General features: G+C 42.3%; 4 protein-coding genes across 5 annotated transcripts; 2 read left to right on the top strand and 2 right to left on the bottom strand.

Moving 5' to 3' along the window:
- Positions 1–7,052: 7,052 nt before the first annotated feature.
- Positions 7,053–8,778, bottom strand: LOC146975734 (lysophosphatidic acid receptor 6-like). The gene has a single exon (XM_085794954.1). It carries the CDS (start codon positions 8,723–8,725, stop codon positions 7,853–7,855), a length of 873 nt encoding a protein of 290 aa, XP_085651080.1. The 5' UTR covers positions 8,726–8,778; the 3' UTR covers positions 7,053–7,852.
- Positions 8,779–40,435: 31,657 nt separating this feature from the next.
- Positions 40,436–42,769, top strand: LOC146975733 (retinol-binding protein 2-like). Its single transcript, XM_085794952.1, has 4 exons — positions 40,436–40,685; positions 41,847–42,025; positions 42,132–42,233; positions 42,608–42,769. Exons 1-4 carry the CDS (start codon positions 40,613–40,615, stop codon positions 42,659–42,661), a joined length of 408 nt encoding a protein of 135 aa, XP_085651078.1. The 5' UTR covers positions 40,436–40,612; the 3' UTR covers positions 42,662–42,769.
- A 1,658-nt stretch (positions 42,770–44,427) lies between these two features.
- Positions 44,428–58,559, top strand: LOC146975732 (coatomer subunit beta'-like). The gene is made up of 22 exons (XM_085794951.1): positions 44,428–44,526; positions 45,063–45,200; positions 45,305–45,391; positions 46,070–46,196; positions 46,310–46,458; positions 46,700–46,846; positions 48,228–48,327; positions 48,444–48,586; positions 49,082–49,281; positions 50,274–50,384; positions 50,671–50,759; positions 50,857–50,963; positions 51,059–51,202; positions 51,455–51,585; positions 52,175–52,382; positions 52,719–52,829; positions 53,138–53,352; positions 53,461–53,553; positions 53,823–54,003; positions 54,483–54,554; positions 57,189–58,217; positions 58,326–58,559. The coding sequence occupies exons 1-22, from the start codon at positions 44,524–44,526 to the stop codon at positions 58,407–58,409; spliced, it is 3,669 nt and encodes a 1,222-aa protein (XP_085651077.1). The 5' UTR covers positions 44,428–44,523; the 3' UTR covers positions 58,410–58,559.
- A 1,361-nt stretch (positions 58,560–59,920) lies between these two features.
- Positions 59,921–66,804, bottom strand: mrps22 (mitochondrial ribosomal protein S22). 2 transcript variants are annotated; one of them, XM_085794949.1, is made up of 8 exons: positions 66,668–66,804; positions 65,906–66,063; positions 65,312–65,476; positions 65,029–65,172; positions 62,031–62,114; positions 61,735–61,880; positions 61,530–61,638; positions 59,921–60,305 (listed from the first exon to the last, which is right to left on the bottom strand). In XM_085794949.1, exons 1-8 carry the CDS (start codon positions 66,792–66,794, stop codon positions 60,213–60,215), a joined length of 1,026 nt encoding a protein of 341 aa, XP_085651075.1. In that variant the 5' UTR covers positions 66,795–66,804; the 3' UTR covers positions 59,921–60,212. The 2 variants fall into 2 exon arrangements, with proteins under 2 accessions (XP_085651075.1, XP_085651076.1); XM_085794950.1 differs by having other exon boundaries at positions 65,906–66,054.
- Between the last annotated feature and the right edge of the window lie 5,285 nt (positions 66,805–72,089).

Below are 72,089 nucleotides of genomic sequence, written 5' to 3'. Positions count from 1 at the left end.
ACATCAAATTAGCTCAACTTTGTGCAGAAGGCCTGATCATAAATTCATCGCGCTGTAACGAGGTCGACATCATAGTTTTTGTTTCGCATCAATTTCTGTTCTCTGAGCAAAAGTCTCGAGACTGCCCCGGGTTCATCAGCACATCCATTTACTGTATGACCCACTGCTGCAGAGCGCCGCCGTGCTTAATGAGTCACCCCCCAGCGCACCCAGGTGACATTTCATTCAGACAGTGGAACGTATAGAGTGCAGTTAATAACCGAAAGCATGCTATACCTTTGAGAGATTTATGAGTTACAGAGAGCGGACAGCAGCATCATTGAACACAGAATACTATATCATTGACAATGCATGTAGGGATTATGAATGGCCAAGCGAGTGTCCGTGCAATATAACAATACAAGATACTGTATAATTTGTCCCCATCCTGTCGCTGCTATATGCACTATACAACTGTATAACAATATGATCTACATAGAAGATAGCATTGTCTACATTTATCTTTTATGTAAAAGGATTTGCACACACCCAAGGATGTGGTTGCATAGACAAAAGACACACAAACACACACACACAGCATTTTTTCAGCCATGCAGGCCTGGGTGGAGATCCCTCTGTGCACAGCAAGTGTGACAGATAGAAAAGCACAGTCATGCATCTTAATTTGATCATTTGCTGAACACATGGAGAGAATGGAAAAGCCATCTTCCTTCATTGCCAAAGCCAATGGTCCATTGTGTTGTTATTTGGTGCATAATCATAGACGAGTGAAATTTCTTATGTGTGCGTTTCTTGCGGGGTCTAATTCCAGTGTTTGAACATTAGCATATGGGGAATGACATTTACAATAAAATCTAATAGTTCTAGTTTTTTGTTTTTTTTTTCTTCTCTGGCCACTTGAGATCACAGAGCAGATCCAAGACAGATGGCTCCCTGCTGTTGTCCCTGTCAGTCTCCTTCCTGTCTGAAAGCTGCTCCTGAATACGACAGCTCATCTTCCATCTCGCGCCTCTGGACAATCAACCAGCGGTTTCCCTCCCCCTCCTCCTTATCCGTCCCTCACCTGAGAGGTCATTCTGACTCAAGTGATCTCACTCCTGTGTTTCTGCTTGTCCCATCTTTTCATCCTCTTTGGCCCTCCCTCTCCCAATGCCTCTGTCTTCCTCCCCTCCATACATGGCCTAATCACTCCACTGTAACCACATTCAGATCTCTCCATCCGCCCCTCGCTCTCCTCTTAGTGTTGTGTGACAGAGTGCAGCGCCTCCGCATGCTCCCACTGACAGCTGGCTCGGGCTGGAAGGAGGAGGGGAGTGATAAGAGAGGAGGTAGAGAAAGGCAAAGAGATAGACCATCATCCCCCCGGCGTTTCCCCCCGGCTCTTCTCTGAGGAAGTGTCGGTGGCGCCGCTTTGATGCCGCCTACATCATGCAGAGGTCTGAAGCTGTGAGAATGCCTTCTGGCCCCGTTTTGCCTCGCCTCGCTGGCAGGAACTGGGCCAGAGGTTGTCATCTCCTCAAAGTCTCTCACATCTCTCAATCCCATTACCGAAAACTGAGAGCAAATATTATTTCCTCTCCAGCCAGACAATGAGAATTCACATCTAAAAACTAATTTTTGCTCTCTGCTTGTTCTCTTCTTTTTTTTTTCAACTAAAACACTGAAGCATCACACCAGTGGTTTTGAGTGTTTTAGCCTATAAGAAATCAGATACACAGTTCCATAATACATGCTGCAAAAGCATGAAGATGTGTTAAATGTATAAATTTACATACATTACAAATTTAATATATATTTCTACCCAGGCATTCACTGGTTCCCATTCATTTGTGCAACCTACAGTAATTTGTGCGATATAATACGGTGACATCTTCACTGAAGTTACGATTTCTTTTTTACACAATCATCATGAGGTTATATAATCCAGCCCTCAAATTTACAATCAGCAGCAACACTGAAAACAGACTTGATTTTCACCACGTTTGAGTTTGACACCAGAATCGGTGGAATTAAACAGCTCGAGCTAAGGTTTTAAGGGTCCAACTACATTCCATGCTCTACGGAAATGAATAAGAAAAAACACTTTCCAGTGCTCTATAGCAAGTACTCATTCACTTTCTTGGCAAGAGATGAGAAGATTGACACATCTGTACTCTTAATATGAAGCTACAGCGAGGAGCTTGTTAGCATCGTCTAGCATGAAGCCTCAATAACAAAGGGAAACGGCTAGCCTGGCTCTGATGTCTTGACGTTGCCAGGCAACTGGATGGGACGTCAGAGGGTCATTTAAGACCGGAGCGGTTTGTGCTTTGTTTTTGTGATAAAGTCAGTTAATGAGCTTTACTTAAACATGGCTGCTTGTTTGTTGCTATAGCTAAACTGACAGGAAAATGGCCCCAGTTATATGTATTTTGCAAGAAAGCGCATCTTGGTTGTTGAAGAGACAACATGTAACTCATTAATCTTAGATTTTAAAGTCTGCACGAGTTGAATCCAAATCACTTCCTGGAGTTTTTGATTGAAAATGTTTTGATGTTTACCTTAAAGCCACAGGGAATGAACAGTGAAACATTTCCAATCAAAACTACAGTGCAGTGATTGGGACTCAATCCTCTGTAGATGTTGTTTTAATATGAATTGTTTACAGCATCCTCCTTCATCGTATATCTCAGGGAAAAAAAGCATTGCGTTTGTTTTTAGGGGTGGCTGAAGCTTCCTGCACATTTCTGTCTGTTCAAATGATCTCAGGCTTCTCTCAAGGCCTCAGAAGCTGGAGGATTGTTGTTCCTCTTCTGTCCATTCAGTAGCTCAACATTTGTTTTTGACTGTCCCTTTTTTTCCGCTTTGCTCAGTTTTTTTTTTCTTCTTTTGGCTCTTTGTGCTGCCTGACTCTCCGTAGTCACCAAAGCCGCCGTTGCCTTTGAATAGCAGTCCTCCTCTGGTCCAAGGCAGACTTGGCAGCAGTATAGCAGGCTTGTTTGTGGTTCTTGGCAGAAACGCTTGCAGACCTGAATGTACCTGCTTAGGGTATTTTTGGTTGGACCGCAGTGGGGCCTACGCTCTAAATGTGAATCATAGACTGAGAGAGTGAGTGATGAAGTTAAACTATTGGTCGGTTGACTGAGTCCTGGAGTTTCCCTCATTATCATTAGAGTTCATTACTTTAGAGAAAGGAAGCAACTTTCTGCAGGAGATTGTCACTATAGTATTAATCCGTGAAGTGTGAAGTTGGCAACGTAACATACTGTAGGCTAAGCCTGAAATGAGCTTCAATGTCAAGGCTGCACCAGAATATGACAGAGGCATGTGGAGACAGTGCCATTTTAACGACATTTTCTGTCAAAAATGAAGCAGAAATTAATTTACAATGGCAATAAATCCCACATTAGCGTGGCCTGTTGATCACCGTTATCCCAGGAATACTCTGCAGAATGACAGAGCTGACAGGAGCAGCGGTGCAGGAGATAACACACAGACGGCATGAACGCACCGTGAACTTTCGATCTGAGTTCATCGGCGCCAGGATTTTTAGCAGTGCAGAGGCAGCAGCGGGGAAGTGGCATGATATGGTTCTCATGTATAGGTCTTAACGGACCACAATCAGTCATTTTTTCACACCAGACCTAGTGTCTCACATCATAAACGTGAGAAAGAAAACGTGTGAATTGAGAACAGCTTTATATTGAATTTTGGCAACTGAATGTGTGAACACAGAGAGATAAGAGGGCGGAAACCAGCTGACGTCAGGCACAAGGCAAATAACCTACGACGTGGTTCAGCCTTATACTGGGTTTTGACCTCGCCTTTCTTGCACTTACAGAATGTGAATGTTAATTTGTGTGAGTGTGCATGAGCTAGCAAAAGGAAAAACAATAAGATAAGAGAGAAAGGGTGCACACACACTTTTACATTTGGGAGCTCAGTGCGGTCTGACTATGACTGGCCTCAGTGAGACTCTGCCGCCTCCCCACATCTGGGATATCAGTCGCTTACTGTACAGGCACAGAGCTCGAAACAAACATGAGCTCAACTTTGATGCAAACACACACACACACACACACAAACATACATGAATATAAATCACCACAAACGGAGAAATCAAATCTGAACAAATGGATGGAAAAGCTAAACAAACACTGTGTTGTGATGAACTTCAGAAATGACCATGAATCGGGTCAATTTCTAGCGTGCACAAAAACAGTGCACTCCTTTGGTGTTGGGGCTAAATCGCCGCTGAAAGTTATTTGATTCCACCGCCTCAGTGCAACGAGGACGTGGGTGAACGGGCGGCGGCGGCGGCGGCAGCATTGTGGTGTATCATGGGCGAGAAAGGTCAACGCAGAGGTGAAGCTGTATGAAGAAGTGGGCGCTTTATTGTTCAGCCTCTCAGCGTCCAACTTCCCACAGCACAGGGCACAGGTAAAGGTCACATTAAACATATATGAAGCCGCCCCGAAGGGAGGAAGCTGCAGCTACGGCGGGATATCCAATCTATGAAGGGTCACGGCTAAAGTGGGATCTGGTCAGGCACAGCAGCGCTATTGATCACCTGACTTTGCAGCACTGAAAACATACTAATAACTGATGTTTTTAAAAAGGGAACTCACGTGTATAGAGAGGAAGAAGGTGAACGCTTCGACCAAAGCTAAAGGGGCTGTGGGTGAAATGTGAACTTTTGCATATAAATACTTGCTGACGATGAACCAGTGGTTGTGGTTTCTGTGGTTTTTCGTTATTTTCCATCAGTGGCCTAGTTAAGAAATGAGAACCAAAGGCGTGTGTGCTTGTGTGTGTGTGTACGTGGAAGGGCAGGGTTGTCTCCATGTACAGGCAATTGTGATGTGGCCATGGCTCAACTGTCAAAAACAAATGCCCCTCATTTGACTTCTAGACACCACTTTCAGAAGGTTTCAAATGTAGATCTTTATCAGATCAGTGTCTTACAAGCATAGACACATATGCTTCTGCTTTACGCAAAGTAACGCTGCTGGCTCCTGAACTGAGACACTGACACAAAACAGCACAACGGCCTCCGCTATACACCACAGAATATAACCAAAGACACACAGAGGACGGAGCCAAGCGGGGCTAAAAAGCAATCAAAAGAAGAGCCACAAAGGGACGACGGAGGAGTGTGTCTTTGCCCTGAACTGGAAGTTTTACCTCAAGCTTAAATCTGCATTATCCACTGCACACACGCACACATATACAAGATGACTTTACTGTGAGGAACTTTCGCAAGTGTAATTAAAACAAGGTTCAGTGATGCCAGGGCCTCCGTATCACTGGAGATCTTCATTATAGCGCTACATACTCTACATCCTGACCTCCGCTCACCAGCAGCTCTGGGTTCGCTACATCGTGTCGGGTCTGTGTGAGCGTACACGTCTTTTCATATCCACACAGGCCGATGACTCACCATCTAGCTCTTTGTGTTTTTATCAAGGAGAGGGATAAAAATGATAAAAACCAGCAGAGCAACGTGAAGTCCAATAGTCGACGACGGCCTTCTCTCACACACACACGTGTTCCAGGGGAGATCAGTATTTACTGTGTTCCCTTCTCTTTTTTTTTGGCTTTGATGATGCCACACACTCAAGCTGGCAAGGACTGAAAACTTAATGACCCATCTTATCCCTGCGTGATCTCAGTGTTTGGCTTCTTCAGACTTCAAGGGCCCCTGAAAATCTTCAGTTGGGTTGGGGGGGGTCAGGTGCCTGTGGAGGAGGGAAGTCCACGACAGCCTGGACTTTGTTGTCTTTGAGTAGTTCTTGCGAAGCTTTGAGGAGTGTTGGGGGTCATTATCCTGCTGCTGCATGAATCCCTCTCCACAGAAATGCAAACCAGAGGGCGTAGCACGTCTCTGAAGAACGCAGCGCTACACTTCCTCAGTCGGGCTGTACAGTCAGCTCGGTGCAACAAGAAAAAAAACACCCCCAAGACTCGAATATTGCGAATATTTGATACACTCCACCATCATTCTCTCTCAAGTTTGCCTCCTCACACCCCTCTGTGCATGTCTACACACACACACAAACTGAATGACTGTGTAGTATCACCAAAACTTTGAATAATTCAAATTTGTACCATCTTGAGAGAAAGCTGCAGTGTGACATATTTATCATATATAAGTAAAAACATGAAGAAACCCTGCAGGGCAACAAATGTAAAAGCACCAGTAACCATAATATAAGTTCATTCGATTTTTAAAATTTCTGAAATTTTCCAATTCCTCTGAAGTTTTGCGATATAAAATGAATGAATTGATGTATTTGATTAACAGTGCTGTGGGGCTCTGGTTTGCAAGTTTCTGAGAACACCCCCACACAGATGGTTTACATTGGTTGTGTGCTCCCCATCTACAGTCAACCATGTTAATGCACCAACAAATGGAGTAGTAAAGCACAGCTGAAGGCAGAAAGAATTTCAAACATTTAATAAAAAAAACAAAAAATAAATGTACAGATGTTTTGAGGGTGAAAATGCATTCAACACATCTGTCAGACCTCAAGGAAGCATAATTAAGCCTGAGAGGAAACACTGAATTATTAATTAATTAATATGTGTGATACCTGTAGCACAGAGCCTGGGTTTATTGTTTGATATATCACAACATGACCTTGCAGTGATACAGTAGGTGTGAGTGGTCCGTCATTGGTGCACAAGTGATCCTCAGATTACGGAAACATACTACCAAAAAAATATGGCTGCATCTATGTTAAAGATAAAGATATGACCATATGTTGGCCATCAACAAAGGTAAAAACCTAAAAGGTCTCAGGGTCATTTTATTCTACACAGCAACCGACTGCAACTGCTTTTATTTTAGTTGATTTAATGCAACACAAGCTTTTAAATATGTCTTTATCAGAGATGGCATTACAGTTTGTTATTAGCAGACTACTTCTATGCATGCATGCATGCATGCAATGATGCTTATGGAGCTGAAAGAGATTTCTTTCACAATCTATCAACACACGTTAAATCATGGTGGTTTCCTGTCATAGTAATAGGAAGAAACGGACTGCGGGTAAAGTTGTTGTCTCGTTTCCACAACAGCAGACTAAACAACAAACTATCACTTGGAAAATGCGAAGTCACGTTTTCTTTGCAGAAACATTTTCAAGCTATTATTTGAACTTGATTCTATAAACACTATCCAGGACTTTACACTTTTTGAGTTTAGTTCTGTTAGGTCCTATTTTTGCAGCCTGTAAAACATCTGCACAAATGCATCAGAAAGCACAAAGTAACTGTCACAATGTTGTTACTGAGGCAGCTCCTAATACACCTCTGTTCCGGGCCATTTGCATCTCTCTCTCGCTTGTTGTGTAGTTGTTGTTATGTCGACAACCTGTTGCAGTCGACACAGATTTGACAGGTCAGACGTGTAAGATTTACGGCCCACAAATTGAGAAAGTTTTCATATGTTTATTAAACACAAGCTGCCAAGAAGAGGTCAGAGGCCTCGGCTTTTCTGACTGAGTTTTTGAAGCTCACACGGGAACTGATCCAAAAAACAAAACAAACAAAAAAAACAGTGGTTTCACATGTACGGCATCTACGTCTGCTGTTCACAGATCTGAAACATCAGATCTGTGTCACATGGAGGGAAAAAACTGCCACCACTGAAAGTTTCACCATCATGTTATCAGATCAAAATGTGTTTCCACTGATTTATAACTGTACTGTAGACTTCATGAATATAAACTGTGAGAATATTATTTTTAAAAAAACATACCTTGTTCAGTTTTTCCCCATTTGTGATATTTATGCCACACACACAACAAATAATGCATACTGTTTAAATAGTATTGACTGGGTAATGCCATATGTCTGTTGTTATAACACACTATTCTCTTGCAGAACTGTCACCCTCCTCCGATCTCTTCCAGAAGCCGTCAAAGGAGAAGTAGTACAACAGTGGGTCCAGACAACAGTTCACACTGGCGAGACACAGCAGTGGCTTCATAAGTCCCTCGGTTCGCATCATGACGGCCAACGACACGGGGAAGAAGAAGATGGTGAACATGAACAAGTTCATGGCAAAAATCAGCATGACATTCACCTTGTTCCTGATCCTTGCAGAGTCATTCAGATGCCTGTTGAGCTTCAAAGACACCAGGATGGTGCACACGATGTTGATGGCCAGCATGGTGAACACTAACACGGGCTGGAAATACCTAAGTGGAGATGCAGATGGAGGAAGGCGACCAACTTCAAAACAGGTTGTGATATTGCACTTTTCTAGAAATCTCTTCATGTATACGCTCTCTGGGATGTTTATTATCAACACAAAGATCCAGATCAGAGCGATGGCTCTGCAGGCGTTGGACGAAGTCCGTAGGTGCCGTGACCTCAGAGGATAAACCACAGCCAGCAGCCGGTCCATGCTGATGAAGGTGATGAAGATGGAGCTGGAGCGGATGTTGTTGCGAAAGAGCATTGTCGTCCAGATGCAGGACATGCCGCCCAGAGGCCAGGTGCCCGTCGCGTAAAAGTAGACCCTTGGTGGCAAGGAGATGGTGAGCAGCAGGTCTGAGAGTGCCAGGTTGACCATGAAGACGGCGCTGGGGGTTTTGATGCTGTGGCGGCGGACCAGGATCCACAGACACATGGCATTGAGAGGCAGACCCACAGCGATAACGGACCCAAACACCGCAGCGTACGCCGGGTTCCTCAATTCGGATGCCGTTACATTCCGTGTCAGATTGACGTTGCACATGTTTGGCGTCTGTGTGAAATGCAGAAGTGCAAGCGAGGGAATGTAGCCGTGACAGAAACCACAGTAACTCCCCCTCTGCCAGTCAGACTCTGCAGCATCAGTGTGAACAAAGGTTGTCTCTACAGGCAGAAGTGGAGAAAACATTTACACAGGAAGCAACTTTAACATTACTGAGGAAGACTGAAAATATTGTGGTCTGCAAATTTCACCCAAAGTTTTGAAGTTTGAAGACACGAAACAGACCATTGTCTTTCCAAAACTCTCAAAAATATGTGCACACACTTAATAGGCCTTAAACATGCACAGTATTAACAAGATCCTTACAGTGAAGCGGGAAAACTGTACTATAATATAAGTTCAGTGTCTTGACACCATCTGTGCTGCACTGGCAAATATCTTGTGTGAATTCACCTGAACCGACAATCATGGTAATTAAGCACAGTTAACGCACACTACAGTAGTTACCAAGTGTGTAGGAAAGATAAAGTGACTATGATTATTTTGCCACTGTAAACGTATCCAATATTATGTTATGTGTGTGTGTGTGCACATGCTGCTGTATGTGCTGTTTATGTTGGACATACCTGTTGAACACGAAGGCTCCATGCATGTTAAATCGCCTATTTAGCCCAATTTATCTGCATTGTGTGGGACGAGCACAAGCAGCACTTCAATGGAAAAGTAAGTAAGAACTACGTATACTGTGCGACTGTATTGTAGCTTTCGGTATCACTAAATCTGTGTGCCCCTGATTGGGAGCATGCCACCGACTGAGCAGGTGTCAAAACATCAAAAAGATCTCACAGTCAAAGTGAAAAAGTGATGAGAGGGCAGAAATGCATGGGTTCCAGAAAATCTCTGCGTTACCATGAATTTTTTGCGTTGGAGTAAAAAAAAAGAGAGAGAGAGAAAAAGAAAGAATTTGTGACGGTGCTTTGAGATACAGTAAATGCAAATGTCAGCAGTATACAAAAAATCTGTATTAGCATGCAAATACATAAAGACTTTAAATGTTGACTAGCATTAGTAGGCCTACGGCTGATGTGACTGTGATTCATTTACAGTATGAATCACAAAATGTTGAGCAGATGAGTTAAAGACAAATAAAATCCCCCACTAAGAACATAGTTTTCTATTAAAAATAATATATGTAGCGCTCCCCTCGGTAGTCCTATTAATGAGGCCAGGGCTTTTGGGTTCTTTTAAGGTATTTATGAAATGTATTTCAATCCTGATTAAATCAGTTTTAAATATTATCTTGGGTCTCTTCTCTTCTCTGTCTTCAGGTCGAAAGCAGCAGATAAACCCATCAAAGTCTTCAACTGAGGGAAAACGTCAGTTCACTTGTACAGTAATAGACTGTAGCCTAAAGGTAGCATTAGCATTAGCGGTAGTAGTGTAGAAATTCCTTCTGTTTCTCAACATGCAGCTTGTCACTCTTCTCACCGACTGTCGTGCACAAGACACAAGTTAAGTTACACACTGGTTTGTGCACTTCTAACTTACAAATGAACACAGAAAATCTCTGTACCATGCACGCACACTCTTCGCTCTCGTAGACTGACCCTCACTCCTCCTGTCACTGCTGAAACACCTGAGACCTGACGCTCCGTAATTAACCCCATAAATGCTGGTTTAGACAGTTTCATTGTCTTTTAAATAAAACATATAATGCTTTTTAACTGCTTTTAACCTTTTCATCAAAGTATTTTAAAGGGACCACGAGGAGTTTTGGAAAGCGAAATGTTTTCCCACTACATTTCCCATGAGCCTCCTCGCACACGGTGAAATTCTTGGATGGCACAAGACGGACAAAAGCGAAAAATATTTGCCAAGAATGTTTTCATTCGTCAAGAATGAAAGTCGGAGGTTCGAAGACGATCAGATACCGTCGTAGTTCCGACCATAAACGATGCCAACTACCGACCCGCCGGGCAGCGTGGGGGAAACCGAAACTAGGAAATGCTGGGTGTGTTGGCCGCTAAATAATAATATCAAAATAACTATAAAGACAAAACAATATCGAAAATGGACCCATTAACAAGTGGGTAACGCAGATTCATTTTATAACCAAAAGCAAACTCGTCAGGGTCTCTTTAACCTTCATGATATATTATTTTAATACTTTTAATAAAAGTTTTAACCAAAACATACATATTTGCTCCCTGTTTATTATTCATTATTAATTTTATGGGTAGGGATTTCAGCAGGGTTGCAATCATATTTAGACCTTGTACTTCAGTCAAATATGCAAAAGATTAAAAAAAAAAAAAATCTATTTCTTAGTACACAGGACGTGTCAAGTCTTCACATCAAACTTGTTACATCCTTGACTTCCTGGAAAACTCTTACACCTGCAGATGTTATATTATGTTACTATGCCACCAAGCACCACCCACCCAACACACACACACACTCACAGACACACACACACACACACACACTCACAGACACACACACACACAGACACACAGTCCTCCTTGAGCAGATGAATGTGGAAATAACCTTCATGTATCAAACTCAGCGCAGTTACAGAACATTACACTCTGGCTGGCCTAACCTGGATATTTGACCTTTGCTGTGCAAACCAGTTTCAGGCTGCGTAGAGTCGAGTGGTTTTTGAACAGAGAGGGAACTTTAAAGTGTCGCTGTGCGTACGTGACTGTCTGTGTGAAAACTAGCGTCAGTCCAACCAACCTGATTGTTCTGAGTCTATTTTTATAACTTCTCTTCTCTACATCTCTTGGTTGTGGTTCATCTGCATAATCTAGTCAGTTCTAGTTCTGGTTTTGAGTCATTTTTTTGTGTTGCATTGCATCATTTAGTCATTTTCACATAACCTCTTGGTCCTTTTGAAATCTTTGTAGTATTTTTCCCCTCCCCCCGTTTTGTTTTTGTTGCTCAACGGTAGCTATAGGTCCAGCTTCAAATTTGCATTAAAGATTTGGTAGTGATCTTCTCATCCAACACTATGGGAGTTAAATGCCTTTAATACACTGTAAGATTTTATATAATAATATAATGTAGGAGAATAAAAGTGCAAATCATATCACCTCATGTTTGGCAGGGCGCTATTAGGATTGCAAAACCCAGGACACCCGAGATTTGAACTAGGTTACCATGACCCGTACAAGTGCAGAACAAATATTGGGAAATACACCACACACACACACACACACACACACACATACACACACACAGTGATAAGAACCAAAGTCCAAGATAAATGATACTAAGCTGTTCCCCCTCTTTTCCCTTTTGGGTTAAGGTTGCCAAATCGTCTGGTAAACAGGATGAGGTTGGTACACCCAACACACACACATAGCCTGGGTTTGGTATAAAAAGGCATGTCATTCTTTGTAATGTTGGATTTTGTCTCAACCCTACGCTGGTTACGGTGCCGTGTTGAAATAAAGAGATCCCCATCTGATGCCTGCGTCTCGACCATCTGATTCCTCAGTTGTTTCACCTCTTTCTGCCACAACAATAACAACAACAACCTATGAAAATTATGCAATGTTGAAATATTCTCCATAGATTTGATCCATCTGGATTACATGTCACATGACGACAAAATGTTTGTTCTGTGAGAATACTTTAATTAGATTGCTAACACGTTCGTTATCAACACAAAAATAAATCTTCATACAGTCTTGAAATACACACACACACACACACACACACACACACACACAAACACACCCACACACACAGACGAGAGCCCTGCAAGATCTTTGTGTACAATCACACAGCAGCAGCAGCAGCGGCAGCAACTCGCCGAAAAAACTTTTCACCTTAACGCCCAATCTCCAATTTACCACTTACGGTCCTTTTCCTTCAAACCCTCTCAGACGTTAACCTTTTGAAAGATTGAAATCAAAATGGCTGCTGTAATGGCAGCAATTATGTGATTTTGCCTGACGCACACACTTAAATAAAAGTGTGGATCCTTCAGGGAGTATTTCACCAGCTGGCTCATCAATGCATGCAGGGCACACGAGGACCTAAATTGATTTCTCTGGTAAAAGCAAGTACCCCCCCCCCACATACACACACACACACACACACACACCTCTCTCTCTCTTTCTAGGCCCTAATATTAAAGAAAGTTGAGTGCTTCTCAAGACAGATAATCTTTGACATTAGTGCTGCAAGTAAAAACAGTAAAATGCTGCGCCTGCGGCTGGTGTCGACAGCTCGATGGAGGGGAGAGGTGGGAGAACAAAGGTGGGAGAAAGGCAGACGTGTGTTTGTATGCAACAGGCTAAGTTTAAAATAAATAGAAAAAAATAGTTTTCTTTGTCTGTGCTGTTTTATATTCTGCTCTTTTCCCCATTCTGTTTCCCCTGCCTCTTTGTTTTAGCTGCGTGTTGATGTACAGTATCAGATTCAGGGCCCTTATAAAACTGTGAAACAGTTGTGGTCTGACCAAACCGAGCTCTACATTTTGACCGTTAACACAGTGCTGTGTCACGTAGCCTGCAAGCTTGCTGTGCTGGTGGGAGTACATGTCTGTTTCAACCACAGATCGCTTGATGAACTATGTACAACTTAAAGATGAGGTACGCTTATGAGAAATGTACAAAACGAAGATGCTTATCTCAGGGCTGTCAAGCGAGATGTTTTGGCGTGTAAAGCCGGAGGTACAGAGTCGCCGATCTAGAGCAGAAACAGTCAGGCATTTTGAAGTGATGGATTGATTTTTCAACAGTTGCGGGGCAATGTGTCCAAGACTGGTTTGAAAACTGCCCTTTTTCTTATTCCTTTATATTACATTATATATTATATTATTTTATTTTATTCTTATTTATCTTTTAAAAAAATACATACTGTATTATAAATATTAAGTAATTTATTGGGATAATAAATCGGTATAAAAATAAATAAATATCAAGTGATTTACTGTATTGGTATAGTAAATCGGTATATAAATAAATAAATATTAAGTGATTTATTGGTATAGTAAATCGGTATATACATAAATAAATATTAAGTGATTTATTGGTATAGTAAATCGGTATAGAAATAAATAAATAAATATTAAGTGATTTATTGGTATCAGTAGAAATAAATAAATATTAAGTGATTTATTGGTATAGTAAATCGGTATATAAATAAATAAATATTAAATGATTTATTGTTACTTATTTATAATTTAAGATTTCAGGTTTACTTTGATTTTGGCTTCATATCCAACATCTTGAATGTTTCACTGATTTCCTTTGTGAGTTTCAGGTTTAGGGTTTAGTCAGTTCATGAATTATTGCTCATTTTGATGTTAAATTCTGCTCGTAATGAACATTTAAATTGATAAATCCATCCTGTTTTGAGCTAAATAATATTGATTATTTTTGGTATCATTTTGGTCAGTTGTTAGTGAAATACTTTCCCTATAGTGTTACTCAACTATATTCCATCACACTTGCTTTGATTTATTTATCATCTGAATCAGTGTACTACTTCCTGACTTAATATTGGTTTGATCGTGCTAAAGATATCATTTTTATTAAATGCATAGATGTCAAATTAAATCACTGCTAATTCCTCAGCACTGGTTGTTTAGCACACGTGAAAGACGTGTTTTGCTTCCAGCCATATGGTGGAGCTTCGACAGCTCTAACCCGCTGTAGCATATGAACTTGCAATGAGTTCCCAGCACAGGAGCTCAAGCCAACAGTGCTGTCAGCACAGAAAACACCACAGAGCCAGAGTTAATGAAGAGAGTCGCACATCTAATCAGGCAAAGAGAAAAGTGGATGAAGCAAATTTCCACAAGTCAAAAATCAGTCTAAGTCCTGGACTGGAGAGGATCCTTTAAAAGCCGGCGTTTCTTGTCGCCTTGTGGTCACATCGCATCAAGACGTTTGAAAATCTGCACAGTTGTGAAGCGCTCACTAATCGCCAGCCAGATCCAGAGTGTGATGTGACAGGAGCGGTTCTTCTGATAAACCCGCAGACATTTCCTGTTCAAAATTCTGAAAAGACGACGTGATTGGAGCTGATTGTGCCGATGTGTCACCTCTTTCCTTTTACCATAAACATGGTTCCTCTTATTTTTTACGCTCTCTGTGGCTCCTCTACTATGACTTCATTGTCAGTTTCAGTTACTGTTTCCCCTTGTAGGCTACGTGTTTAATGTAGTTTCCAACTTAACCAAAGCCTCTCGCTGTTGTTTCTTCTTGCATTTCTTTGCCCTCAGGTCTAGGCCTGTTATACCAATCCTTTGCTTCTGTTTTTATTTTTATAGGGATATATTCTGTTAGTGTGTGGCGTCGCATCCCTTTCTGTTACAATTGATTGTTCATGAGTCAGTCCAGATCTACAGGCAGGCACAGAGATGCTCCATCTGTGACGAGGGGGCTGTATGAATAAACCTGACTTGACACAACTGTGGCAACATTTATTTTGACTTATTTTCTTTTTTTATGCCGGCGTTTCAGGCGGCTGTGTCCACATCTGCGCACCATCAAAATATTTGGAAGTTCCAAATGTACCTTTCAAAAAAGGTTGTCAAGTTTTGAAGTGACAAACAGAAAGTGTGTAAGTTCCCTGAGAAGTACAGGATGACCTCACGGTGCCCTGCGCAAAAAACACCGCAGACAAAAGTCAAACAAGACAAAAAGAGAAACAATGAAAGGGGAACTTGCCAACACAATAAGGTCATTGAATGTTTGCTCACTTCTACCTCACACGGTGTCTCTGAGAATAAAGAGGACCGCGGGTTATGAGGGGAGGGAGGGGTCGACTCGGCGTCTTCCCTCTCCCCCCCATCTCCTAATGAAATCTCTGGTCCATTTTTAGGCCAGTGTGGATAAAGTGCCATTCTCCCGCACCAGACAGGGGGTTGAGGAGACAACCACCGCTGCGCTCACTTCATTAAAATTTCCATTTCTGCAACGGCAGGAGTCACAATGAGCCGTGCTCTCGCGGCCCTGCAGAGCAAACGCGTGTCTGAGCGTCGGCGCCGGCATCAGTATGCTGCTGGTCGCTCCGAAAATGCCTGGACAATGACCCACAGGGCCGGTGGTCGGGCGGGCGCTTGTGCGTGCGTGCATCAAGTGGGATGGTAAGTGTTTGACAAGCACGGATTGTTATGAATATGGACAAATTAAGGGTTTTTTTTCTCTTTTGCTTTTTCCTGTGCTGCTGCTCTCAGGTAAATACCACCGCTGTAAACACAGAAAGTCGATACGGCTGTGGAGCGTGAGGCTGCTTTCTGTCTCCATCTGTCACTCTCTCTCTCTCTCTCTCCTGGCTGTTCAAGTCAGCATTGTGGAGGAGCTGCGGATTTGAAAAGATTATATGCTTTAGACGATTTCTCTGCCATTACCAGCTGGGCCGAGGCAATTAACCCGCTTCATATGTTTCATCTGAGGCCAAAAAAACAAAACAAGTTAATCTGTCCTAAGCTGCGGGGACCTCACTTTATTAGTCCCACGCACAGAGTGGAAGTTGGAAACTGGAGCTCAAACGTTGCTTTATTGCCTTCCCTTTTCCAATTAGTGGCTGCCATCTTAAATCTTAACAGGTTCTGAAAGTCCGGGCTGATTACCTATGCAAATTAGAAGAAAGCTATAATAAAGCTGTCAACAAAAATAAATGGGTTTAACCGAGGAGAGCGTTGCAATCTTGAGCGTTGCCCGCTGGGCCGAGCAGAGAGCGACAGCACTCCTGAGAGCTTGGAGTTTGAAAGCGACCGGTGTTTGTGAACGCACCTCTGGGCTGGACTCTGGGCCGGGGCGGGTTAGGTTGCTGAAATGTAACCTGCATGGTCTCTCCTCGTGATGTAGGTGCAGCCCCCCGCCCCCCTCGATTTGTTTCCTTGTTTGAGGTTATTTGAAGCACCTCTACAGCTGGAACAAAGGGTTTATGTTAACAGCTCAATTGATTATAGAGAACACAAGCAATCCTTCACTGAGGTGTGCAATACACAGGTTTTGCTGTTGCTACATGGCCGGTGTTGGCGTTGAGGGAACATTAACAATCTCAGCTTATGCTGCTTTACAGATGTTAGCATGTTATACTACCAGACTGTAATGTTATGTTGTGATAGTCCAGGCAGTGTGAGAGAATTATTGAATTCTTATTGAATTCTCCAGCTGCAACAAAAATATCAATATGTCCTGGTTCTTTCACATTAAAAGCACCACAACTGCAGAAAATTTTGGAGAATTCTTTGTTCATCTGAAATAATGACTCATGTTGCCTGATGGAAAGATTATTGTGTAATTAAATACTAAGCTTATCAAGACAACAAGCAACCACAGAGGAACAACTATGTCTCCTAAGTTTCCCACGCCTATAGTCTTCACCAGCACAGTTTCTTCACAGTCAAGGACTCCTCAAGTAGCCAACTCCTCAAGGACTCAATTCAATCTCCCATATAAAGGATGACCCGTAAGACTTTTAATCAAAAGGTCTACATTTTCAGTGGGAATGAACAGGCTGAATATGTAAAAACACTGAGGAAACTCTCACACAGCCACTCAAAAGGTTGAATAACAACAAAACCGTAGAAGCGGATCAAAACCCAGAGTCAACAGGGAGCGGGAGTGATATCCACAGGCTAACAAGCTACTAGGCCAACAGCAGTCTATGTCCTCTGCATACAGGCTGCAGGTTTGGCATGTACGGGAAGTGTCAAGGGCCGCTACGGTAAGCCTGGAGGGCCAGTCAGTCAACACCTGCACTGCTCAGAGCTAAACTGTGTCGTCCGGTTCTCAGGCGAGTTTGTAACAATATCGAAAGATTGTGATGTTTTATTTATACGACAGCTTGGTAACATATAAAAGCTGGGTGGGTGGGAGAAGGCAAAAGCTTTTGTCAGGGTTGGACTTAAATTGCAGACGGTACAGCTGTTCCCCGGAGGCTGATTGTACAGTGCAGATCTCCACTCGGATCAAACTGACAGAAAGCATTCAGATGTTCAGATGTTGCTCTGTCGGGTAACATGAGGTCACATATTGAAAATAAAATCTGTGTATATAGAGTGGCGAAGTCCCACCCTTCTATTTGCGATACATGGGCCCTCAAAAGTGAAAAACTATGAGATTCAATGGGTAGATTTGTGCCATGGATTTCACATGTTGTTTGTGATATTTAAAGATAATTTTGAGAGCAGATTCGGTGAGCTCAGGCTGCATAAAATTAGCCCATTTAGAGATATCCTTTGTTTTTCTTGAAACTATTTGATACTGTTGCCAGTTTAGATTTCATTAAGACTTATAACAATCTTTTGTATGTTTTGCTGTGTAATGCAGGGAGGGCTTAGCCCTACTAGCCTATTGATACCAGCCATCGCTGTATATGTCACCATCATGGATCTACTAATACATCCATGGTCACCACCCACACTTGAACTCTGCAACAGTCATGGCGATCTCTCTGCTCCACTTCACCACCTTTTTCAAAGGGCAGGATAAGAGCATAGAAAGAGGGGGAAAGAGAAGGAAGGGAGGGAAAGGGTGATGACATGACGTCACAGACATACACGACATAACATGTGGTCTTTCTCATTGTGTTTTCTCAACAGCATTTAACTGAACAATGGCACAATAAACAATCAAACTCCTGACATGAAAAAATATCATTTAATCCTATAAACAACATTTGTGTAATCCAAGGCATAACGACTGGGGGATCAGAAAATAATTATTTTCTGCCTATTGAACACCATTTATTTTTTTGCGCTCTGAAAGGTCCCATGTGGGTGCAGCTGAAGGGGCGGGACTTCGCCACTCTACAGGTATAAGCATGCAGTGATTTGAGGAAAGCTAGACAAACATTTTTGCGTGGCTTTCCTCACCTGGTGTGAGACCAGTGTGTGTGTCGGTGTGTGTGTGTGTGTGTGTGTGTGTGCAGGTTTAGTGATTCGGTTCAGATTAATCCTGTCAGCATGTTAAAGTGTCCTTGAGCAAGACAATGAGCCGCTTATGAAGAGCAGGCCAACAGTTTGCATGGCAGCTCTGCAGCCATTGGCGTGGGTGAGCATGAGACGCCATAAAGCGATTTGTACTGCTTTCGCATTATAAGTGCAATAAAAGTGTCATCCATTCATCTGCCCTTTATTTATTTATTATTTTTTTTTTCTTTCCCCCCACAATAAAAAAAGGCTTGAGGAGGTGGGCTGCCTACTCTCTATTAACAAAATGAAATGATTTACTGTTGTGTAAATTACTTCCTTCAGTCAAGCTGAGCCGATCGCTGTGTTTCAAACGGGAGGATGACATGTTGCGAGAACACGAGGGAGAAAAATCACTTCATATTCAAAAATCAAATAACCTTCTCCAGCCTGCCAGGGGGTAAATCCTTTTACTTTGGTCTGAAAATTGAACTTATTTGATTAACATGTTTGCTTTCATCAGAAATTTCATTTCTTTCAAGTCTGTGCGTGTGCCTTTTTTGCGTACGTGTGTGTGGGAGCGTGCGTGCTGAGAAACACGGCCTCGGTGGATTCGCTGTCAGTGGGTGGCTCGTATTTGTGTGTTTGCTCAGTACATCCACACCCTTAAGGAACGCATTACGCTAAGAATCATATAGCTTATATCTATGCCTTCAAGTCCTTTATAAATATGCATCCGTGCAGGCGAGCCAGACTGATGCAAGAGGAGAGACACAACAAGAAGGAGACAGGAACTCATCACTCATGTATTCGTAATCATCGCTCCTGTAGGTGGGGAAACAAAAGAAAAGCCTTAATTGCACACCACACCACTTATGCTAATTGGGCGCATAGCATAACTTAATTGGTGAACCTGGAAGAACGTTAAAATGCCTGTGTTGAAAATGGAAAATAAGCGATACAAAAATCCCTACCTATCTCCACCTGCTCAATTTGCTTCATACAATTCCCAGAGACCACAGATAAGCTCTGTAGTGGGAGATAATAATAAAAAAAATGATTTGAGAAAGAGGGAGACGGGGGAGTTCAACACTGGCACTGTATGCTGTGATGTGGAACAGCATGGTGCAAAAACAATGCACGCTTAGCTGCATGGTTAGAAGCATGATGAGTTAGATTCAAGAAAGCAAAAAAGGACGGGAGGAGGAGGTGGAGGAGGAGAGGAGAGAGAACAGAAAGGAAAATTGGGAAGTGAGGCAGCCGTTGGTGTGAAAGAAGAAACAGCAGATAAGGTAATAGGTGCAAGCAGAGAGGTAGTCGAAGGGGGAAATAACACAGAGAGGTGAGAGAAATTGCGATGCATGGAATACCAAACAAAACAAGGTGAGAGAAAGTGAGTGAGGCTGGGCCTGGGTGAGAGATGGAGAGAGACGGAGTGAGGAGGAGGAGAGGAACAAGTGAGACAGAGAAAAAAAAGAGAAAATCTACTTAATCTTCTTGATGCGTTTGTTTTCTTTCTCTCTCTGTCTCTGGTGTGTCCCATGCATTCAGATAAGGGCGACATGAGGTGAGTCAGATGTGTTGGTGAGCATGAATTTGTGCATTTCTGTATCTGTGTGTGGGTATCAGATGGTGCTGTGAGCTGATTGAAGTGATGGACACCGGTTGATTGCAGACTCAGAGCAGAACTGTTCTGTGAAAACACAGGAAGGGGAAGCGACTGTGGCAAGAACACTCCATGGTTTCATACAACAGAAATAATATTTTCTCAGTTTCCTGTCTGAAAATGACTCTCATGAAGTTAAAGTGAAAGGCAGCCAGACGATCGGATCCGAAAGGGGAACTGAAAGAAATGTACAACTACCAAATGTTCTGTTATAAAAATCCATCATATTGTAGTTTCATGTGTATGTTTTACTGGGGAGGTGGAAATAACACACCTGCTGTTGCTCTTGTCAGTTCAACTTTTTTTGAAAACTTCACATTAGAACCGAGGCTGAGTTACTCCACAATCTGAGTTTCCTGAATTGCACATCGCCTGCTCCTCAATCACCTCCTGTCTGGACACTAGAGTTAGCAAAAAATTGGCTGCAATTATCAAATCACGTCACTCACCACTTCCTCTATTCTAAGCGTCTGTGTTTTAAGGCTTGCGTGAGATTTGCAAAAAAATACAGAAGCTCGCCCAACGATGGCAGGGAGCAAGACGAAGCCGCAGCAGCAGACTGTTCACTGTCTGAAAGCACCTTTAGTGTTCCTGAAGCAAAGTGGAGGATTCAGGCACCATTTCATCCACTTCCAAAGTGCTGAAAGGAGAAAGTCTAAAGAGGTCAAGACTCCAACAGCAAGTGAACAGAACTAAACGACCCTGACTGAGGCCATGAGCCAAAACGATGCTTTGAAGCTTTGGAAATAGCTTTAAATGTGATGGTTAAAGAGAGGAAACTTGATTTTAAGGTGATATTTTTGCGATGACGATATGACTTGCGATAAATAAGAAAATATTCAGGTGTGACTCTCAACCATACAGTCTCAACACAGTGTAGTACATACACCAGGCCTGTATGTAGTAGGCCTGCGCTCTAACACTGCCACACAAACTCACCATAAACAGAGAAGAAGAGTGGAGAGCCTGCGCGCTGTGAACAAACTCCAAACATTATGAGTCAACTAAACACGAGAAGTCGTAGCAGAAAAAATAAGCTGCTCGTCTTGTTACGTTTGTTACGTGTGAGTGCAAAGGCATCGCGCCTGTAAATAAAACTTACTCATCGCATTTCAGGAAACTTTTTGCAAAGTGTTTATCGTGCATGTTGATATCATGATGAAGATGAAAATAAAGTTATTCCGTCAGCGCTAGTAAGAAGTATTCAAATGGAAAGTGTTTTTTGGGCCTTAAAAATTGCTCTTTGTGTTACCAGATTTCAGAGGGCATCGTGTTTGTTTATACAGTATGTGTGTGTCTGTGTGTGGAGGCAGAAGGAAGTCTCTGCAACACACACCTTTTTAAGGTAAAACAACTGACAGTGACTGGAGGGAGATGTCAGAGCATCACACAGACTCACAGACACACAGACACACTCTAATGCACAGTTTATATACAGTTTATGTACTGTACATGCATGCTCCAGTCATATGTCTACGTTCTCTGGATACTGTCTATCATTTTGCCCTGAGGTTTGTCACTGGATGCAAAAATCTGACCCATCATTGCACCTTGTACAAAAAAGCTGAATGGTCATCCCTGTCTGTCAGGAGATCCACTCACTGGCTGACTTTTATTTATAAAGCTCTACTTGGGATGGTCCCATCCTATCTCGGTATTCACCTTGTTAGGAATCATGGACATTACAGGCTACACTCCACTGGCTTTTTTACTCTAACTGTCCCTCGTGTTTTCTGAGGAAAAAGGCATTTCGTTTTGCTGCCCCCTCTGCATGGAACTCTCTGCAAGATGAATTAAAATTGTCGAACCTGGGGCCGAATTCACAAAGCCTTTTATCTTACCGCTAGGAGTGCTCCTAACTTGCGCTAAAAGTTTTTACGTAGGAGTTTTTTCTTAAAAGCTATTCTCAAAGCCGCTGAGACCTACTCTTACTAAGGATAAATCACTAAGAGCAAACTAAGAGTGACACACTGGTGACGCCCCGTTGCTATGGATTACGTCAATTCTCGTGCACGAATTCGAGGCGCTCAACACGGTGATTGGTTGCCACATTCGAATATTAATTTTCACGTTCGTTGACAGCCCTAATATTATATATGATGAGAAAAGAAAATGCATTACCCAAATTTGTAGCCTATAGAAGGATTTGAACCCAGACTGACAACAAGTTTAGTTTACTGGGGGAGCTGCCCTATCACGTGAGCTATTACTACTAACTGATATGTGTCTAGCTCACCCACCAACTTTTTAAAAATATTTTTGGCTCACATCAGCACGACTGCATCGCAGCGGTTGCAGTCACCTCGGTCCGACCGTTGCAACGCCTATATTAGACAGTCCATCACCGTCACTACTCCCATTTTATAGCAAAAATGTTGTAGATACTGTTGCTGTAACAAAAAACAAAAAAAAAACACAGACAAAAAGGCACTTTGGGCATCAATGAGCAGAGGGGCAGGTGCTCCAGCTCCCCCCCTCTGCAGCAATTGGCAGTCCTCCATTGTCTCCAAAACATTTGCCTGGCTGCAGCCATTTCCGATTCTTTGTGAATAGGTCTTACTGAGTTAGGAGTCCTCACGAGGACTTTTAAGCTCTCCCAGACTTAGGAGCTACTTTTAGGCCTAAAATACTTTGTGAATTACTCTTATTTTAAAAAATTAGGAGTCCTAAATTTAAGACTGACACGCCCACTTTTTTTAGGAGTTGCTCCTAAATTCGGCCCTTAGGAGCTACTTTTAACCTTAAGATTCTTTGTGAATACGGCCCCTGATCCCTCTTGATAACCCTGTTAAGATTCTTAAAACTAAGGAACTCGAAAGCATTGGGCTCTTTTTTATTTATGTTCTTGCCACAGTCGCTTCCCCTTCCTGTGTTTTCACAGAACAGTTCTGCTCTGAGTCTGCAATCAACCGGTGTCCATCACTATTGTTATTTATCTGTATCACTGCTTGTAATTGTGATTTTGCTGCCTCTTGGCCAGGTCGCTTTTGAAAAAGAGATTCTACATAAGCTTTACCTGGTTAAATAAAAAATAAAATAGATTTTAACTTTAACCCGTCATGTTTATTGTCAAACAGCTGCATGCAGATGACCTCACCGACATCCTGTGGGGTTCTAACCTTGAGCGGTGGTTTAGATAATGTGGTTGAGCTGTTGGTTGATTGAACTTGAAGACTCCCATCATTTGTTTGCTTCGATGAGAGAATTTGCAGCGAGAAGAAAATATATTCAGCTCCTCTCAATCAGCAACTTTTTCCCTCCATTATTCACGTCCCCTCTTTCCTTCCCATCATTCACGTCGTCGACACCTATTTAGATCCCACCTACAACACTGAAACAAAATACCTGCACAGGGGGCTTTGGCACAGTGTCTCTTCACCCCCTTGCCTCCCACCACCAGCCTCTCTCCTTTTTTATCAGTGACAGACCTGCTTCTTGCTAAAAGTGCAACACTGACGGGGGGAAGAAAAAAAAAATGTCAAGGCTGCTTTGGCATTTTCTCCTCTTCACATTCTCCTTGCCAAGCTTATGCTCTGCCCTGCCATTTTCATCCAAGCTGCCGGCTCACAGCCCAGCCCACTACCATCGCCTGTGCCGGCCAGAGAAAGTAGATTACAGAGAGAAAATGTCATAAACTCTATGGAGAGGAAGCATAGGTTGTCAATTATACATATGCCACTCTGCAGCTCCACTCCGTCTCCACCCACTCCGAGCGACTTGGCCGAGGTCGGCCCGCTCTCCTCCTCCTCGTGCTATCTCCGTCTAGGTCTGACATCTGTCTTTTATCACATTGCCACATGCATATGCACACACACACACACACACACAGGCACACATCAACCCACATGGATGCTGGAGGAGAGACGCTTGTCACAACTGAACCCAAAATATTCTGATGGGTTAGAAGCCAGCATGGTTGGAGCAGTGAGGGGATAGAGAGTTTGTGTTGCAGGAGATGGAAGCATGTATGTATACATGCAGATGGCTCTATAAATAAACCACTTCAGAGGGACCCGTACACAGAAATATGAAACTAGTGCAAAGAGCGTGGCTTTTGCTCAGTTGGATTTTCCCTCACGCCGAGGTTGCATTGATTTTTTTTTCACACATCCCTTCCCCCCACACACACGTCTACAGTAGGTAGCCTATATGGGCTATTTTCTTTCACAGGTTAGTGCTTTGCTTTACATGCAGCCAAGAAAAAAAATTGAAATAACCACACACACGTACACACAACCTCACATATCTCCAGATCAACAAAAGGAAATTAGCACCCGACCAAAAAGTGAACAAACGCATCCAGCAAACAGAGCAAGAGCTTCATATTACATGAGGTTATTGGATCACATTGTGCAACCCCCGACCCCCACCAACTTGATAACAGCACGTGACATGGCCCTGTAAGGTGCGCGCACAACAGCTCTCTGCTTGAAATACTTCTACTACTACTGAAGGGGAAACACGCTGTCGATACAGGCGGCGCCCGAGCAAGCTTCAACGGTTTTAGCTCAGCAGTTGAACTCGGCCTCACACTGTAGATACAACATGTTAGAAAATAAACATCAATACTGAGAAAAGCAGGTAGTAGACAGTAGCAGACAGCAGGCACACTGTGTATCTGCCCAAGCATGACTCTGAAACACACACTCACAAACACACACAGTGTTGGAAACAGATGAACTCACCCTTTTTCAGCAGTGGTGGTGCTCTCCATCATGTCCATCAAGGATAAACATCCATAAATCCACCTTGGACTGTTTTTCTTATGTATCAAACGTAATTCACATGATGACTTGCCAAAATGTAAACAAGTAGGACGTAAGAATATGAAGAGGTGTATATAAGAAAACAAAAGCAACAGCTAGCTAGCTACAGTAGCCTATGTGATAAAAGGACAAGGGAAGGGGTTACACTGAGGCGACTGATTAGGACAACGAGGTGCAGGTGTGGAGAAGGGGGGTGGAGCTTAGTGATGACATCACTGCTATAGGTAAGTAGGCAGGTATAACAGCTTTTATTCACTTTATAAATCCCTAGCCTTAGTTAAAAATAAAAAGAATACAACATTTTTTGACAACTATGAAAAGATATTTAATGTACTCCCTGGCATTTAATGAAATGTATGATGACAGAGATTATTAGGCTACATACTACTATGTGTTGACAATATTTTTATTGTTTTTTTTTTTATTATTATTGTTTAATTTTTATTGTATATGAGATCCTTCCTGTATTTATTTATTCTATTCATTGACTTTTTGAATGTGAAACAGCTCTCATGTGTTGTGTTGTGTTGTGTTGTGTTGTGTTGTGTTGTGTTGTGTTGTGTTGGTGTTAGTGTTTGACACTTTGTATAAATTGAATATTTAAATAAAGAGAAAAAAAAGGTAACAGCTTTTATTCAAACATATTTATCTTACCAGTGTAGACTTTTGAGGTGGAGCTCAAACATTAACATTATGTTTTATTCTATTATACATCTGGTACCTACAGTGATCAGACAGGTGACAGTGACAGGAAGTTTATGGTAAATCATTAGTAACTTGATTTGAAACGTATTGGTTGGTTCACCTCCCAAAAAAACAAACAAACCATCAAACATATAGACCAGTCACCTACTTTAATGTTGTGACTGATTGTTTTTGTGTATTTAGCGACACTCTCACACATAGGAGGCCTTCAATGGCTTTGGAAAACAATCAAACACATTAAATGAGGCAGACGGTGTTTGTCTGGCCAACGCTGTTAATCTGAACACGGAGGAAAAACAGATTAGGAGTTAGTTTGCAAGTTTTTTAATGTTTCCAAAAATAAACAGAGGAGGAAACGCAACGGTGTGTTTTGTGTTGGAAAAACGGATACAAGTGAAACTCAAGGTGTGATCACACTTCAAGATTTTCTTAATTGTTAAGTTATCTCTTTTTCTCTGTATGCATTAGGTATTTCCCCTCCCCCGCATAAACACTTCACATGCAAATGAAGCAGCTTTACAACACAGCTCCTTGTCTGTCTGAGGAGTTATCAGAGAGGTCTAGTGATTAGCACCGAGCGCTGAGAAATCACTTCAACATGTTTCATAACGGTGTGCCATGCTGAATGTGATAATCACTCTGACACAAGTGTAGGCAGATGTATTGTTTGGGGCTGACATGGGATATAAATATGTATGTTCCTATGGCGAACATGACATTAAACACAATAGGAGGGGGACGTACAGTACAAGCAAATGTGCTCATGTGAACCTGAAGCAGAAGTGTTTCTACCAGGGTTAAGCTCAAGTATGTGTTGATGGCTGCTTTTCTTTTTTCTACAATGAACCCAATGAGCACATTCAATTTCAATTTCCACACAAATCCAAGGATCCAGCACAGTCGCCGTTGATTATCCTACCAAGGTTGTGCCACACTTCTATTTAACAGGGTTAAAGTTGCTGCAAGATCCACAGAAAAGGCTTTCGCACACACGAGATACACGGGATTAATGCGGAGCACATGTATTATTAAGCTGCAGCCTAGCCAAGTGGCTGATGCCGATGATGCACTGGTGTCTGCGTCAGACTGCAGTTACAACCTCTGGACACTAGATGGCAGTGAAGTCTCTGCAACACTGTGTGTGTGTGTGTGTGTGTGTGTGTGTGTGTGTGTGTGTGTGTGTGTGTGTGTGTGTGTGTGTGTGTGTGCTTCCAACAGTGCAGACTGAAAATGAGCTTCTTAATGTTGAACAGGAACAGCAACAAAAACCTCCAGTGAGGCCGGTGCACGGTGAATACAGCACAGTGAGTAGTGTTCTCTGTGGTGAGGAAAATGACCTTTTACTGTTTAAATTGTTCCCTTAAGAGAAACTGCTGAGAGTCTTTACCCACTGTAATCACAGTAGGACTGGAGTGGACTCTGCTAGAGATGTGAAAGCAGAAATAGTACACCACAAAAACATGAATGAATACTTAGTTCCCATTGCTGTATCTCAGATAGCAGCACCCCAGAGAGCACACACACACACACACACACACACATATACACGTGTAGTACAACACGTACACAGTGTACTGCAGTGAATTACCGCAAGGTAGTGTTCGCCCACATCAAACACCGCTGTTGTGCACTTCCTGGAAATGATGGCAAGATGACGTAGATGTAATTGCCATCAGTACATCTGAAGGCCTGTCCAATGAAGGTCTTATTTCCCTGTGCCATCCATCCATCATCCATCCATCCATCATCCATCCATCCATCCAACTAACCACCGGCTACACAACTGAGTCTGGGCGGGGTTCATCCTGAACAGGTTGCCATAGATAGATAGATAGATAGATAGATAGATAGATAGATAGATAGATAGATAGATAGATAGATAGATAGATAGATAGATAGATAGATAGATAGATAGATAGATAGATAGATAGATAGATAGATAGATAGATAGATAGATAGATAGATAGATAGATAGATAGATAGATTTGTTTGTCCTTTTCAGGAGAATTGTTTCCACCTTCCATACATACAGCCTCGAACTACATACATTTACGTGCATTCCCACATTTCATACAAATAAAACCCCACACACAGAGACAATTAATCTAATGTGAATGCATTTATGTTGCGTTCCAGGCAGGCTTTTGAACCCGTACTGTAAGTCACGACTTCAAGTCAGCAGTTACGAGTTTGTAGCGTTCCAGGCAAGTTACGAGTTACAACTGGGAACTGGGAGTACATCGATCTAGTACGAGTTCACAGGTGGGAAGTTACGAGTTTGACTGTATGTTCTAACGGGTTACAGGTTGCCTGGAATGCACCATTAGACTGTGGGAGGAAGCTGAAGAACCCGGAGAGAACCCACTAAAGCACAGGGAGATCATGCAAACTCCACACACACAGATCCCAGGCCCTGTGTCTGGTGGTTTTTATACATTTTAAGTATACATCATTATTTTGAGGGGTTGGGGGGACTTTGGGCCTTTTTGCCTTCATTTGAAAGGACAGTGCAGAGAGACAGGAAAGCAGTCTCGGTCGCTTCAGGCATGCGCCAACATGGGGTGTGCTCTCCTACCACTCGGCCACCGTTCCAACATGGACTTTATCATAGATTGTTTTTAGTTCAGTGTCTTCTTAGTCTCTTTTATTTATTTCTTATCCTATTCTATCTATGTTTTTAATGGGAAGAGAGGCAATGCAAGATTTCATTGCATCTGAGTGTATGACCAATAAACATCTTGAATCTTTTTTTATACTAAATGTGAGTGCACCATCCCAATACTCACTACTGCATCTGCATCTTCCAAATTCCCTCAATGTGAACGGACTGATGCTCCTTAAAAACAGCGGAGCGTGAGTATGAAAGTGTGCAAATTAAGACTCAGCATAGGTCTCCGTATGTCTCTGCTGAGTGCTGTGGTTGGGACTGAGCCGTTGGCATTATCCTACACAGCAAAGCACAGAGGCTTGGTATGGACAGATTTCAAATCAGACTTGGAAACGGCCCGTTTTCATTTCCCCCACTTGAAGCTACTTTTACAGAGCCCTCTCTCGCTTTACATCGTAATGTACTCAAAATCTTTGAGTGAGAGATTTCTGGCTGGTGTGTGGATGAAGATGCAGGAGAGGAGGAAAGAGAAAGCCACAAGCTGGTTGGGGGAAGAGACTGACAAAGAGAGCAGCTCTCTGTGTGTAATTCATCAGTGTAGCCATCTCTCTGTTTACAACACTGTGAGTGCAGGTCGACTTGACAGGACTCAACTGTCAGTGAGTCTGATACCTGATACTGATACTAAGCAGGTTGGCTTTCTTTCTAAAAAATAAAGCAAAAAAAAGGCACCAAGCTGCTGAACTCTGTCAGTGTGCCACTTCCTCTCCACCATATACTCTCAGACTGCATGTATGTCACATCTGACTGCTGAGCAAACGCCAGTGCAGTCAGTCTGAGGCGCCATAAATCCGACTAGAACAGAGCAGAAACTTCTACAGTCGCTCTCAGTAGTGAGTTACAAACACTTGTGTTCAAATGAACTCATCCAAGAAAAAGATAAACGCTTCAACACGGGGTGAGCTGCTCATTATGTCTGGTGCTGGTGTGAATCACACGCCTGCCTGCCTGCCTGCCTGCCTGTGTGTGTGTGTGTCCATTACAATCCATTGAATCCATATCCTCTGTCTTCCCTACAGCATGTACACACTCTAATGATCTGCCATCACTTCTGAAGCTGGATCCAGCCCCGTTCTCTGGTCTGGGCCCAGCGACACACTCATGTGCATGATGATCTACTGTACTTCGCCTCCTTTCCAGCCACACATACACAACACACACACAGCACACACACTTTTTAATAAATTGGACCAACTCCACCAACACACGCGCGCAAAAGCCCAATGTAATAAGCATTGATCGTCGTGTTCGCCTCATATCACTAATAGATGTACTGTGGTCCTGCGTCGCTGTTTCCAAATGATCTCCCTGGTTGTGACAATAAAGGAGCAGTCCACTGCAAAACCACGGAGATAAATCCTCAACACAGCCTCCACACTATTGGCCGACGCTGGCATCATCCGTCATGGTGCTGCAGCTACGCCTCTATAATACCCTTCATACCGTCTGGAATGATTCCAGTTCTTAAAATAGTGTCAGGGATTTGGTACAGCACACTAAGAGAAAAGGAAACCAAGGGGAAGACAAGAGAGAGTATGAAAGGGAGGAAAAATGACTGCAGTGGCGCGGGTAAAGAGGGCTCCTATTAGGGCAGTGGAGGGAGAAATATTGGCCAGTGTGGCCCTGTACCATTTGTCCTCGTCAGGATCTTAAATAGAATCGGGATCAATTATTCATAGGGTCCATAACTGGCAATAAATGTTAGCTGAGACAGTGCAGGCCTGGCGAAGGGGGCAGACAGAAAAGTGAGGTTAGAAGCTGTTACTGAGGGACAAGTTTAAAAGTATGGACAAAAACAGCTGAATAACCAATTATAGTTCAGGCCTAGAAGTGACATTTAAAAGCCCTCTCCGGCGTTTGATGTGCCACTTTAGCCGTGCGACAATCTGGGAAAACACAATGCCGCCTCGAAACCCCAACAAACCCACGGCGACGTCAAAATCGGCTCAGCGAGAATAACAGCGCTCAAAGCCACTCGGTATCACACACACTGGCCCTGAAAACTCATCACTTGGCTCAGGAGCAATGCGTCTTTTGTGGGAACCTGCCAGGCTGGGGTGTAATCTTCTGTGATTTAATTATTTTCTCAAGTTTTTTTTTTTCTATTTTGTTTTTCTAAATAGAGGCAAAGACGATGTATTCTGTCACGTTAGATGATAGTAATGAGAGCGTACAATAGGCCAGGGTGGATCACCAGCTTCGGTTTTCAATGCTAACAACAGAGTCCAGGTACTGAAAGACATAATAGACGTAAAGAAATGTAAAAGGGACATAAGTTGTGGATTTCAGCACTTGTTGTTGGACCAAGGACACTTGTTACTATGGATACCTTTCAAGTGCCACAATCATTGATAACCTCAACTAAGCGCAGCTGCTCTGAAATCTCCCAACAGTGGAAACAACGAACAAGCAGGCAGCTATTGTGGAGAGACACTTGTGTATTACAGTGTCTCCTGCGCGTGTTGCGAGAGCAGCGTTCCCCGATGTCGGATCAGTTCCTCGTACGTGTTTGGTGCTCAGTCTGAATGTTGTTGTGGAAAAACTGGAATGTGTCTGCTACATTTTTCCCCAGGTGGATGTGCTCTAACAGCATGGTTTTAGAAAACTTATAATCCTTGAAACTTTCACCATATTAAACACAATGTCCAGCACTGTTTATGACAGACATGTTTTATCATTTGGTTAGTAGCGTAAACACACTGTTTGTTTTTGATTCTGTTGCATTAAAATTCCCTGTTTTACATAACTTTCTATCTATAAGAAAATATATTTGTGGTTTCAGGAACCAAAAATCATCTCAATGTCCTCTCGCAGGCTTCTCTGTGGAGCTCAGGTAGGTGTCAGCCAATCAGAAGAGAGGAGACTGAGGGATTGCACAGGAATATAAAATATTTCAGGTAAAAACCAAATCCTGCAAGTGTTGGATGGTACAGTCCAGGTGGGTGGGCTTGGTGTCTGCTGTGTTGTGACATCACAAGGTTACAGGAAGTCCTGACAGCTCATTTAAGCCATACAGGCTTGATACTTTCACTGTATTAGTATAGAGTCTAGATCAGATTTATAATCAAGAGAGATATAGACATCTACCTTTATACAACCTGGGACCTCTGGAAACCCAAATCAACAAAAGTCTAGGGTCTTGTGTACATAATATTAAACATGTAAAAATATTAGAAATCAGTTTTCATCCAAATTCAAAATATTTGTCTTTTGACTTTTTGTATATGTTTGAAATTGGGGTTGAATTGGGCGGAGTTATCTTTGCGATTTATTACGCAATAAATTCAAACCAATCATAAATCATCCACATCTCAGCCGCAACAAAACTGTTCTGCTCCCACTCAATCTGCCTCTTTGAGTCTGAGACAACTCCTCCCTATAGCCTTTTGCGATTACCAAACTTTTGTGGATGCGTAATGAGACACTTGACTTTGATATAATATAAGCACTTTTAATATTTCAAGCCATGTTTCCAGAGGCTTTAAGACAATGTAACACAATGAATCCTGTCAGCGTGCACAAGTTTTGTTTTCATAAACTAAATACAGGAGTTGCTTTTCCTCTGTTATATTTCTAAATGAGTAGGTGCTTAAGGAGTGTTTGGTGTTCAAACAAAAGTCCATCCATCCATCCATCCCTCCGTCTTGGCTGCGTATTCAGGTTGAAGGTGGCAGCAGGCTGAGCAAGGTAGCACAGACTTCCCTCACCCCTGCCACATCCACCAGCTTTTCCTGGAGGATGTGTTTCCAGGCCAGATGGGACATGTAATCCCTCAAGCGTGTTTTGGGTCTGACCCAGGGCCTCCTCCTCCGAGCTGGAAGCACCTCAGCTGGCTTCATTCATGAAAGAGCCACACACTTCCATACTCCAAAGCTCCTTTCTTTGTGAGGTCCCTATCTGTACGGGTGGGCCCGGCTATAGCCAGCAGAGTAAATTCATTTCGTATCGGAGACATCATTCTTACATTCGCTATACCCATCGCTCCGGATAGTTTGGCTGTGAGGAACATAAGTCGGTTAGTAGATTGAAACTTTTGCCTTCAGGCCTGGTGCCCTGTTCAGTCATGGCAGCCCAGTGCTGCTCCCTCCCGCCATCTCTGCTGACACAATCCAAAGCCTGGAGTGAGCGGTCCAGCTTTCTCCGACAGAGCCTCACCACAGCCTCAGACATGGAGGTTGCTGCCTTGGCTACAAATCATCCCATCGCCACAGCAACCACTGGGTGGTGTCACCGAATCAGTCACGACTACAACTGTTCCTAAAAGTTGTAGGAGTTAAAATAGGAAGTAGAAGAAAGTATCTAAATCGGCTGCATTTTATAGGAATTACATTTGCATATGATTACAAATACACATAAATATTCAAGCACAGATTTTCACAACATATGTTCAATCACTAGAATACTTCAGTTTGTTTTATATTTCTCTGTTTTCTCTCTTGATTAAAGAAGAAATCCTGGCTGTACGATAAAACCACAAATTAACTAATTCGCATCGGTTACAGCTCATTCCTTACAGTAAATAATAACACTTGTATTGTCTCGCCCGAGCTCCAGAGTGAGCGTGGAGCAGTGATGACTGAAGACTGCACTGAGTTTGAAATCTCAACTCCATCAAAATGTCCCTTGTATAATCATCCTGGCGCAGGAACACAAGCCGGAGGCATGAATTACTGTATCACACAGAGACAGTTCTGGTGATAACCGACTGAAGGAATGCCAGGCACTTACTGATGAACATGGAAACACTCCACTGTGCATCTCCAAATGGCTTTAGTGAGCTAATGGTGGTGTGGGAAAAAAAAAAAAAAAAAAAAGAGCTCGCGCATAAGGCAGAGGAGGTAATGTAGCTTCCAGCTCGGCTCATTTTCTCCAAACGAAAGAGATAATCTGGACCCCCCGGGGGCCTCTGAGATTGAAAGCTTCACAAGCGGAAAGGCCAAATAACTAAGAGAAATTAGACGTGAACCTGGGCCAAAGTTTTCTCATTACACTCCCACGCCACACATCAGAGGCGCTTGGCGACGCTCACGTACCTACGATGAGCGGGGAAATGTGAAGCCCACCTTTCCCTTTCTGTTTTCTTTCCTGCCTTCCCACGTAGCCTCATGTGCCCCCTTATGTATTTATTTATTTATTTTCCAACTCGGTTCCTGTCGCCCCCACTCCCTCTCCTCCGTCTCCATCAGAGTTTGTTATGGAGGGCACACAGACAGACATGAAGAATGTTTGTGACAACTGGAGCACTTTCCATCTCTACCCAGATGGACTGGCAACTGTCTCAGCAGAACAGGCTTTCATTCCCACCAGCAGCTCCTCTCCTCTGCTCTGCCCACAAAGAAGTGGCACCAATGAATTCCTAAGTATTTGTTTGGGAATATAACAAACATAAGAATAAATTACATGCATTAGCTGTCTCTCAACCCAATCCAGGATCATCCTGATCCCCATGTACAAATGTAATATATGTACATATATTGCATTTCCATATATATATATAAAATAAAAGTACATACAAAATGATGTATGGAACCTCTTACAGTCTGGAACAATTTCATATATTGCCATTTATCTACAGTATATAGCACATACAAATATGTATGATTATACTGTAGACAGATGTTATGTAAATATGTATCCTGTATACATTGAGATTATGTTACTTTACCAGAGTGAAAAGACATTTTAAGCATATAGGATTCCTTTATATTCTTAATAAATGTGAAACAAATATATGTGGTGTGTTTATACCATATGGCGGCAGCTGGGATCTCCAGCTTCCTCCCACAGTTCAAAGACATGCACACTGGGTTGATTGGCAATTTTAAATTGCCCGTGGGTGTGAATGTAAGCATGTGAGGGGCCCTGCACAGATAACCAGTATAGCCACTGGGCAGATGGATGGATGGATGGATGGATGTTATAACCATATGAAACTCACCATATAGATTTTTTTATTATTATTTCAAGGGTGGGTCATATATGCTGTGAACTTAATAGAACATGGTGAAAATGTGTACATGTATGTATATGCACCGGTATAGGTGACAATAATGTTGCAAGTTTATTTTCTTAGATGTTTTCATTTGGTTCCCCAATGTCTCTCGACTGATAGAACTCTTTACTCTTATGAGTTTTAATTTTATTTTTCCAGATCAAATAAGATGTAATGATATCCTCTTAGACTTTATTGTACCTAGCTAATGAATTGTGGAAGTACAGTAGCCACTTGAGCAGCTCTAAAACTTGATGATGAGACTTGAGATGTAGTTGAAGCTCTCATAAAGCTGAGATATCAGGAGTAGATGTCGTTTTTAAGTGTTTGAAGTCTTCTCATTACTTCACCTTGTTGCTTGCACCGTTTTGGGAGACTTTCCACCAAGAGCTATTAACTTTGACCAACCAACTCCTGATATTTGCATAATGTTGATAATGCATATTCATTTATTAGCATTTTCTAGAAATTTGTTTTCAACGCTTTGAGCCACACACAGCCTCTGACCTCACAGTGTCCTATGCAGGTCAGTTGCTTCTGGTCAGTGGTGAATGGGAATCTTTATATTTGAAACTAAAGTGGTAAAAAAAGAAAAAAAAATGTGGAGACACACAGTTTAAATAATATATAATTCCTAAATGAATACATACACATTATCAGACATAAAGACGCGAACAAATTAAACAATGTTAGAATTGTGCGTTCTGTTCCACAGTTTTTGCCTTTTGTGATTTGGAAAAACCAGAATAACAAGAATTTACATGAGGATTACAGTAATCTGAACCACTAACACAAAAACACAGGAGTGAGTACGGGGCAAACTAATCTTTTTCCTCCATCTCTTTCCTTTGACGTGCTCGGCCCTCCACTGCAGAATGCGAATCTGATCACCCTTTCCCTAGCTGATCCCTCAGGACCCACAGCCCTTTCCATCTCCACATAGGAAGCCCCATGCATTATGCATCACCATCCAGGCCCTATTTCAGAGCAGAGAAGCAAAAAAAAATAGAGAGAAACACAGAGTTTACCAGGCTCCCGCAATCAGTCCCAGAGTTGCTCATGTTTCTGTGGAAAACGAGGTCTCGTTCCGACTGCACGGAATTACCAAGAGGAAAACATGAAATATTTAGCATTGTCATCCCCTTCTTCTCCTCTCTACTTTCCAGCTCCGACTTCCTGAGGGAAAAAGTCAAAAAAAAGAAAAAAAAAGAAGAAGTGAAAGATGGCAGAGAGCTTACAGTGTGTTTTCTTCCTATGATTTTCTGGATGCTCCTTTCGGGGCGGATGGATGCGTGAGGAAACACCACGTTGGATTGGTGGAGGTTAGAAATGCGAGGTTTCCCCCTCAGGGAATGGGATGACACACACACATACACACACACACAGAGGTGGAACATGGGATTTGATTTATGCTCCTTGGGAAGTGAATGGGCTCGGGTGGCAGGCTGGTATAGGTCGGATCAAAGCGTGCGTGTAGGAGAGTGATGATGGTCAGGCGAGGCGAGGCATTTAGCATGCATAAATGGACAAACAACCGCGGGCGAAGCGAGCGTGTATAGTGCATGCATACATTCATGGCAGGACCGGCGCACAGGGTGACCTTGACACAGAATGTGCCTCCACAGGTACCTCGCTTTGAGAATACGTCTGTGTGGCACCTGAATAGGCATCATCCGTTGATATCAAGGCTGTCCGAGCTCGAGGCCTGTTATTTTCTTCTCTCCAAAGGACGGCACACTGTTCTGAGTTATATTCATACAATGGACTTTTCATTCCCCGAGCTTTTGCCCTCAGTCTGAAAGGTCTCTGAGTGTAAAAATGTAATTTTCTGTGTGTGTGCAGGAGGCGAGCAGGGACGTACGCTCTTGATTATCTACTTACAGTCCCACAAGTGTGTACAAGTGCATCTGTGTATGGTAAGTGCAGCTCAGCTAACAACCAGGCATGCGTGTGTGAAAAAGGAGGCATAAAGGATGAAACAAGGGGGGTGAAAAGAGACGTATAGTAGCGGGGGAGACGTAGGGACATATGGTCTTGTGATTATTTACCCAAAGTCCAACATGTGCGTCTGTGATGACTACATCTCAGCGTGTGCACATACTAACACAGAGTGGATAGAAATGGGACACACATCTCCAGTTCCCACAGTGTGTGTGTTTGTGTATAGTGACACATTTCTTGTGTATGTACAATCTCCTCTAACATGGCAACTTTTCATCTTGTACTGACGCATGTTACACCACTGCTGAGCTTCTTTTTTTTTCAGAAAGGCTTCCATGAGGAGGATAAAAGCAAAAATCATTCAATCGTGTGGGAACACTGGGGCGCTTTCGATTCTCACAGGGACATCAAAGCTCCCAGCAAGACACTGCACTATTAGAGTCCATGGGTGGGATGAAAATATATTACAAATATATCTAGTCTCTGCTGAAATCCATGACTAAGGTTTCATAACAAAGAGCAGACTTTTTCTCAGTCATTTGTCTCCTCTGAGGGTTGTGATTAATCTAACCTTTGATGTTTGGAAACAACAGGGAGGAGGAAGAGATGGCAGAGACAAGGGCGCCGCTCGGGGAGCTGCACGGGGATGTAAAGACTCAGTAATGCATCGCCTTGAATGGCGCGCTAATGAACCAAATTGAATTGAATCACACAGGATATTGAAAGTGTATACGCGCAGAGTCAGACGGCAGGGCGTGCACACACACAAGGCAATGCACAACATCCTACTGTTTGGAGATTAGGTTTGGAAAGACGGAAAGTCGACTCTCGGAGGGACGAGGGGACAAATGAGGAGTCGGAGGAAGCGGAAGCGCAGGAGGGATTACTTCACAGCCTGTCAATCACAATATATGAAGCATGCTAACGAAAAATAAGACGCTGAGAGTTAACAACCTACACAAAATGCATAGAGAAGCTGGGAGAAGCGAAATGCAGCCACAGTGTGTAGAAATCCTGCAACACGAACAACTTACTTGCAAAATGTTAATGCAGGGAGTGTGCGCGTACACATTTGTGCCTCCAAGGTTACGGGGCACAGGATGTGCCATTAGGTGTGAATTAGGCAGAATTAGAAATGAATCTGCTGTCATGCATTATTAAAACTAGCCTAATTGCATTTGCATAAGTGTACAAGGCTCTGCGAGCATGTATGTGCAAACTGTTGCAATGCTTTAAAGGATTACTTGTCATTCGCTAAATCATGCATTCAGTCATTCATTAATTCATCCCTTCATTTACACGAGGAAGGCCATGTTCAAGGGCAGCCGAAATACAACTCTTATCAACAAATACTGACAACATTTTCAAGAGAAGCAGTAATAAAAATTATGAATGCGAACAATAAAAAGAACAATAAAACAATTAAAGCAATGAAATACATAACATTAGACACACTGAGTCAGTAAAAGCAGCATATAAAGGTTAAAGTTCGACAATAAAGTGAAAATTCAGATGATTATCTGTTGTTTCTCGTTTACTGTGCACAGATTCATCTGTGTCTTTCACCTGCTCCTACAAGTTACAAATTCCCTCTAATTCACCTGACCAAAGCAAAAAGCCACAGAGAACAGATTTCCTCCAAGTCGGGCCTCTCGGCCGCCAGATGGCTCGGTGTCATCTCAGCTTTGATCACAGTATAACGTGGTAGTATTTTGCAGAGAGCACAGCGTGTAGAGTAGGTTCCTCTGCTCAGGAAGAGCACTGGAGTTATGTGTAGCAACATTGCCCCTGTGTGGTGAGATGAGATAAGAAATGTGTTCAAGCAGCCCTCAAAGTTGAGTTGAGGTGAAGGTTGAGAAAAGAGTTCAACATACAACACACAAGACATCTGAGTTTTATCTGCAGAGGGTTACAGTACATGAATCTGTAGAGTAGAGTAGTAGGTGTGTCAGTGAGCTGCATTAGTAACAAGAATCATATGTTAAAGTGACAATATTATTCAAAATACAGGTGCAGCCTCAGTCCTTGCACTGATGTAGCACAATCGCAAAACCATGATTTTATCAGTAATGTAATATTCAGATTTCAATTAATTTGCTATGTGCAAAAAACTAACACAATTGTTGTATGAAAAGTTGGCTTTATAGCTGTGTTCTTATGTTTCCTGGGCACTTGAGGTCAGCCAACAGTCAATGAGCACAACACAGACACCTTATTAAAGGGATAGTCTAACATTTTTGGCAAATTGGCCCATTGCCATAATCTGGCTCAGAGCTACGCTACGGAAGTTCATGGGATTTCTTGGTTTACCTCATCAAACTCATCAAATACACAATCCAACAACTCAAAAACGCTCTGATGGACAAGTTGTGACCTGCACATTCACCACGCTATGAGATAATAACGGAACATTACAAGACAGATTTGTTTTAGAGGTAAATTCATGCAAAACTGCTAATGTGCGTTCCCGTCAGGGGCCTTGAAAACAACTCTGTCTTGTAACGTTCTCTTATTATCTCATAGCGTGGTGAATGTGCAGGTCACAACTTGTCCACCAGAGCATTTTGGAGTTGTTGGATTGTGTACTTGATGAGTTTGATGAGGGAAACTAAGAAATCCCATTAGCCTCCGTAGCCTGGCTCTGACCAGCTCGCAGCTCCGCTCCGCCGTTCTAAAAATAGCTTGCACCGACAATTACCTACGGCGAACCTACTGCTATGACTATAGGGATTATGGCAATGGGCCAATTTGTCAAAATGTTGAACTACCCCTTTAAGTTGTTAGAATGAACATGTTAGCACACCACCACCTGTGTGCACTCACATGTTTTGTCCAATGTTCACTCTTTCTCTGCTGAATTCTTGAGTCATATAGAGTAGAGTGGGGGTGGGGCAGGAGATAAAACAGCAAATTTTAGTCCATGCAAACCAAAAGATGAGCTGAAGGATGCTAAAACACTAATGTAGCAGCTAAACAAGTCTGTGTGGGTTACTCAGCCTCTGACTTGACCCTACATCTACTGTCTGCACATGACTTTTATATTCATTTTCATTAATTTTGCCTCGGTCAAAGTCGGTACATGGGTCAAATGAGGGAACAGACAGTGTGATTCAATTGACTGTGGCTAAAAGATAAGTGTTTCTTTAAATCTGGACACTTTATCAGCTCCGAAAAACTATTACTCAGACTCCTGACACATGACCTTTGACCCTCCACATACAAGCCACATTACAACCAGATCAAATTGGTGTCGTAATGTAATTGGGCCAGATAAGACATGTCTGTTTTATCTTTTTTTTTTCCCACTGTATGCTCTTTAAAATCGCTTCATTTCCTTTGAAACAGATCCAGAGAGCGAGCTGTATTGATTCCAGCTGATGTTGAGCAACGCTCTGTGTTGACAACCGAGATAAAGAGAAGATTAGATGACAATTCAAGATCAATTTCTAACACAGATAAGAAAATGTGGTCTGACTGGTGGTGAAACTTTAACCTGGAAACACGCTGTGCAGCAAGTTTACCTTAACCAAAACTTTGCGGCTAAGATATTCTCTCTCTCACACACACACAAAAAAAACATTGGTACAAATAGAGACTGTGCACACGCTAAAGTAGCGTTGAAGTAGCTCCAGCTGATTCAAGTGCTGGCGTTTCATTTTGAAATGGTTCTTGAGGGGGTTGAAGTCAACAACCTTTGGGTACGTCTGAGAAATGAGGTTTGAATTTCAGTCTATTGTGGAGTTGCATTTCAGTCCACTAAAAAAATTTGCTTCCTTTTTGCTCCCTGACGTGAAACATGAGAGGATTCCTCCTGCCGCTGAAAGCCCAGAGATGAGCCACTCGTCTTGTCTCTTGTCTCTGTCTCTCTTCAGTTCAGTTGTCAGTGCATTAGAATGAGTAATTGATGAAGCTATTGCTGCAAGTCGAGGAAATGAGCATTGAAAAAAAAGAAAAGAAAACGTGCAGCACGCTCTCTAAGTGCATCCAAGTGAGCGCACACACTCTTAACAAACAGATATAGTAGATGCCTGAGCAGAGATTTACATCACCGCAGGCAATAGAGCAGTGTGTTGCACCATGTAAGTCTGAACTTTATATCTCATAGTACACACACGCACACACGCACGCACGCACACACACACAGTCTTGAGGGAATTATCAGGCGGACCCTGTCCTTTGGTCTACACACACACTGTGTATATAAAGGGCTGAAGCGTTGAACTGTCTCTCTTGCACTTAGACAAACAGACCCACAGGCACACTCCTACCTCCTCTCTCTCTCTCTCTCACACACACACACCGGCCACAATGCCTGCAGACTACAATGGACGCTGGGAGATGGTGACCAACGACAACTTCGAGGAGGTGATGAAGGCCCTGGGTGAGTCTCCCTCCCTCACGCTACCTCCCTGATCATATCAGACTATTGGAAGAGGGGAAGGGGTGGGAGGTTGTGGCTTGTAAGTCATCATTAAAAAAGCTGGGATTAATTAGAGGGTTACATTTAAAGTACAGTGCGAGGGCTAAATCTGGAACGAGTGTGACAGAAGGAGTGAGAGAGCTGCAGTGTGAGTGAAGGAGAGAGAGAGAGAGAGAAGGAGGGGAGGGGAGGGGGTGGGGGGGTGAGGGGGTGAGGAAGAGGAACGTTGTGGCACTGCTTCATTTCCTCATTGAGCTGCTGTCAGGCCAAGTTAACCTCCACTCTTGTGAGCGGCTGCCGTCTGTTATCACGCCAAATAAATATTGATTCACTCCTTTCTGCATTTTCATCCTCCATCCCGATTCCCCGGGGAAAAGGAAGACAGATTCCCGACCGTGGATCAGGCAGCGGGCCAGGTCATCACTTCAAAAATAGAAAAAAAAAAAAAAAATCATTCAAAAAAAAAAAAAAAGACTGAGTCCAGCACTCAGCTTGGCTTGGCCCGGCTCTCCTCCTTTTTTTGGCGCGTCATTGATCAGACCCAGAAACACCTCCATTATTCATGACTCTATCTGCAATTCATACAACAACCCCGCTACACTCGGCTCTTGCAAAAAAACCCGGAAATCCTGAATGCCTGCAACTCATTTCCATCAAGCGGATAGGAAAATGACATCCTTATGGAAATGGGTCAAAAATATCACTTAGATGGGTAAATATAGGGCCCATATCTGTAAAAAGTAAATGGAAAGAAATTGAATTCTCACTTTGGGGCAAATGGGATATGAATATCTAAACGGCGAGGGTGGGTGGTTCTCCTTTTGGCAGGGCCCAGGGCTGAACAGGGCGGAGGAACTCATTTAAAAAGGGCTACTTTGACTCGGAGCAAGGTCGTTTTTAAAGGGTAAATGAAACTGTCAAGAGGACCAGTAGGAGAGGAATCATAATAAGTGGCCTGTGGTGTCATGTGTGTGGGAATGTGGTCATGAAGCAGCAAAGGTGCAAAATTGTACAAAACCACACACACCAAACCAGCATGAGAGAGAAAAATAAAAATCTAAATGGCTACCAACTTCCCATCTCATTAATCACCCTTTCTTTTCTTTTCTTTTTTAATTGCAGACATCGACTTTGCCACCAGAAAGATCGCTTCCCACCTGCACCAGACAAAGGTGATCGTCCAGAACGGAGACAAGTTCGAAACAAAGACGCTGAGCACTTTCAGAAACTATGAAGTCAACTTCAACATAGGGGAGGAGTTCGAGGAGCTCACCAAGGGCCTGGACAACCGAAAAGTCAAGGTAAAATGTTTCTACTTGGAATTATTACTATTAGAAAGAAAGAAAAAAAAGCAAATATACAATGCATCTGCCATTGTTTTGTACATTGTGTGGTGATATACCACAGACGCTGGTGACCTGGGATGGAGACAAGCTGGTGTGTGTTCAGAAGGGCGAGAAGGAGAATCGTGGGTGGAAGCACTGGATCGAGGGAGACCAGCTACATCTGGTGAGAAAACAAGAGAGTGAGAAAGAGCATGACACCTTGGTTACCACACAACACACAGAGGTGTGAATGTTTGGTGCATGTTTGCCAGGAAACAACATTTGACATCGCTGACCGCAGATGCAACAGCTGCATCAACACTAAAATAACTAAGTAAACATCTTAACCACTGAAAAAAGAAAATCTGACTCAGATTTCTCTCCTATCTTTGGGCAATAGCAATAAAAAAAAAAAAAAGTTACACCATCAGCATCTTGAGCTGGAAATTTAAGCTCAACCCAATTATGCAACAGTACAGTATGCAGTGTAAGATCCAGTTGTTGCATCACCTTGGACCCGGTATTTATGCCAAAGGTCTGTGTCCTCTTCCCTTTCAGGAGATCACGGTGCTCGACAAAGTCTGCCACCAAGTGTTCAAGAAGGCACAATAACCTGGAGACAAACCTCATCTGCTGCAAACTGTCCTGTCCTGTGTTGCATGATGCTGTCTATTTATAATGTAAGAATGAAGATGTGCAATAAAATGATTTAATACCACCGATCTTTTTCCTTTTTTTAAAAAAGAAAATTGTCTTGGTTTTACGAGTTTAAAAAAAACATCTCAGTGTAGTCTTACAGCTCCTCTCTCTGGCTTCTCTCTGGAGCTCTAGTAACAACATTGTTCAAATGTGTTGACATGAGTTGACGTTTTCACACTTGTGTCTTGGTATTTCAGTAAAAACCCACTTTAGCCACTAGTCTCAACGGGACAGATGTGCAATAATGTGCATTTTTTTGCAAACTATTGTGCAATAGTTCCTGTACATATTTCTGTCTCGTCGCTTAAAGATGGATTTAATTGTCATGGGAAATTAAAACAATAAAAAAATAGAGGATGGGTGGGTGGTGGGCCTGGGTAGCTGGCAGCGGTGGGGTCACGGCTCAGGGTGGTGACATATGGTAATACAAGTTACACAAGACCTGATAGCTGACTCTTTTTTTTCCATGGAGCATTTTGATACTTTCACAGCATTAAAGGGGACATGTTATGGAAATATCGCTTTTTGAAGGCTCTTTAACAATATTTGGGTGTTTGTCTTGCCTTCCGGCCTCCAAAATGTGAGAATTGACAAAAAAATCTGTAATGTGCACTACTCCCTAGGTTGAAATCCACGTCGTTTTACGAGCTGTTCCCTCAGTTGTCTCCAGTGATGTAACTAGTTTTGAGAAAACAATTTCTATATTATGAGCCCTTTAAAATAAAAGTTTTCCCTGGTATGAAACTGATGACATGATGAATATTTAATAACAATGATAAAGTTTTCTTATGAAGCAGTGGGGGAAAAATTCAAAATTAAATTCAAATTCTCATTTAAGCTGAAGATTCCCATGACTCACAAGACAAAAGCCCCTTATTTATCTATGTTTTCCATCCGTTTAGTGAATTACAGGGTTTGAGAGAGAAACGTGAACGTGTGTTTGAGCGCTGTGCGCAGTATAAACTCACAGGTACAACATGTTCTACTTCTCTGCCGGATCTCGGGCTGCTCCTCTACAGGAAGCGCTGGAGGATCCACGTCGCCAGAAAAATGTTGCGTCAAACCGGAGTAGTGACAGGTAGCCACGGACCGGAAATACCTGATTTTGTCGCCAAAGTAAAAGCCCACACTTACAGCCAGAAAAAAAAAACGTAAAGGCTTTTAAGATTGTATGAAAATAGCAAATATCATGAAAATAAAGGTTTCTAATACTTATTCATTTAGGGTCACCATTGAATAAGAGCTTTGACAAACACTGCTATTAAACATAATGGATCATGATAGGCCTACAGTTTTATGGGCCTATACATTGTGCAGCAACCTGTAGGCTACTAATTAACCTGTCTCCATCATGTTAATCTAATGTGCATAGGCATCAATGCTATTCGGAACATAAATCATATGTATTGTAAGTTACATTATTTTCTGGCACTTCGCATTGATTGAATGACAAATCATTTTTTCAGATTTTTTAATTATAAATTCAAATTTACACATTTACAGTTTTTATTTTGTCAGGGTTTAGCCTCAATCTTTTTAAGTTTTATTCATGACAGTGGTTTTATGTAAATTGTTTCCTTTTTCAGAGCTTTAACCGATTTGAAATTTATTGTGAAAATCAATACCGGAAGTCGCTTTGTTTTTACTCTTGGTCGCTTGGTTGCCAAACTTTGTCCGCTGAGATCCAGCAGGAAAGCCCGACGAGGGCAGCACCGAGGCCGGTCTCTTTACTGGACCTGACAGGGACTGAGTGACTGACTGACTGACGTGGAAACATGGTAGGCGGAACAAACAAACTAAATATTTATCTAACGTAACTTTGTGTGTTGTTTGACGTTTTCGGGTCATTTTATCCGCGGTCCAACCCCGTTCCTACTGTAAACCACTATCCATTCAGAAACCATATGCAAAAGCACAATCCAAAAAGTGCTTTCTATTTCAAAGCAACTAAGTGTAGGCTAAATATTTTTACTTAACATGCACAAAAGTGAAGATTAATAATGTGAAAGCTGAAAGTTTTCACTCTGACATGAGGAGACTTGAGAGCAGCCAGTCATTCTGGAGCAGGCATGCATATGAAATGTGGAATGGGAAGTAACAACAGACACACACACACACACCCCCGAGCCAAATTCATACTGTAGCTACCCCCAAAACCTGAGAGAGAGACCACAATACAGTCTGTTATTATACTAGATGTTTGCATCACAACTCTGCATTAAACACCTCTGAAGAACTGCTTACAGTCTAATTAACATGTGTTTTTACAATCAGAGATGTTGTGGATTATATTTTCCTCTCTCTCTGTCCACAGCCTCTGAGGTTGGACATCAAGCGGAGGCTGACGGCCCGTTCAGACCGGGTGAAGAGTGTGGACCTGCACCCCACCGAGCCGTGGATGGTGGTCAGCCTCTACAGCGGTGGCGTGGTGGTCTGGAACCATGAGACACAGGTTAACTATCGCTTAACCACTCACACACTAATCTACTCACACTATCAACATGAATGATCCTTCACATAATCACTTAATATACTGTAACATGACATTGTGTGCAGATGATGGTGAAAACCTTTGAGCTGTGTGATCTGCCCGTCAGAGTGGCCAAGTTCGTAGCCAGGAAACACTGGATCATCGCTGGAGCAGTGAGTACTTTAACTCCAACGGAGCATCAACACATATTACAAGTCATATGAGCTTTTAAGAAATACATATTTATCTAAAGTTAGTTTGATTCAGTCGCTTCATGGCTCCAGACTGTCCCGGCCCCTATGATTTTAGACAGTGCAAATACATTTTAATCTACTTGCACATACAGTATGCAAGCAGTAAATTTGCCTTTTTTTTAACTATGGTGAAACATGGAAGGAGTGACTCAAAGTATCAGGAATGTGTCATTAAAGGTGGCAGGCCAATGTTTGCAGTAATAGGAAATGTGAATATTTGCTTTGCAAGACGATTTACAGTGTCCAGCCCTAAATTTTCTGCTTGCACTCCTAACATTTTAAGTTAGGGGCCACTGTGCTCCTGTTAAAAAAGGTTAATCTTTATTTTTCCTCCTAGAATAAACAGGACGTAGAAGAGATAGCTGCATACTGTAGCTAGTTCAAGATTGATGTGTATCTTTTACACAACTGAACATCGTGTCTATTGTTTTGTACAAGTCATATAATACATTTGCATTAAGGTAAAGCTTGAGCAGGGTCAAAACATCCCACCATGTTGGGCTGGACTGCTGATTTCCACCCACTCCTCTGTCATCAGTAATTTTCTTTACGTATTATGGACAAATTTGTTGGTTAATGTCTTTGCCCCTCCCCCAGGACGACATGCACATCCGTGTGTTCAACTACAACACTCTGGAGAGGGTTCACATGTTCGAGGCTCACTCCGACTACATCCGCTGCATCGCCGTCCACCCCACGCAGCCCTACATCCTCACCAGCAGTGGTAGGACAGAGCTGCACTCACTCGCACACACACACACACAGCGTCTCGCACTTTTAGCTGTTTAAGCACACATATCATTGTCTTTTTTGTCTTGCGTGTGTGCGTGTTTACAGATGACATGACCATCAAGCTGTGGGACTGGGACAGAAAGTGGACGTGCGGTCAGGTGTTCGAGGGGCACACGCACTACGTCATGCAGATCGTCATCAACCCCAAAGACAACAACCAGTTTGCCAGCGCCTCTCTGGACAGAACTGTCAAGGTAGACACACACATGCACGCACACACATGCAAAGGCGCACAAAGGCAAATGTCTGCAGGGCACAAACAGAAGACAGTGTCGTTATTCCTGTTTTAATTGAATGGAAACGTCACAGCCGGAGTTAACAGGGATTATGGGTAATGTGGTTTCAATTACGAGTTGTTTTCCTTTGCGTAATTTCCAAAATAACAAAGAAACATTGATGCACAACTGGTCACTAACTCCACTCTGGCTGACGTAGGTGTGGCAGCTGGGCTCCAAGTTTCCTAACTTCACTCTGGAAGGCCATGAGAAGGGAGTCAACTGTATTGATTACTACAGTGGGGGAGACAAGCCCTACCTCATATCAGGGGCTGATGATCGACTCGTCAAGATCTGGGATTATCAGGTACACACACACACACACACACTGGACTTTATTTTATTTGCTTTCTATCAGTGTAACTGTATACTGACTACTGGCTATTTGGCAATAGCAGAAGTGTTACTATTTTATAATACAAAGCCAATTAAAAAAAAATACATTCTCCAGTCACATAAGCACAACAATATGCTCCAGTCCATTTGAAATAATCATTACACGAACTGAAAAGAATAGTTATGAGCTTTGATTTCTCTCATCTCACATGTTTTCTCCAAGTGGCTGAATAATTTAAATGTTTCATGTATGAACAGACATGGCCGACAGCCTTTGTGTATCAACCGCACACTGTGTATTTAATTAACTACAAAAGTGTTGCACACTTCCCTGTGAAAAAGTAACAATAGGAAAACACAGTGGAAGTAATTTTCTATGTAAATTAGAAAAGCACATTGAACTAATCCACTGTAATTTTTCCAGACTGACAACAAAGCTTCAACATGAAGTGATAAAATACCACATGGAAATCTTTGCTCTTCACATCAATTATTTACAACATCGTTTTCACAACCATGTTCACAGTGTTCTTTTACTTTTCCAAACAGACGAGTGTTGATCTGCTCTGTATTAAAAGTGCCTCACCACACTCACAGTTGCAGAACAATGCCCACACAGTTATTTGTTTATCTCAAATAGACATGTGCCTGTGAGCCTGCTTTCTTCAGTTGAAGAAACTGATTCAATAACCGAGGCACATGCATCCTCTCAGCTCAGATATGATATGCAAAGGCAGCAGAAGCAGAAGGAGTGAAAGCAGGTATGGTAGGGAGTTTCCACCGATACCGAAAACTATCTGCTTTTCATAACAGATGTTTGTCGATACCGATAACCGATAACATTTTTAATAGCTTACATACACACCTGAGGTTTAGGAAGTTACTAAAGATGAATTCAACATTATAGCTCTGCCTCTGATTTAACCAAATAATAAAACCGACATCACTACTCCAATCCCAACAAAAACAAGAACAGGTATGACTCTTCAAAAATCAACATTTGTAAATGTTTCAAATCATCTTAGAGGCCAAATGGACTGAAAATGAGCAAAATCAAGGCAATGTTGGCTGATTATAATTGGCTCTAGTAATAGGCAAAAAAAATGTAATTATCTGATAAATATCTGTACCAATAGTTATGCATCCCTAAAAGCAGGAATATAAATCTCTGCAATGTTGTGTATCCGTTTGCAAAAAACGATATATTTGGGTTCAGATTTGTTGAGCATGCAATTGATATCTATACACACCAGAGCAGCAGATAGCATTCAGTGATGTATATCGACAACATACACACATGAGCAGCTTAGATACAGTGACGAGTGTTTGTGCTGTTTGTCTCTTTCTACCAGAACAAAACTTGCGTTCAGACCCTGGAGGGTCACGCCCAGAACGTGACATGCGTCAGCTTCCACCCCGAGCTGCCAATCATCCTCACAGGCTCTGAGGATGGTGCGTTGTGAAAACTATACACACACGCACACACAGGCAGACACACACAGAGAGCAAAGCTACAGCCCAAAGTCAGCTCAGCACCTTTGTTCAAAACAAGCTCTTTGTTTCCTCAGGCACTGTTCGAGTGTGGCACTGCAACACCTACCGACTGGAGAACACACTCAACTACGGCATGGAGAGGGTGTGGTGTATATGCGGCCAGCCCGGCTCCAACAGCGTGGCTCTAGGCTATGATGAAGGCAGCATCATCATCAAGGTATACGGTCGTACGGCATAGTCTCTGGCTCTGACGGGAGCAAAATGTTAAAACACCTCAGGATAAAGCTACAATTATGCCTCTATTCTGTTCCTGGGGCCTGAAGCCCTGCAGCTGTGAACCTCTGGCTGAGAGAATAAAGTCAGTAATCTGTTGTTAACAGAAAATTGAACGGTAACATTCGAGTGTAAACTGTAAAAAAAAAAATAGCAATTTCTGTTGTTAATACCCAGAAATCCCCAGAGAAAATAGAGGACACGACCTCTTTATCCTCAGCAGCAGCAGCTCTGTGCAGCCAAATCATATAACATCAGTTGGAGTGTGTGATATGAGCGGATTGCATTGTGTGAGCTGGAGGAATATTTACTGACCTGTGTTATTAAAAAAGCTGCTCCTCCTGTTGCCACCACTTCCTTATCATTTACGTTCCTCTTTAATACCGTTTGCTTCCCTCACCTCATCCTCCGGTTTCCTCTCTCTCCCTCGCCGTCTCAGCTGGGTCGGGAGGAGCCGGCCATGTCCATGGACGCCAGCGGGAAGGTCATGTGGGCTCGCCACTCCGAGGTCCAGCAGGCCAACCTGAAAGCCATGGGAGAGGCTGAGATCAGTGATGGGGAGAGACTGGCGCTGGGTGTCAAAGACATGGGCAGCTGTGAGATCTACCCCCAGACCATCCAGCACAGCCCCAACGGGAGGTGAGACACCAGCCTGCGGGTCTGTGGTGATTCACCTCTGAGCTTCACTTTTACCCACACTTCACTCTATTTGACTTAAAGGAATGGTTCACCAAAAAATGAAGTTCAGTCATTGTTGACTCACCCTCATGCTGATGAATACTGTGGAGTAGTTTTTTATTCCTCAAAGTGCATCTGGCGACCTAGGAGGAATTTGCAGTCCAACAAAATGCTTATATAAAAGAGTCAATAGGCCCGACACAAAAAGGTCCATAAAACTACACGAAAACCCTTGAGAGTTTACTCTAAACAACGTCATTTAGGACATTTTTACAGCCTAAACAGTCCTGTATTGAATTTGCCTGGGGCGCGCTCTCGTGTTCATGCGCATGGACATCAGATACAGGACTGATTAGGCTGTGAAAATGTCCTAAATTACATAGTTTTGACTAAACTCTGGACTATATCCCTTCAGGACACTTGGATTGCAGTGGACGAGCAGTGTGGAGGAAGATTACAAGGTTTTTGTGTAGTTTTATGGACCTTTTTGTGTCGGTCGCTATTGACTCTCATATAAGGATTTCGTTGGACTATGAACCCCCCTCCCGGGTCTCCAGATGCACTTTGAGGAATAAAAAACTAGACCGGAGTATTCATTTTTGGTGAACTATTCCTTTAATGTAGTTAAAGACCAAAGAAATAACACTGAATAAAATTAAATTGACAATATTCTTAAGTGATAATTTCCTCCATCCATTTATTCACACAGCTGTTAATGAAAGCATAAACATCCAAGTAGCGTTCCCCTCCAAAAATCACAATTTTAACACTAGAAAATATAGTTATAGTTTAACTGGAGAAATAACAAATATAGGTTTTATCTAACAAATTCCTGTTTGACCACCTCGTGAGCAGAGTGATTAAAGTCCATTATAAACCAGGATTGCACAGCAGGTATGCTTCTATATTTCACATTAAATATGAATGCATGTTGTATTTTCGTGTATGTGCAGGTTTGTAGTGGTGTGTGGAGATGGAGAGTACATCATCTACACCGCCATGGCCCTGAGGAACAAGAGCTTTGGCTCAGCTCTGGAGTTTGTCTGGGCACATGACTCCTCACAGTAAGTCTGTAAACACCTTAAAGGAACTGTCTGACTGTTTGATTTTTGTTTTTTTTTAACTGTTAAGTTTCCAATATGCTGGAGGGTTTGGCTTTGTGAACAGAGCTATACTACTAGCTATATCCCTGATTGTCTGCTGGCTGTAGCTTAATATTTAACATACAGAAGTAAAAGGATATTGATATAAAAGTCTAAAAACTAAAACAGTCCTTACAGTACAATATTTGTAAGTATAATTAATGTCACTCTGTTGTGCTATATTAAACTGTGTACATATCATCTACAGGTACGCCGTAAGGGAAGGCAACAGTATGCTCAAAATCTTTAAGAACTTTAAAGAGAAGAAAGCTTTTAAACCAGACTTTGGGGCTGAAGGTGGGTTTCATTTGCAATTCTGTTTTGCTGTGTGAGCACATACAGTCTATATGTGTCAGGTTGTGTGTAATGCAGAGTATCCTGCCGACCCACACAGGCATCTTTGCCGGCTTCTTACTGGGCGTGAGGTCCAACAGCGGCCTGGCCTTCTACGACTGGGAGAGTGTTGAACTCATCCGCCGCATCGAGATCCAACCCAAACACGTGAGTCACACCATCGTCACGGCTGTGACGGCTCTCGGTCCTCCGTGTTTACTGCATTGATGCCATTATAAAAGGGTTTGTCGTTCTGTCTGTAGATCTTCTGGTCCGACTCTGGAGAGCTGGTCTGCATCGCTACAGACGAATCTTTCTTTGTGCTGCGCTACCTGCCAGAGAAAGTGGCAGCAGCCCAGGAATCCAAGGAAAGCGTTTCTGAGGACGGCATAGAGGACGCCTTCGAGGTCAGAGACCCATAGTGGCGTATTCCAGCCAACACAATATATAATTCACTTTGCAGAAAGTAATCTCTAAAAACACATGATGGGAAAAACAGAAAAAATGGGTTTACCAGCAGCTACCGCACGCACGTTCATTTTTTCAAATACTGCTTTTCCTTTGGTGCCTTTTTGTTTGAAATGTGACTTTGTGGAGAATGCAGATAGCTTGTGGATGAATTTACGCTGCTCTTCTTCTTGTAACTTCACGCTGGCCAGGTGCAGGGCGAGGTGCCGGAGGTGGTGAAGACGGGGGTGTGGGTGGGAGACTGCTTCATCTACACCAGCTCTGTGAACAGACTCAACTACTACGTTGGAGGAGAGATCATCACCATCGCTCACATGGACAGGTGCGAGGCGTTCATAGGTGTAAAATGTAGGGCTGGGACGATATGCTTTTCTCCCGATTCGATTCTTCTACGATTCTTTTGGATGGCGATTCGATTTAAATTGCGATTATACGATATTGCCGATTCTCTCGATTTTTAGTCTGCATTTTTAACATTTATCTGCACACAAATACTTAGGAGCCTATAAATTAACATACTCCATTATAAAGTGAACTTAAACCCTTTTCTAAACCTGTACTCTTTGTATGTAAAAAAGGCTAACAAATGCACATTGCACAATATTTTAAAAAATTCAAAAAAATATATTCCCCCCCCCCCCCAAAAAATCGATTTTTGAATAAAAAAATCAATTTAAAAATCTTCAAAAAAGATATCGCGATATTTATGTGAATCGATTTTTTCTCCCACCCCTAGTAAAATGTCACACAAAGATGCACCGTCATGGTTTATTCATGGAGGCAGCACAGCACAAATGTGTCACGATCGGGATCCATTGCGGATCTACTCGTACCGTCCACTTTTGATAATAAATCAGAACCATCAAATATTCTTCTTGAAGTTCCTTAAAACTGGTCTTCCTCTGGCGTAGGACCATGTATCTGCTCGGCTACATCCCCAAGGACGACCGTCTCTACCTCGGAGACAAGGAGCTGAACATCATCAGCTACTCCCTGCTGCTGTCGGTGCTGGAGTACCAGACGGCCGTCATGAGGAGGGACTTCAGCACGGCCGACAAAGTCCTACCCACAATCCCCAAGGAGCAGAGGACCAGGGTAGCCAACTTCTTGGAGAAACAGGTACAGTTATCTTCTCTGCTATCTTTCCAACTTCCAAGTCCACGTCTTGTTTCTTGTGCTCGAGGAGACAATAAATTCAGAGTTTGGTGCATAATTTTCAAAACATCAGGCAGCCAGATGGAGTAAAAAACCTCCTGGCTGAATTTTTGTGTGTTTCTTTTAAGATATATTTATGCAGGGAATGGTTTCGCTTCTCACGCAGTCTCTTTTTACCACTCAGCTTTTTTCACATCTAACCTCTTAACACCGTGGGCCACTGTGCTTTACAGAGCAGAAAAAAATTAAAATAAAAAAAACTGTTAATGCGTTAATCGTGTGTTTCCATGTGTTGCGTAGGGTTTCAAACAGCAGGCCCTGGCCGTGTCCACCGACCCAGAACACAAGTTTGAACTTGCTCTGCAGCTGGGTGAGCTCAAGATAGCCTACCAACTGGCCCTGGAGGCAGAGGTCAGTGCACAGTGCACACACACACACACACACTGTAGTATGCATAGCTAGGAGATAAGCAAATGTAATGCAGCTCTGGATTACTGCTTCTGATCTTGTTTGAGCAAAAATTTCACCTATGACGCAAGAGCTTCACTGTTCGCTGCAGGATAATGTGTATAGATTCAGTCATTTTTTCCTCTACAAGTCTGACAGGGTGAGTCACAAGCCTGGCATCTCACACTGAGTAACTGCTTCACAGTGTATTGTTGTGTTGTGATAATCCTCTCTCCTGTCTCTTTGGCACTTTGACACGCTGGGGGCTCCAGTCAGAGCACAAATGGAAGCAGCTGGCAGAGCTCGCTACTACAAAGTGCCAGTTTAGCCTAGCCCAAGAGTGTCTGCACCAAGCTCAGGATTATGGAGGATTATTGCTGCTGGCCACCACCTCGGGCAACACGGACATGGTGGGCAAACTGGCCGAGGGGGCGGAGAGGGATGGGAAGACCAATGTGGCCTTCCTGACCTACTTCATGCAAGGAAAGTGAGTGTCCAAGCCGGGGAAGGGGGGAGGGTGGAGTTGTTTGAACTTGTTTATATTTAGTTGTTGTTTTTTTATATATGTCATCACCAATTTTGTGTGTTTGCCCAGATTGGACAAATGTCTGGACCTTCTCATCAAAACAGACCGGTTGCCAGAGGCTGCATTCCTGGCAAGGACATATCTGCCCAGCCATGTGTCAAGGTAAAGTAGTTTCTGTTGAGTTTAAAGCACATGTGCCCGAGTGTTACACTGTGGTGTGTTTGTGTGTACGTATATTAATCCGCATTTGTCCTTCAGAAACTCTGCATGTTCCACTCTGCCTATAGTTTGCCAAAAAATATATGTAGCCTACTATTTTTTGTTTCTCAGAGGATAACAAGGTGAAAATCAGTGAGAAAAATGTGCTAAACTGAAATAGTTTATGAATGGAAATACTACCAGTGAGCTGTAGCTATACACTTCTCCTTCAGGGTGGTGAAGCTGTGGAAGGAGAGTCTGTCCAAGGTCAACCAGAAGGCAGCAGATGCTCTGGCTGACCCCAGCCAGTACAGCAACCTGTTCCCCGGCCTCCAGCAAGCCCTGCAGGCTGAGCAGTATCTGAAGGAGACTCACGTCAGGGTCAGACCGGCCGCAGAGTACCCACTCATCATGGTCAGTAAAAGTCAGAGGAACCTAAATAAGTTATTTGTTATTTGATAAATATGTTTTACTCTGGCTACATGGCCCAAATCAGCAGTAACAGCAGCTAATATATCATATAAACAGAAATGTTGAGAGTTCAGCATAAAATTTAACTCCTTTACTCGGCAAGAGCTGCCTCCAGGAGGTTGCTTCTATTTTCTTCTACTAAAGCTATTATGCTTAGCTATAGCTTCAGCCTAACGTGTCATTTTCAGACAGAAAAGTCACTACAGCGTCCAGTCCACCCTGAACAACAGGGCGTAGGCTATTATAACCTCTTGTCTTAAAAATGCAACCGTGACTGAAGCTCTTGGCATCAACCATCACCACCACCTGCTCCCTGCAAGAGACCAGGCTCTCTAGCAGAAATAATTGTATATAACTCATTTAAGACATCAATCAAATTTAAAATATGAGATCATATTTGGCCTGTTTTTTCTGCTTTTCAGCCAAATGAGGAGCGTAACGTCCTGGAGGAATCTGCAGGTTTTGTGTCCACAGGAGAGGTCAGTGAGCAAGCGGTGAGATCTCTACACATCTCATCACAGGACAATATGAACCCAGTGTTGTCAAAGCGTCAGCAGGTTCAAATAAAACATACAGAAACCAATGAGCATGAAGAAAACCAAACAATAATATATCATGATAACATAGCCTATCATTTCTGCTTTGTCCAGTTACCACACATCTGCCCATTGAACTTTCTGTATGGGTTCTTCTGACTCTGTGAAGCTAAACTTTCATCAAGACAAGCTGTGTTTCATTAGAGCAGTTAAAGTGTGAATTTTTTTTTTTGTCTATGATAAGCAAATAACTATGCTTTATACATCAGCACAGTGGTGTTGACTGTAGCCTACCTTTCAGAAGTCTAGAAGTTGGAGTCTTCTGTCATCCTCCATCATTTATATTCCTTTGGTCCATGAGTGTCTGCATATCACAAAAATCAAAACAAAAGGTGTTTTCACAAAAGTATTCCAAGTTGGATATCGTCATGAGAATTCACATTGTTTATCCCAACCAGCTCTGCCTCACTTTTCATTCAGTTTTCTAATCTCTGTTGCATCTGGGCCTTGTTTTCTGGGTGTGGTGTTTTTTCTGTTAGCTGTCTGATGGCGATCTCTCTGAAAAGTTCCGATTAGCTTTCACTCCAGGAGGGTTGAGACAAGACAACTAGTCTATTATCAGATGAAAAAGTCTGTTTTTTCCGAATGACGCTACTTCCACACTACCACGCGGACTTTTTCTTTTTTTAAAGTCTACTGCAGTGCTAAGTGCTGACCATAGACTGGTGCTGACCGATGCTGACTGCCGAAAACGGTGCCGTTTGTAAAGTGACCGCGTTTCAGTTTGAAACTGATGACGTAGGCTACACATCCGCGCTCCCTGATTGGCTCGTCAGCCTCAACTGTCAGTGGTGAAAATATCACGGATAATGAAATAAAAAATATTGCCGACTTTGTTTCCTTTGCTATCAGCTGCTGTCCGGTTAAATTGCGTATTTTAGTTTCTCTCTTTTTTTTTCTTTTTTTTATTCAGCAACGAAAGAGTGGACGATCTACTTCCTGTTTACACCTGTTCGCGCGCGCTCAATATCTGAGGTGTCGTAGCCTATCCATAGACTGTAAAGGTCGTATCTGACACTGACGGAACTAAAACACTCATCTGAATGCATAAGTGACGTTTTAGTTTATTATTAGTTTTTAACATGTCCAAATATTTCGGAGCTTTCTATTGTTAAATCATAACCCAAGGTTACCAAATATTACATTTTATGTAGTTTATGTTGTGTCATGTGCAAAACAGGCACAGAAACAAGGTGAGGTCACCTTTCAAATGATTTCTCATGAATATATTTTAGCCTAATAGTTCTTCTGTTATAATCTGAAATCATTAACATATGCAAATGTATTCAAATTTGGTTCAGAACTAAGGCAGACATTAGGAGGATATTATAACCTCCATCCCTGCTCACAGCAAGACATTTCCAAACACTGTACATAGGGCATGAGCAACGTAAGGCCCTGGGCTGTTTTTAGCAGTGCCACGGCTCCCTCTTGTGCCTCAGGAGACAAATATTGCACTGTATTGCATTGTTTCTTGTTCCATAAATAATCTGTTTGAAGCACAGTCACACAAGGCCTGAAGACTGCACTTTTATAAACAGTGATGATGTTATGCAGAGGGCTATTTATGTGTTGCATAAATTCACGAAGCCAGTCAGTGAATTATTTGACACAGCTAGTGGAGTATTTTGGGGTTTGTTTGTTTTTTTCTTCACATTTAATTGGGTCTTACAACTATTTCAACCCTCAATATCAGATTTCTTTGGTTTCTTGGGAACAGAGGATCACATTGTTGACATACGCTATACATTGTTGAGGTTTTTCACTGGCTGTGGTCGCCTCACACATCACTGTCAGCTCTATGCCGAGTCTGATTGGCCATCTCTGAGCACTCGGAGAGAAACTCACTGGTTGCTTATGATCTATAAGGCTCTCCTCGGTTTGGCTCCTTCTTATTTATGTTCACTCCTCCGAGGAACAGACAACCGGTATGCCTTAAGGTCCAGTCACTGCTTGAATATTCCACGAGCTCAGACTGAACTGGGGAAAAAAGCGTTCAGTTTTGCCGCCCCATCAACATGGAAAAATCCTCAAGCCAAAGTGAAAATGTCTGAACTCGTATCTTTTAATGTCTTCCATCGTTTCCTAAAGGTCCGACAACAAAAATCAATTGAATGATGCCTCTGCTTTTAGTCATTTTTGCCACCATGACCCATTATGAATGTTTGCTGACGACGTGTGCTGATCTCAATGGGTTTTACCTGGTTAAATAAAGGTTAAATTAAAATATATACTATATAGTATATATCACCACTCAACAAAGCTGTTAGGGTGAACACATTGTTGCTTTGGGAATAATAAATCTTTTAGCTCTAGCCTAAATATATTGAAAAAAAAAAGTTAAGAAAATTAGAACAGTGAGTTAAAAGAGGCCATAAAGCTCATGGTTGGACTGCTAAACCAGGTATTAATAATCTCTAAATCATTTCTACAAGCAATCCTGTAGGCACAAATGGTCATAACCAATTCTTATAATATAAAATTTGCAGTATAGCTGTTTTAAAATGGTCACTCTATTTGGTCTGTGTGCAGGAAGCGGTGGAACGCATGGATGAAAACTTAATATCAGTGGCAGCAACAGAAGATGTGACCCCAGAAGCAGCAGTAGTGGAGGAGACCATCCCAGTTCAACAAGAGATCGCCGCTCCTGTTTCAGCAGTAGAAGTAGAATCACTCCCAACAGCAGCGTCCCCACTTCCTGTCGAACAAGAGCAAGTCGAGGTGTCTGCATTAGAGCCAGAGGTGACGGCAATCAAGGAAGACATCATCACTAAATTAGAGAAGACTTCACTCTCTGTTGAGGAGGCAGACGTTTTGGAAGAGTCGAACATAGAGAACACCCCCAGTGAGCCTGAGATGGTACAGTCCAAACCAGTGGAAGATGTCGCCAGTTCTTCAGTTGAGGACGATCTTCAGGAGACGTCAACGGCAACAGAAGCTGCTCCTGCTGCCTCCGTTTCCGAAACATGTCTTATCGAGACAACAACAGAGACCACCATGGCAACAGAAGAAGCACCAAGTGAGACAGTGGTAACAGAAACCACGGCAACAGAGGATGTCCTGCTGACCACTGCATTAACGGTTGATACTGATGTTTATGACGAGCTGGAGATTGATTTGATGTCTGTAGATGCACCACCTGTGGTAGACACGGCAGAAGAAGATAAAGAAGAAGGAGAAGAAAAAGAAGATGAAACTCCTGTTACCCAGGAACTTGTTTTGGAAACCGCATCATCAGCCGTGGCAGTGGAGGAGCTCATCTCCTTCGAAAGCACAGAGAGCTCACTGCTGCTGGATGCGCCGCTCCAAGTCCAAACCTCTCCAGAGTTTGTCCTCGATCCACTGCTAGACCCACTTGGAGATTCAATGCCAGTATTAAAGCCAGACACGGCACAAGAACCAGAACAAGGGGGGCTCCCAGTGAAGCCAGAGGAGATCCTGCAGCCTGCTGATCCAGAAGTTTTACCTCCAGTGGCTCCACCAGAGGAGAAGGTAGCAGAGGAGGAGGAGGAGGCAGCAGAAGAACCAGCAGAGGACCTCGAGTTGGAGATGAATGAGGAGGTAAAAGTGTTTTCAATTCTGGTGAAAATTCAACAACATTGGCCCAGATATTCAACATTTGATTGCATGTATGTGTCAACAAAGCTCATAAATACTTTGTATCTGCAGGATGATCTGGATCTGGACAATTTTGACTTGGATGAAATCGACACCTCAGATGTGAACCTGGACGAAGACCTCTTGAGTGAATAGAAGAGACAGACTTTACAGTTTTAAAGTGACCAAATGACACAAGGCATCACCATCTGGGACCACTATTAGACATTAGAAAAATACCTTTAAGCCTTCATTAACAAGCATGGTGGACTTTTTTCAGATGTGGGCTGAAATAGATTGTCTTAAAGCAGATATCAGTGGAATGTTTTTGTTAATATAAGTCCTAAATAGTCCTATTTTCCGTCAGCAATCACTTACATGAAGTATTTCAGCCTAAACACGAGTCTCTCCGTCACTCTGCTCTGCTGTAACCCGAGGAGAAAATTTTCCTTGTGGGATACAAGTGTTATCCAATGAGGAGAGAGAACGGCATGAAGGGCTGTGTGTGCAGCCAAGGGATGCGCGTGAATGTGGTGACGTAGCACGAGGACCAATTGATGCCTGACAAGGGCGGGGGCTGCTAACTCATGGTGCGTTCAAGGAAACTCGTACTTTGTGTTTTTCCTTCCTGTGAAGTCATACCAGTTCGATCTGGTACGAGTTCACGGGTCGGAAGTTACGAGTGGCCGTTATAGGGAACTTTCACAGACAACAGGACGGTAAAAACACGAGCTACGGGTTACCTGGAACGCTACCAAGTCGTAGTTGTGACTTGAAGCTGTAACTTACGGTTTCAAAAGCCTGCCTTGAACACAGCATTAGCCGAAACGGCCGTGCCACTGTTATCTGCTTTAAGTAAATTCTGATTCCTGCAAGTGTCCTTATCACTGCAGGACTAAAACCATCACGACATGAAAATAAATGTGTACCGGTAGTTTGTCTTGTCCAGGCTTTACTTCAGCTTCAGCCTGGTGTTAAGTGCCTTTTCTAAATGTCGTCAGTAGCACAATTAAAGGGGAAGTTAATTGGTTTAAATGGGAAGATAAGGTGTGCATGTATGGTGAGTGTGAAACATGGGATGTGGTCCATTGCAAGCTGTAGGTGGCTTTGTTCACAATACAAATTCAAACATTTTCCTACAACCCAAACATTTTGTGTTAAATTCTTATGTGCCATCAGTTTACACTGAAACAAAAAAATTAAAAAATGAAGGCAAAACACTCCTCATTTGTAGGTGCTATAAGCTTTATGATCTGACTGTATCAGTACCTCTAATTATACTTTATATAACACCACTGTTGATCAGGGTGTTCACAAGCCACTGAAGGATACCCCATAAATGGACCTTTGTTAATTAGAGCAGTGTGTGTCTCCCAAATGTCATGTATTTTTAAATAACTAGAAAATATGCAAAAGGTTTTTACAAGTAAAAGCTAGGTACGATTCCCTGTTTAGTTCTACTCGGTTACCTCTTCTAATCATCCTGGTGCATGTTTTTTCTCTCTAAGCCAGGGGCCAACACTCGAGCTGCTGCTTTCATAGTTCACCAGTATCCTACTCTTGGACTGTGTATCTGGACTTGAAAAGATGAATTAAAACACATGTCGTCTGTTTTATCCAGAAGTCTTGATGCTTGTTTGTTTCACTCCAACAGCACATCACACAAGTACAAATACAGCAGTGCTTTATTTTGTTATGTACATCATTTCAATTGACTCGGAGCTGCAAACACATACATATCATCTCTCTACATGAACAAATGACAAACTTGGTGCATCGTACAAGATGTTTCAAAAGCAGCTCTTCGACTTGATGGCTTTGACAGCGTAGTCTTCCTCCGACTGCTAAATGTTGTCACGGCTTAAATATGGTGGGCGGTGATTTTCAGTCTGTGGTTACTGGTCCCTCCTGGTGGATTTGGGATGCGTTGGTGTATTTCAACATGTGTGTGAGAGCGTGTCAGGCAGCAGAGCCTTCAGCAGCCGTCTGTTCACATGCCTGCAGGGCCAGCTCGATGTAGCCCGACCTCTGGGACTCCTTCTGGGCGTAGATCTGCAGGAAAGAGAAGTCAAGAGGTCAGAAAAATGGAGGAGGAGGAGAGGTTAAAAAAGGTCACTCCAATTAGTCTGTGCGTGAAAATGTTCTAAGACCACAATCACAGAATTAATTATTTTAGTGGCGAAACCTGGAAAACCAAACTTCAGGAACGGCACCGTGACTAAAACGGGAGGTCTCGACCGCGGCAGACGTTCACACACCCGTGTCTCCTGCTGCCAGCCTCTCGCATTAAATGGCTGTCATACTCAATGTCCCTCCTCGCTGCTTCAAGGCCACGGGGCCGTGAGTCTTAATGAGACCTGATGTGTCCTGAGTCTGGCCCCCCAGTTCTCACGCTTGGAGTAAAAACCCCGAGCCTCTCACGCAGGAAACCTTAGAGGACTCGGCCTCGACTCGACCTCAGCGCCGACTCCTGATGCGCCCTTACGCCTTGAGGACACAACTGCTCTGACCTGGACCATCGCAGGATCAGGTGGCAGTGTTTTTTTTTTCCTTAAAGGTACATTGTGTAAATTCTCCTGTTATCTAATCCCAAAAATCGATTATTTCATTCAAAAGTATGTTTTTCATTCATCAATAATTACCCCCATCAACAAACTAAAGTGTTCCGGTAAGCTATGAATTTGCCGTTCATATCATTCATATCTACATGGAGCGGGTAAGCTCGGTGGTGGCTGACATGTCGTATCGGCATGTTTTTAAGTTCAGTGGCAGCTGACCGTAGGAAACCACGGAAACTCACCGGAGACACCGGAGCTGTCGGCTCAGGTCGAGGTGGCGTCTGTGAAAAGTCACTGAGGTGCAGTGAGGACTGTGAGGACTGCATGTGAATGCTGCATTTAGGTGCAGTCGGAAAAACGGCCGTCGGTAGGTGTCATTTTAGTCACAGAAGTCCAGAGAAAGACGGTAAAACGTGGGTCAGGTAAACAATATGACATCGCCATGACAATATATTGTCAAGTGTATTGTTTTGCCTCACGCTGACGGACCACTTGTTTACATAGAGGCTTGTTTAAGCCGTTACCTGCAGTGGCTGTTGTCCATCTGCCATCTAACCGATTTCACGTGAATGCAGCATGAAAAATACGACTGAGTTGCTTGCGATCTACAACCGCACCGCTAGATGGGAGTAATTCTTACACAGTGTACCTTCAACGCACGACTAAAGTGGATATAAAAAGAGGGAGCTGCAGATATTTGAGTTGTTCAGCTTCTCACCTTCAGCAGGTCGGTGCCAGTGGCCTGTTGGCTGGCAGCTTCCTGAGCTGACTCACTGCGGGGGTGGACCATGTGGAAGAGAGACACCAGGCTCACGGCATCCTGGAAACTGAACACACGCACACACAGCAGAGGTTTAATTGGGAGCAGGTACATCAACAGTGCTGGAATTTGACTAAATACTAAAAAACTGTCTTGAACTCACAGCTCTTTCTTCAGCATGTCCACTACGAGGCCGTCCACCCTGCGAGCGTTGACCAGGTACCAGGCCAGTCCTCCAAAGTGTCTGGTGGAGCGCAGCAGCTCGTACTTGCCGTGCTTGTCCAGGTCCTCGTAGGTGGCTGCATGCACCTGGAAAACGAGGCACAGACCAGACGTCACGGTGATTTTCTTCATGCATTCAGCGCTAATTTCATGCTTTAACAGGCTCTAATGATTCTGCACGTTTCAGCGCAGTCGGCGATCGGGTCGAAATAACAAGAGGTTCGCTGTCGTCTTTACCCTGATGTAATCTGAAGAGTCGGGTTCAAATTGGACCAGACACAGGTCCAACACATCCTCGTGCCGATCCTGGGAAAACACCATCTGATAGGAGAGAAGGAGAGGGATCGTATGGATTCAGCCAAAAGACACACACAGAGGTGCTTTCACTTAATCTGCCTGATTAAGCCTGTTCTCAATGTGTCTGGGTGTTCAGAGCTCACAACATCACACATTTACTCCCCTGCCTGTCAGGGACAATGAATTATACCTACATCATTAGATTTAAGCTCTGCATTCAGTTCTTACATTTATCATTAAATTGTATTACATGCAGCAATATTCTGCTCATGTCTTTCTGCTTGAAAATGTTCCCTCCAGGTGTCTGTCAGAAATTTGTATTAACTCTAATATAATAATAGACAAGACTAGAAAAGAATAAAAATAGAAGTGGGACTGGATAAGCATGTGCTTCATCCCACTCCTCTTTTTATTTATTGTATTGTTATTTTGTGTTATGTTTTATTATATGTTCTATACAAATATTCATTCATTTATTCATTCATAATAATAATAATAATAATAATTAACTTTTCCCTTTTCATACAAGATAGGAAGCTCAGTGCTTTACAATTACAAACATACGGACAGATAGAAATGCATTTGATGAAATAAGTGAACGAAAATTAAAACAAAAACCAACAAGAATAGTAAAAAATTAGGGAATTAAAAATCAAGGTATCCCATAAGCACTGGACCACAGCATAGTCCACTATACTGCCCTACAAAGGAAAAAAGCAGTAACTTAATTTTTATAATCATTTCTCTGCCATTAAAGTCATCAGGACAGGTACAGTATTTTTAGGAAAATTAGCCTACAGTAACTGCCAAATACGGGTCAAAGGTCAAATCAGAGATCAGGATTGATATGTAGGAAGAATAACCTAATAAAGAGCTAAAAAAAAATTACCCGTAACTCAGTTGGCTGGATAACTAGAAAACTTTACAGTCATTTTTCTCAGTTATTCACTTTGGGAAGTTACTGCCTTCTTCCTTTGTAGGGCAAATGGCAATGGAAACCACATTGCACCAGTTATACATCACTTTAACCAATATATAGTGTTGTTCTGCAATATACACATTCACATACATTCACTAGTAGTAAGTGTGAAGATGTTTTCAATACATCTGTGCTAGAATAAAACCACAGTGGTGATGATGCTGATCACCTCCACTCTGTTGTGTTGTTTTCCTCTGAATTTCACCTCTGTTCATTCATCACTGTGAGTGAATCTGTTGGTTTCTTCCATTTAAAATGCAACTTATAACAAAACACTGAGATAACTAACTAAAGCAGGTTTCCCCCCTACTGCTGTGATGTGAATATTAGGAGCAGATCTGTGGATATAAACAGCTGGTGGTCATAACACTCCAGTGCAGTGACGTCAGTTGTGTTCCCTGTCGACTTCGCCTGACTGGACGGTCAACACCACCAGCTGGTGACTGCAGGCGCGGAGAATAAAAAAGACCACCGTCAAGTCGAACACTTTCTACTCCTCGTAGCGTGAGTGAGCTCATGCAAACATCCCACAGTGCGTACAGCTGTTCTGTGGCTTTTTTGATTTGAAAAATATGAGTGTTTTCCTCAATATGTCAGACAGTTGTGAAAAACATGTCAGTAACAAAGGAAAAAGAAGCCACCAGGCTGCCAGGAGGGTGAAAATAAAAGCTTGGGGATAAAAATATGAACATTACATCTTTTCGCATAACAAAAGTCTTGAACTGAATTGTTCTACAGCTTCCTTGTTGGATATTGAATCTATAATGTGGGTTCTCATCTATTAAACATGGGCTGCCAGAGGGAGGAGATGAAATAAACTGCATCTCCTTTGGGAAAGAAAAACACAGGAGATAATATAGTTCTTAAAGTGAAGCCTTAAGCCAATCAGAACAAAGCTGTGCGGTCCTGACATCATGTGACATGGCGACATTTTGCAGCACCAGAGAAAAGTCGGATAAGATTTCTAACCAGCGTTTCTGTTTCAACTCCAGGATCCATCATGTCTGAGCTCCACACATATCTGACCTTATTAAAACAACAGCAGAAGAAGAGGAAACTACCCCAACTATAATAAACAATATAAAAAAACATGGTCGAAACATGACATTTGCATTTGTTTCATAAGGAACATTAACAGTAATTGTCCCGTTTACATGAGAGCTTAAGTTTTCTGATTCTTTTCCGTCTCTCCTGTAGAAGCTTGAACTTCCACTTCTACATTTCCACCTGAGCTGCATGTAAAAACTACCAAAGAATGGATCCTTCATGGTCCATCCTATCCCCAGATTCACTGTGTGCAAGTTATGAAAGCAAAAAAAAACACAGACAGAGAGACACTTTTAAATTTAAGTGTTGTGTTTGAGCTTAGTTCAACAGCAACTATTAAATCACAGAAGAAAGGACACAGCTCCTGCCTTGTGCCAGAGCTAGTTCAGAAACCCTGGATCTCATATTTCAATGAACCAGCATGAACCAATGTCCTGTAATTGGCTGAAATGTAAATTAATTACACCCCACTCTTCCGTCCATGACACATCAAACAGTCTGATGTGACCTGCAGACATGATGCAGATTTGCAGATGGTGGTGTGTTAACAAAAACGCTAATGCACCGCAAAGAGGAAGTGTAGGCGAGGCTTCTGTACAAAATTAGGCATTTTTCTGATCTGATATCAACTCTTTAACGCTCAGATTTCAAGTAAGGCACTGAGTGAGATCGACTCTCGTCATCAGGATATCCTCTGCCTCGAGTCCAGCATCAAAAAGATGCATGAAATAATTTCTTTCACCACTGGCTTCCACAGAGCAGAAGCTTTGTTATCATTAGTGCCCTGTGCTTCCTCTGCTTCACTAATATCTGCTGTGGAAAAGGCCTGCAGCAGGTGTTTGAGGTGAAACATGAGAGCGGTAACTGTTTCAGTGATTTAGGAGGCAGGAGGTGATAAGAGTCATTTCCCACCTTGAGGTTCTCCTCCTTGAAGATGAGTGGAGCTGTCAGCTTGCGTCCGTCCTTTGGAAAGTAAACCTGGACGAGCCGGTCCCTCTCCTCCCAGGTCGCCTTCCTGAGAGTCCCATCAGGCTCCCGCACCACAATGAACCTCTCCTGGACACAAAAATAACACCAAAGAGAATATATTTTTATAAAAGAAAGGGACAGAACAGGCAATGTAAATCAACAAATCCTCAGCCTCAAATCATGCACACACACATTGACATAAAACAAAGGCAACATGTGCGTGTACCCTGTGTGGGATGTTGTAGGTGATGTCTGTGAAGACGTATTTGGCTGTGTCCATGCCGTCTAGGATCTTATCCTCAGACAGCACGTCGTTGATGGGCTTCCTCTCCGGCAGGACGGGAGGCATCTGCAGCAGCTTCTTCGCCTGGTCTCGGGCCAACTCCACCGCCTGGAAACACACACACATACACACACACACAATTGACTGTGTGACACTAGCCTCGCGTCAGTGTCCGTTACCTCGAATTTCGTCTGCATTCTGGTTCCTGTCTGTAGCGGATACCGAAATCACCAAATTCACCAAAATAAAAGTGTTCACCAACGTAAAACTTATAAAATAAACATTAACTTGCAATACAATAAAAGCAAAATGTTAACTTAATGGCTCGGGACTTTCTTGTAAATTATATTCCTTAAATTAAAGAGTTTTACTGCATTTTATTAGCTTGGTGCTTTTATTTTGACGGAAAGGCCTGTCTCTCTCGCCCTGGATCCGTTTCCTACCAAAACAGCGAGTCAACGGCCCCAGACTAGTGTGACACCACTTTCACTGTGACATGTGTCCGATTTGATTGAGATGCTTTCTTTAAAAGGTCACCTGCTCCAGTTGTTCCTCAGTCATGAGCTTGTACGTCGGCGGCTTCAGCTCCTGTTTGACGGGTCTGAAAACCTTCTGCAGGTCCAGGCCTGTGATCCTGGAGAGGATGTCCTGCACCGCTGCATCTGTGAACTGGGGCTTTGCATGGTCTGAGCAGGCTGTGGACACAATTATATCAGTTTATAGTTGGTACAAACTACAGATCCATACATGGTTTCATTCACTGATAACATAGTTGACTATTGGCTGATATTATTTACTGTTAAAACAAGATTTTCTGGTCAAGACTGGACTGAAAGCAGTTACATTTATAAGGAATCTGCACTGTTCAGATCACACACTCATCACAAATATCGCGATATCTGACAGAAGCTGCCTTATTTATTGATGAAACACAGTAATGCAATTTATACAGCCCAGCTCTTTAAAACGGCAGGTGTACAATGTAAAAACAAAACGTCTCACAAGTTATAGCATCTTAAACCAATATTTAGTGGATTTATGACACAGCTGCAGACACATGATGGACACAACAGCGACGAAAACTTAATAGAAAACCCATTAAGATGTATAAAATGTATAAAACCCAAACGACAACATCTATATCAGCACTAATATCTCATCCTTAGACTAAAATACTCAGTAATGAGGGTTTGACATCCGCAGGGTGAGTATGGAGGCTAACGACACACGCCGCAAGGTCAGTGATACATTCAGGACAATAACTCCAATAAATCGATATTAAAAGGATCAAAAACAAACCGTGGTCCTGTGTTCCGGTGCAGAGCGGCCTCACGCTGCACCTCAACAACACCTGTTTGCTTTTCTGGACGTTTTTCACCCGCGAGTAGCTCCGGAGCAAACACCGTGCTGTACCGAGCGCCGCCATGTTTGTTATTACCTCATCAGCGCAACCTGACCTTCCTGTCTCCCAAGCGCTCATGGGAAATGTAGTGTAGTTTTTGTTAAAACGGCCTCAACGGATAAAGTGTAGCTTTTAAAGTAGCACATTTGGACATTTTATCAACAATGAATAAGAAAAAACACTTTTATTTATTTATTTATTTATTTATTTATTTATTTATTTATTTATTTATTTATTTATTTTTACAGGCTTTTGCTTTGTGATTATTATCTCTGGTAAACATCAGACAAACAAACATTTTCTTACTTATATATTTAGAAGGAAAAAATAACTAAAAAAGAACAGATATGAACTGTGAAGTAAAAATAATAATAATATTAAAATGAAAATAAATTCACATGAGCTTTAAAAAGTCGAATTATTTATTGTCATTGTGTTGAATGTGATTATGTTTTGGACCAGTTTCCTATACACAACCTGGACTGATGAAATTCATTAATTGAGATAATAATATAGCAATATTGATTTTAAAATGTGTTAGCCTATTTTTTACAAAAAAAAGAAAAAGGCATCACTGTTTCTTGTTTGAAATTTAGTTCTAGTTATGTTTTTATTTATTATTATATTGTCCATGATTAACTTTATTGTATTTTTTTACAACTATACAGCACTTTGTTCGACTGAGGTTCATTTTAAATGTGTTTTTTAACAAACTGTGACTTGACTTGACTTGAAATCCTACTTTGATCACCAGGTGGCAGTGTGCTACCATTTATACTGCATACATGCTGTTGCACTATATAATGATAGTGAAGCATATTTCTCTCAGTGAGGACAGTGCGAGACATAATCCCCATATAAACATATTGTATGTTTGTATTAAAGTCAGGCAGCCTCTCTGCCCTATCTGTGATATGTCGGCTATAACTCACAGACACATTCCTGACTTGTCACTACAGTGTGTTCTCCAGTTGTCTGATAGCTGTATAATCTGTCTGGGGGGAGATAAGACGTTACACGCTCTGCTTATAAAGAAAAACACTTTCTGCTCACATAGCCTACAACATCTCAGGTCTCTCAAAACATTTACCATCTGACCACAGATTAGTTTTATCCCAATTCAACACAAAAGTGTGTGAGGTGTGACAAAAACAAACAAACAAATGAACAAAACAAAACAAAAGTGTATTTCTATAATAGCCTGCTTAAACCGCATTCATAAATCCATAATAAATTTATCATCTTATAAACATAGGGAAATAAAAATGTGTCTGAAAGATTCTGATGGTTTTAGACTTATCATTATTGATTTTTAATAATAATTAAATGTGACATTTTGACATTTAAATGTATTAGAATTATGTATTTAATGTATAAATTATGTTATTTTTGATTTTATAAGATTGAGAAAAATGACATAAGAGAGGCTGCAAACCTCTATTCATGCATTTTATATGCTTTGCACAAAATCTGCATTATACTCACATGACGTTCAAAGCATTGGTTGGTTTCAGCTTCAAACCTTCAACATGCTGCAAATAAAACAGATAAAAATTGTGAATTTTTGCCTCTCACTGCAACAATTTTTACACAGTTCAAACGCCTCCTGAGTCCTGAACAGTAGAGATTCAGTTTTTATGAAGCTACGCTGAGAAAGCTCCAACGCTGATGTCTAAAAACTGAACCACGTGTTTCTCAACCCCAAAATTCACAAGCAAAAGCTGTGGAGTAAAAGTTAAGATTGACTATTACTGACAGGAAGTGTTTATCTTATTAATAATAATAATAAAGAGAAAAATATCAAAAATAAAAAACAAGAAAATTGGGATAATTTTTGTTTTTGAACATAGTTTATGTGACATTAATTTTAAACTGCTGTATTTAATCGAAGCTGCTGTAAATTCAAACGGTGATTGAAATTGTATTTTCATACACAGCACCCTGTATACTGTAGAGGCTGCACATGTACATATCATCTCAGCGCATACACAGAGCTGGTGGAATTTTGTTTTTGTTTTTGTAAAGTTTATATATTTATACAACAGTTATTGCTGCTATAAACTATGTGGACCTTGAGGTGAAGCTTGTTTCTATAAATCACTGTTATCACCCTGCGATACACACACGTTTGTTTTCAGATAGCAAAACTTCCTCCTCTAGTACAACTCAACACTTAAATAAAGTGTTATTAATAATACACAAACACACTTCTGATAAGCTGAAGATCGACTTCTGTGTAATGTGTCACCTATCGGCCAAGTTTTATATAATCAACAGTTTTACTTTTTTATTCTTAACAAATCACAAGAACAGGGAAAAATGTGTGTTGGAGACTTCACTTTTCTACTAATGACATAAATCGTCAAAATAAGTTAAAAAAATAAAAATGAATAAATAAATAAAAAAAAAAATATATGTATGTTGCCATTAAATCTCTGTGTAACCGCTGGGAACTATTTTTCAATAGTCTTTTAGAGCTGGGGATCCATCACAGAGAAGAAACTGCACTGTCCCAGTTCAGCATGTTTTCATAGCTTTAAACAACAATAAAGCAGAGGAAGAGGAATAAAGTCTTGTACTAGAATTTTGAATCAGTATTTTCAAGGAATTTGTTGAGATAAACAATTAATAATAAAAACAACAAGGTATTTTAAAAGACAAGCAAATAAAGGAAGATTGATCTAAAACTGAGCTTCATTCGTTGTGAGAACTTTTCACATGTCATATAAGGATGAGTGGTCGAGTGTGTGTGTGTGTGTGTGTGTGTGTGTGTGTGTGTGTGTGGGGGGGGGGGGGTCGTATGATGTCACCTCTATGTGTGTGTGTGTTTGTCTCCCTCACATGCACAAATGTACAGTAGTCCCCCTCCTCCTCCACCACCTCAACCACCACACGGCCCTAGAGATCATTAAGAAGACCTCATGTGCCACGCACAGACCCCTTCCTCCTAGATCTTGTTTCCCCTTCTCTCCTCTCCTCCCCTCCCCTACCCCCCATCCCCACTAATCTGCAGCAGGATTTAGATATTAAGGGGACAGATGGAGGTGTGGCTCGCTCAGTAATGAGGTGAGCAGTGGCAGCGAGTCCGGAGGCCCAGACACCGGCCAAACGACGTGTGGATTGAGCTGTAAGAGGCCCCTACACAACCAGATGTACACAGCTGTCACGCTGCTGACAGAAAGTAATCCCACCACCCCGACCCACTGCCAGACAGAGAGAGAGAGAGAGGGAGAGGGAGAGGAAGGAAGAGAGAGAGATGGAGGGAGGATTAGTATCTCTGCTGTGGAGGGATATCTATATCTGTATCCATGCATCCAACCCTATAGCTATCCATCTATGTATCTGTCTGTCTGTCTATTTGTCTATCTGTGTGTGTGTGTGTGTGTGTGTTTTGTGTGTGTGCGTGTGTGTGTTGTGTGCGCGCGTGCTGACATTTGTGCAGGAAGGGGGGAGTGCGACCCCTCTAAGTGATCCTGAAGTGCCCCTTAGCTTCAGCTCCCAGGTATGAAATGTGAAATGCTCGCAGCTGAATTGGAATTTCCGTTCACCCCCCGAACTGAGATTGAATTGACCCTGAGAGTCGACGGCGCAGTGCGGTGGATCCACACACACACACACACACACACACTCAGACACACACAGACACACACGCTGCAACAAAAAAGGTTATACCGTCTTCATAATGTCATATTCAGGCAGAAAAATAATACATTTCAATTTCCACTGTCGCTGCGTGGTGTTTTATTGTTGGATGTTTTCAGCATCTGTGAAGAAAGTTTGGTGAAGTCGGATGAATTTAGGATGAAAAAAATAACTGTTTAATGATTTAACTCCTGAATCATTGGAGGCTGCTCTTTGGATGCACAAGTAAATTTAAAAAATCTAAACTGCACAATGACAATGACAATCACAATGACGATAAAGTTGATTTGATTTGATTTGAACAGCTTAAAGACTGAAGAGTTTCTGACTCAATATCAGCATAAATGCAAAATAATCAGTATAACTGCATTTACTTTACAGTACAGATTTGAGATATTTGCACTTGGCTTATTTGCATTTTTTTTTTTTTTTTGCTGCTTCATCATCATTTTATAAAATACCACATGAGTTACTGGATAGAGTTGTTACAATTAAGCAAGCAACTGCAATATCATGCAATGCAACTCATTTTTTAATGCATCAACATAAATAATAATCAAACAATTTTAAAATACAGTGCATTCAGATTGAACTCTCTTTAATAGAGCTTTAACTTTGTGCACTTACAGAATATTTACTTGTGATGCTGGACGTTTGCCTGTAATGGACTATATAGCCTATATCACTCTCTCTGTGTCTCTTACATCATGGTATTGCTGCTTTAACTTAAGTCAATAATAAGAGCACCTCTTCCACCGCTGCTCCTCCAACAGTCAATAGGTTGAGTGTAAGAGTGTGTGTCAGCGTGACTGGGAGCAGCAGGAAGCTGAGAGGTGAAACCTGAGTGTAGAAGAAGGGGTTGGATGGAGGTGGAGGGGTTCAGGGGGTGTAAGAGGAGGGTGAAGAGGGTGACGGGGCCGCTGGGCTGAGCGGCTGTGGTGGTGGTGGTGGGTAGAGAGGGGGCACTCTGGGAATGACTCGCCACATATGTTTATTTAGCTTTCTGCACGGTGGACGGAGAATGGGTTCAGAGCAGGGTGAAACGGAAAGGTGTGTGTGTGTGTGTGTGTGTGTGTGTGTGTGTGTGCAGAGGATGTCTGTCCTCAAACAACTGCAGCGACAGATACGCAGGATTTTTGATGGGAGGCGATGGAACAGGGTAAATTCACCACATCTGACTTATGGGATTTATTTATGGCGTGATGGAAAAATGTAAGTGTCATTTTTAAATGGTGCGAAAACAATAATATTCATATTAATAATAATAATATTCTTATCACACTGGCACTGTTGCATGTGGAGAAATATTATTAATAATAACCACTTCTACATGATAATTTCCAAATTCCTGCACTGTAAGGTCAAAAAAAAAAGTTTTACTATGTCTTATCATTTGGTGACATATCATCTTTCTCTTACGGTTGTATGTGTATGTGTATGTGTGTGTGTGTGTGTGTGTGTGTGTGTGTGTGGGTGTGTGTGCACCTGTGTGTGAGCTGTTATGGCTTGGGAGCGGACACTCAAGGCCAGTCTCGCTGTCCTCCCAGCCTTTGAAGAGGAACGAGGATGGGAGAGAGGGCAGATAGAAGGCCAGAGGAGACGCAGCGATAAGAGGAGGAGGAGGAGGAGGAGGAGGAGGAGGAGGGAGGGGGAGGATGGGTGTGTTGAGGGGCAGAG

This window comes from Trachurus japonicus, chromosome 13, assembly GCF_045865225.1.
Source record: "Trachurus japonicus isolate A0001 chromosome 13, Traja_1.0".
Taxonomy (NCBI): Eukaryota; Metazoa; Chordata; class Actinopteri; order Carangiformes; family Carangidae; genus Trachurus; species Trachurus japonicus.
The sequence above is the reverse complement of the archived record's forward strand: the minus strand, read 5'-3'. Positions and strand labels throughout refer to the sequence as shown.

Bases quoted from the DNA above. Each gene is read 5' to 3' on its own strand.
- LOC146975734 (XM_085794954.1), bottom strand. From the start codon at position 8,725: ATGTGCAACGTCAATCTGACACGGAATGTAACGGCATCCGAATTGAGG.
- LOC146975733 (XM_085794952.1), top strand. From the start codon at position 40,613: ATGCCTGCAGACTACAATGGACGCTGGGAGATGGTGACCAACGACAAC. The intron at 40,686-41,846 runs GTGAGTCTCCCT...TTTTAATTGCAG, and splicing joins GGAGGTGATGAAGGCCCTGG to ACATCGACTTTGCCACCAGA. The intron at 42,026-42,131 runs GTAAAATGTTTC...GATATACCACAG, and splicing joins TGGACAACCGAAAAGTCAAG to ACGCTGGTGACCTGGGATGG.
- LOC146975732 (XM_085794951.1), top strand. The intron at 46,847-48,227 runs GTACACACACAC...TCTTTCTACCAG, and splicing joins TCAAGATCTGGGATTATCAG to AACAAAACTTGCGTTCAGAC. The intron at 49,282-50,273 runs GTGAGACACCAG...GTGTATGTGCAG, and splicing joins CAGCACAGCCCCAACGGGAG to GTTTGTAGTGGTGTGTGGAG.
- mrps22 (XM_085794949.1), bottom strand. From the start codon at position 66,794: ATGGCGGCGCTCGGTACAGCACGGTGTTTGCTCCGGAGCTACTCGCGG. The intron at 66,064-66,667 runs GTTTGTTTTTGA...TTGTGTCCACAG, and splicing joins CACCGGAACACAGGACCACG to CCTGCTCAGACCATGCAAAG. The intron at 60,306-61,529 runs GTGAGAAGCTGA...TCTTTCCTGCAG, and splicing joins CTGGCACCGACCTGCTGAAG to ATCTACGCCCAGAAGGAGTC.